This window comes from Lissotriton vulgaris, chromosome 5 (genome assembly GCF_964263255.1).
Source record: "Lissotriton vulgaris chromosome 5, aLisVul1.2, whole genome shotgun sequence".
Classification (NCBI taxonomy): Eukaryota; Metazoa; Chordata; class Amphibia; order Caudata; family Salamandridae; genus Lissotriton; species Lissotriton vulgaris.
In genome coordinates this window covers 495403827-495475915 of record NC_141693.1, presented here as the reverse complement: position 1 = coordinate 495475915, position 72089 = coordinate 495403827, and positions in this window count along the sequence as shown.

Sequence of the window (72089 nt, the reverse complement as noted above, 5' to 3'; positions counted from 1 at the left end):
CTTTCAGGGCGGCCGGGCCGGCACCATTAATGAGTTTATGGCTGGTGCACATTGCTTTAAACTCAATTCGCTGGCGGACAGGGAGCCAGTGAAGGGCCTTGAGGGCCGGTTTGGCAGAGGCTCTAGGGGGGAGGTCCAATATGAGCCTTGCCGCAGCGTTTTGTGCCCGTTGGAGTTTGGCTAAGGTGAACTCCGGTGCACCAAGGTAGACGGCGTTGCTATAATCAAGTCTGGCTAGGATGAGCCCTTGAACCAGCAGCTTCCTGGAGAGCGGGGGGAGGAGGGGGAGGATCTTGCGGGTAGACCGCAAGAGGCCAAAGCATGTTCCAGCGGTCTTGGTCGCCTGGGTCTTCATGGTGAGGCTTGGTTCCAGCCAGACGCCTAGCGTTTTGACTTGGGTCTTAGGAGTGGGAATCTCACCAAAGGTGTCTGGCCACACCGCGGCGGGGATTGAGGACCATTTGTTACCCAGGAGCATAATTTCGGTTTTGGCACCGTTCAATTTGAGGGAAGATTCGCACGTCCAGGAGTAGATGTCCTGGAGACAGTTCCGCAGGCTGTCTGGATGTTTATCCAGCTGGGAGAGGGAGACGACCAGTTGGGTGTCATCAGCGTAGTTGACAACCTTGATCCCATAGGGGGTCACAACATCTTCCAGGGGGGCCATGTAAACATTAAACAGGGTGGGACTAAGCGAGGACCCCTGCGGGACTCCGCATGTGAGTGGACGGGGGTCTGAGCGAGAGTTGCCGTCCCACACCTGAAAAGTACGGCCTGATAGGAAGGAGTTAATCCAGGCGTGTGCTGAGCCCACGATTCCTGCCCTGGCCAGGCGATGTAGAAGGACACGGTGATCCACCGTATCAAAGGCGGCACTGAGGTCCAGGAGGATCACCGCCACTGATCCTCCTGAATCAAGACTGTGCCTTGATTCCTCAATGACGGAGAGGAGGGCTGTATCTGTGCCCTGACCGGGCCGAAAGCCGGTTTGAGAGGGGCGCAGGATTTTGTTGGTCTCAAGGAATTGGGAGATTTGAGAATTAACTAGTTTCTCTGCCATCTTGCTGATGCAGGGAAGGAGTGATATAGGTCTATAGTTAGACATGTCGTCAGGATTCAGGTGGGGGTTTTTTAACAGGGCTTTGACAACCGCGTTTTTCCAGCTGGGCGGCACTGTGCCTTGTCGAAAGGAGATGTTAATAAGATCCCTGATGGTGGTGCCTATGCTGGGAGCGGCAGTTTTTAATATTCTAGCCGGGGCCGGGTCAAGAGGGGAGCCGCTTTTCATTTTGGCTAACGTGGAGGTGACCTCAATGAGAGAGGTTGCTCTAAAGGAGGACATTAAGGAGAAGATACCAAGAAAAAGGCCCTGACCTTGAGGATCAAATCTAGCTACCACAACTGCAAGAAACATTTCACCATTGTCAGGGAATTTACCAACACAAAAGCTGCAACCCAGACCATCACCTCCACACAAGAACTCTGCAACAACCTCTCTGACTTCTGCAAAAAATCACCAAGATCTACAGCAACTTCAAACACCAGCTCTCCTTTATTCATCTTCCCAGCCTGCTAACCTAATCAACCAAGGACTACCAACTGACAGCACAGAACCCGTAATCAATCGAGGACACTGCAGCAATAATGAAGACAGTCCACTCAGGGCGCCTATAGACCCCTACCCCACCATATCTACAACCTGGGATGATCCACGATCAGCGCTGCAATCACTTCCATCATCAACACACCCCTTAAAATAGCCACCTTCCCAGATAGCTGGAAATACACTGAAATCACTACCCTCCTCCAAAAACCCTCAGGCAGCCCCAAAGTACTCAGCAACTACCAACTCATCTTGCTGCTTCCCTTACCAGACAAAAATCATTGAGAAGACCATCAACAGACTACCCTTAGACCACTTAGAATACCACAAAATCCTGGACGACTCGCAATCAAGATTCCTTAACAAGCACAGCACCAAAACAGCCCTCATTGCTGCCATAACCAGCATATGCCCCATACTTAACAATGGACAGACCACCAATCTCATTCCTCTTGAGCTCTCTGTAATTTTCTGCACCGGCTCCCACCAACCACTCATCTCCAGACTACACAAAGCTGGAATTCAAGGATCACCAATCAACTGGATAGGTTCTTTAATCTGGAAGAACACAACAAGTCAGGCTCTCGCCATTCACATCAGAACCCAAGGGCCTCAACTGCAGAGTCCCATAGGGATCATCACTCATACCAACACTTTTCAACATATACATGGCTCTTCTGGCAAACATTGTTGAATACCACAGAATCAAAATAATCTCCTACCCAGATAACAGCCAGCTCATTTTTTCTCCCTCAGATGACACTATCACCACCAAGACAAACTTCCAACAATGCGTCACCAGTGTGGCCAATTAGATGAAAGAAAACTGCCTCACACTCAACAACCACAAAACTGAAGTGCTGATGTTTGCGAATAAGAGTTCACCTGGTGGCCGGCTGATCTTGGGACCAAAACCAAATGACCAAGTCAGAACTCAGACCTCATTCTGGGCACCAGCCTCACCATGAATACCAGGCACACAAAGCCCTCTACAACCTAGGACCCGAATGCCTCAACACTCGACTGTCCTTCTACAATCCCACACGCCAACTGAGATCGTCCAATCAAGCCCTCGCCGCAGTCCCGCGCATCCGAAAATCCACCATGGGTGGCAGATCCTTCTCCTTCCTGGCTGCCATTACCTGGAACTCACTCCCCACCCACCTGCGCCTCACTCAGAACCACATCTCCTTCAGAAAAGAACTTAAAACCTGGCTAATCGACAAATAATGAACCCTTTCCCCTAGCGCCTTGAGACCCTCTGGGTGAGTAGTGCGCTATACAAATGCCCGAACTTGAACTTGAACTATACTTCCACATCCTCTGCATGTTACACGAAATCTTTAAGTGGCTCCCACTGGACACCAGACATACCAGCAAGCAGGTCCTAATCACAAGCAGATTGGACAACGGCAACTATAGACCAGCATTCCAACCCATCTCCTTCACAGACTACAAACCATCCAAAACACTGTCAGCATTGTCCGCAACCTCCTGTGCTGAACACACACCACTCTTCAGAAAGCTCCAATTGCTCCCTATCCGGAAGCGCTGCCAGTTTAAACTTCTCACACACACATGTGATGTAGCCTGAGATTTTATGCTCTCATTTCAGAGGCAATGCTTCTCCTTCCTGGCTGCCATAGCACAGCTGAGACAACTGGGAATTCAGTATGCCATGTTCGTTCCAGCTAAACTGAGGATGGCCACCATAGACAACGGCAATAGGTTTTTCACGGATCCGCAGGAGGTCTGGGACTGGATTTGAGAGGCTGAGTGACGAGGAAATTCTGAACACAGTCGGTCGTTGCATCCCAGGTCCTGGCCTGTCTCTCCCAGCTGTCTCTCAGAGAAACAGACTCTGAAGGATCACCTGCATGCAGCAGTTGCAGAAAGCATTGGGATGGCTGGCGTGGACATCCAACCAGAGGAGATGGATGAGCCATCCACTGCCTCTGATTCAAAGCTGGGGACTGACCCCACCCTGTATTCCGCTTCTGGAACAGAGCTGACGCAGACTGCTGATGAACTGGGTTGAGCATAGAATGAGGACTTTGGGTGATGTACTTTTGGTAACTGCCAGGGACCGTTGGGCTTTCTTTCTGATCCTGCAGAGCCTGATTGGTGTGCCCTTGCCCAAAGGCCTCCTTCACCCCCGAGATTGTGGCACGGGAGTTGTTTTTATTTGCGTTAGACCCGGGACGCATTCACATTTTGGAGGAAGAGTTGGATAAGAAGGATAACTTTGTGGTGTTTAGCGGTTGAATCTGGGCTGTAGAAACCTTAGTATAATCAACATCGATGCACCCAACACAGACCAGCCCAAATTTCTGGATGCGGTCTCCTTGGCCCTGGCTTCATATGACATCCCCTGTAATTTTTAGTGAAGACTTCAATTGTATAGCTGATCTCACTTTAGCTAGGTCTCATCTTCCTTTATTGGATTCCCCGGTACTACTAACAACCAAAAAGGTCTCGGACTGGATCAGCCGCGGGGAATTAGTGGACACCGGGAGGGCGATGCATCCCACTACCTGTGACTGCTCCTTTCATTCACATCTTTATGACCAACTTGACAAGTTTCTTTACACCCTAGCAGCCCATTCACAAATAGTGCACTCAGAGTAATTAGCTTATACGTTCTCTGATCACAACCACATTATTATTGCTAGTGTGTGGGTGTCCCCTTGCTCTTGTATCCCCAGATCGAGGTTTACTTGTGATAATCTGGAGGACCGGCCATTTCGCAAGCCATGTGGAAGGAAATGTGTAATTACTTTGCAGTGAACACAAGACCTACTATCTCTCTTGGGGGAGTGGTAGACTTTTGACATGGTGGTATTGGGACTCCATCACCAAGTGGGGGGAGTTACAGGTGTAGGAGCTTGCACTTGAGTTGCATAAGCGCCGCCGATGCACTGATCCCTCTGTGCATGATGCTATGCTCTTCTAGAATGAAAAGCTGAGAGGAGAAACATAATTGCTTTGATTACAGAGCATACATGATTAGAGCCCACGTGAAATGGGACAATCCTGGGACAATGCTGGTGCGTAATTGGCATGATTGGGGGGTCACATATATTTGATTTGGTTGCTGATGTCTTTGCCCAGGTCTACAATCTGGCTACTATTAACAGGCCTTTCTAACGTTACTTTCCTATTTTCACAATCCTAATTTGTCACTAATCCTTTCTGGGCTCCGAAGTAGCATGCTACTCGCCGAAAAAGCGCTTCAACACCCTATCAAGGGTAGCAAACTCTATATAAATGCAAACATTTTCCCTCTTCTATCCATCCACTATCCTTCTCATCCCAGATAACTGACTAACATATCCACCACTCAAATTACTTTCATATATTCACTATACTAATTCACCATTAATACTTTATGGGTTCCGGAGTAGCATGCTACTCACTAAAAAAGCACTTCGACGCTTCATCAGGGAAGTAAGCTGCGGTGTCTGTGAGTGCAATTTGAAACTTCCATGTCAACCTAGTGAGTGTACAAAATTGCCAGTTCCTAACCTTCTCTGTTACTACATGTAAGGCACCCCTAAAGTAGGACCAAGGTACCCCCATGGACAGGGTGCAGTGTATGTAAAAGACAGGACATGTACTAGTGTATTTTGCATGTCCTGATAGGGAAACACTGCCAAATTCATTTTTTTCACTATTGTAAGGACAAGCTCTCCAATAGGCTATCATTGGAGCTACCTTGTAACATTTTTATGTTATGTCTCCTAACACATGCATAGGTATAACAGTACTAGTACTGACCTTTTACCCAGTTATGTGCTGAATACATTTCAATTGGTTCCCTTGAAATTAGCCTCATATGTTATGCACGGGGATTCTTAGTAAAATCCCCATACACAGAACATACATAACAGGATAAACATACTCTGTAGAAAAGGCATTGCTATATTGCTATTTTCATCCTAGGTGACAGAGCTACTTTGCATGGTTACAATTATTGACTTAGGCTCATCTACATAATCATACTAACATATGTTTGTGGTAGAACCCCTGAGGCTACCTTTCTGGTATAAAAGAATCACATCTTCACTAGGTAGAGAGAGGAGACACTTCAATGCTGACACAAGACATAGAGGTCCCTGCAAGCTGAAGTTCAGCACGCAGTGGTCTGACATCCCTTGCCGGGTCATTCATTCTTTCCCATCAGGTAAGAGGGTTGGCTCTTTCCTAGGGGATTTTTGGTGTTGCACCTACATACAGGCTAGGTGCACTTAGGTACACTTAGGTACGGTCCACATCATTAGAGTACGCCTGATTACAGTCATGTTTATATGCCTGCATATGTTCACTGTTTTAGCACCATGGTAGAATTCTACATTCTTTTTACTCTGTTGGTGCTTGTAATCTCTTAAATCAGCTTCTGTCTATTGATTGTGGTAGCAAACACGTTTTATACTAGAATGGCACTGGTTAAATGAATGCTTACGGAAAACATCCTCACAATTTATTCTGGGTATATGTCTGAGACTAAGTGAAAACTACTGTACTCTTTGCACGATCCCTGAAGGGTCAAGGGTTGTCTTGTTCAATGGTTGCCAGAAAATATTCGCTCCTTGGTAAGGTTTGGGGGTTTATAGTGGCACTGTAAGCTAGCTGGTCTATTGGCTGACATATGAGAGAAACCTTGCTTACAGATACCTCGGAAACGCTGGCGGCTTGCAAGCGTATGGCTTCATTTAGATTTAAGGTCTAGCCATATCAGGCATAGATGCATAACGTATACTCGAACACTGAATGCTAGAATGCGGTAGAAGAAGCCACTCGTCTCACGCTTTTTTCATCAATTGAGACTTCAATATCTACACGTCAACTTTCCTATAAAAAAGTACAGCCATATCAGACTGAGAAGAGAGTTTTTGAAATATCAAGTTGTCTGGTGAAAAGATTGGAATCCCGTCCTTCCGTTTTTAAATTAGATATAAGACTCGTAAACCATACAGCCCCTAACGTGGCCCGGGACATCATACAAGAGATAATTGCAGCTCGTTTCCTTTTGTTGGGAATCCTTTTTCATAGTGCTCATCCACAAGACACCTATTGATGTTTTTTTTTACAGATTAATCAGAGGAAGATAAAAATATTTCACAGCTCTTTTCCATCTTTGAAAATCTGACCGTCTATGAAAATAAATTCATCACACAATCTTCTGCTAAAAAGAATGGGCTAACAAACAATAAAAAAATAATAAGAAAAATGCATCACGATCACGGGGTGGTTCTCCTCAACAGGAGCCCTCTGAAAAAAGATATAATCTTTGAAACAGTGATAAAACCTGAGAGGTATTAGGCTACCGATACAATTTTCTCTTGTTCCCTTCAGAGTTCATCAAAACACGTGGAGAGGGAAGGACGGTCAGAACACAGATCAGAAGAGATAGTCAAGAAGGAGAGACATATCACACTGCAGACTACATTATCAAACAAGAAGATAGACCCAACATTAAACCTGAATTTAAAAAGAAGTGGGTAGCTGTTCTTAAAATTAGAAATGCCCAGGCTACTGCAGACTCTGCTTCTGAATGAGCTCTGATGAGGCAAGACAGCGCAACAGAAGTAACAACAGTTCACCAGCACCTGATGGAATTTTTGGTGACATCAGTAGTGAATGAACATATCACAGTGGAGACATCGATACAAGGGTAAGGGTCTCACATTGTAGGAAATTACGCTGCAAATAGAGGGGGACATACCCAGGAAAGTGAAAAGCTTCTTTTGGAGAATCTGACATATGGATTGGACATTCATTTGGCTGAAAGAGATTGGCCACCTGAATTTTTTATGGAGTGCCCTAAGAGGGAAGATGTAGTTTTACCAGCTTTCTCTGACCTCATTTCAGAGTCACTTAAAATTCATACGTGCAGGAGTGGGCGTTAGTGCTAACTCACGCTCTCTATTGCAATCATGTCCGGTGGGATACTAAATCACCTCACCATGAAATCCTATTAAAATCTACTCCTACTCCACAGAGGCAGTACCCAATAAAACATGATGTTAAGAAACAAGTCAGGGAGATCTTAGAGCAACTTGAGTACCAAAGTGTGATTGAAACTGCAACTCTTCCATGAATAATTTTGTGTTTTCCGTGATAAAACCTGACAGTTATTATTGTCTAGGTTTAGACTACAGGCATTTGAACACATGCACATGAACATTTGCAGTTCAAAATGCACATAGTGCCCCATTAATGAATAGTATTGTGTGGCAAAAATACTAAACAAAACTAGATATCTTGAATTGTTGCTTTTCCAAAAATATGCTCCTGTAAGCAGATATTTCACTGCTTTCTCGCCCCTCGGCACACAACGCCAATTCTGTAGATGCCCCAAGGGTATAACAATAGCCCTGGGTTGTTCTCAGAAAGAGTCACAGAGTTACTTCAAATTATTGAAGCACTTGAACAGTGTGAACAACATAATTAAGGGGTTCACAAATTTGGGCTACAAATGTAACTTTAAAAAAATGTCCTAATTTTGGCATATAAGCTATCAAGTGAAGGAAAAAGCCTGACAACTAATGTTTTAGAAACATATGTGCTGCTACAACCTCCAAAGACTCTATGGTTTACAAAACATTTTCAGATTCCTAAATTTTGGTAGAACATTTATTTTGGATTAAACCTTTCTACGACCTAATCAGACCTGATTTTTCAGTCCAACAATGGACACAGGAACACACAGAAATTCTCTGTTCTGTACAAGCTGACATGATAGCTTACAAACACTTACACACACGTGTAAATACCACTAATTTGGTGATCCATGTAGTCGCGGGTCAATCAGGGTACACTCACCTCACCTTCAATTAGTGCGAAACTGTACCCATAGGAAACAAATCGCATTTGTACATGAACATTGAAATGGGTTTTGCATCTACGGAAAAGATACTGACAGCAGTACAAACTGCTGTAGTGAGAGAAAGAGCACTAGCACAGGGGAAACGCATAATTGTCATGACTCCAGTACCAACCTTAGAAACTGTTACCAAAGCAAGTGTTTCCAACGCAAAAGCACTGCATCCATGATTGATAGAATTGGCTAATTCTTTTACTGCAACAGATGTAGATTACAGATACGATCCTACATTGAAAACACAACCATTTCTGAGGTACGAACTAGAATATACACTGCTGAATTAAACCCTGTCTCTCGAACAGTCTGCGGTAGGAAATAAACAGCAATACAGCACAGCATGTGCGAGTATGAAGGGACATGTATGGGATGGCAACTTCTGTCTTAGCAATACACAGATGCAGGCTCTAGGAAACTGCACGGCACAGCTGGCAGAACTGAAAGCCCTGATAGTGGCACTAAGAAATACTGATCAGCAATTCCCCACACTTATTGTGTGAGATAAATTTTATTCTATCCACCTATTCAATGAATATTATAAAGGAATTGCGAGTCTTCATAGGGACAAACACAATTGGCAGATTCCATTCCGACCATGGCCCTGTGTTTAGCTCCCTTGCTTATAAAGAATCCATGTGAAGTTTGGGTGTAGCATTGCTCTACTACTCCCTGTATCATACAGAGTGTAATTTGATTGTGGAGAGGAATAACCAGGACTTAAAGCAATTCTTAACAGCTAGGGTATTAGGCTTGGGTGGCAGTTGGGTTAGCCACCTATATGGGGTCCGGAGGGCACTTAACAACATGCCAAGAAAATCCCTGGGGGCCATACGCCATATGAAGTCCTGTTCAGGATAAGAATGTGGCAGCACAGTGGCGGATAAAAAACAATTTGACATCAATGATGGTTTGGCTGTTTTACTGGTACTCAATGAATTCTGGGCATTACAAAGCAACGTCGAAGTACAACGCAACACCACTGGAGAAGTGAAAGCTGTTCTGGCAAGACTTCCCTAGGTCCTGAAGATTGGGGACTTGGTCAGACAAAAGACAGTGGACAAAACTGAATTTGAGTCATTTTGCAGAGCTTCTTCACGTGTCCTGGCTTCCGAATGAACAAGAACAGTACTTCTTCCACCCCCTGCCGGATGCAAGGACAAGAGATTCACACACTATGTAGCAATCCTCAACAGTAGGCTGCATGGGTTCCTAGGTAGCTACTGATCTCCTCTTGCTACTATACAGGAAGTTCAGATGGAAGATTAATAACTATTGAGTACTCCACTCTGAAAAGTGAGTGAGTTACCAACAATGGAATGCAACTTGTACCTGTTAAAACTGAACATCAAACTACAAATGACACATAGATCTCAATTTAGCCTAATACTGATGCCAATGTGAATATGTCTCGAATAGAGACACCTGCCAGTTCCGCAAAACCTGCTGCTCTACCAAAGATAGAAAGGACTGCGTCTGGCAATTTAATTGATTTTGACAATTTCTCATCGGATCCAAGTGAACCTGAGTTACTGCCACCACCTGTTCCACACTAACAACGAATTTGTGATTTCTACCTTTGGCGGAAAAATACTTATTTTGTCTTTCCCTGGCTACAGCTTTGGATTTGTATAGTGACTGTCTTTTTCTTGCTCATGTGAACTTGCTTGTGAAACTGCACACATCATCACACCATGAACAGAGAGATCTGTCCTTAGTGAACATTACAGAAGTTCCAGTTCCTGAAGGAATAGCTTGGGACAGAGTTTCCTATCATGTGTATGTTCCTACTGAACTTTTAAGAATACCTAATTTATTCAAAATTTCTCTTAGTGACTAGTACTCTCTTTAAAGATTGGGGCATTGAAACTGTTAAAACAATAATGTCTGATTTAGAACCATCTGCTGCTTTTTCAAATGATTAATTGTACGATGGTACATCTAATTTTGGCAACATGTTCTGTTACTAACACTATGGTCAACATTGTGTGCACAAAAAAAGTATACCACTTAATATTTTCACTTACCATCAATGGGAGCATTGCCGAACACTGCAGAAAGGTTGTTCAACAACATTTGCACAGAAGTGTGCTTATTTATCTGGGTTTAAGACCTCAGACTCAACCTCTTAATACTATAGCTTGCACCTACACATGCAAAGAAACATATGCTCACTAACACTAAGCTGATGTATCTTGCTTACTATATTGCCGAGCTCTGTGTTCATGGTTTTGACTTTTGGAAAGACACTATAGACACAACATCTGTCTGGAGGACTAAAGATTGGCAAGTTCAGGGAACTGATGCCTTATTTAGAGCATGCCTCGTACCACATCAAATAATTTTCTTGAACAAGACTTCCTGTCTTGGGCTAACCAAGATCAAGGACATGAAGATACCTCGGATTCCCTTGCTTACACACTTTGAGGGTTGTCACAATTACACATAATACAGCGAGGATACATTAGATACCATGCTACACAATGGTTCTTACAATTCATCTGACCCCAATTGGAAAGAATGTTTGGTTTCTTGTATTAACACAAATAGATGTCAGTCAAGATTCAGGCTTACCACTGTAGGGTTTAGTATTCATAGGCCTGATCAGCACTATGTACAATCATAATACTCAGGGTGGTGACATCTTACAGCATAGGGAACTTACAACTAGAGTGGCTACAGACGTCAGTACTGTCCCAAGTGAAACAATAATTAGTCCTTCTCTCAAATGAAATGGATCTTAGTGATTCTTTGTTAGGTTCCCAGAAGCCACATCAGAAGCACTTCTTGTATGCTATTTACATCAAGCAATGGACAATTTCTCAATAGGAAGCTGCTGAGAAACTACATGAAATAGAAAGGGTTAACCTTGAAAAGACTTTGGTTGTGGTTGATAATGGTATTACGACATTATCATCCAGAACGTATTCACTGGACAACATTGTGTCTTCAACAATAGATATAATGGAAGGTGATCTGTCTATTCTACAACATGGACAATCGCTGTCCATTATGTTAGTAAGCTGGACACTACAATCATTGTGTTCTGGCCAGGTGCCCTGGTGTTACATCTGTGAGAAGTTAGCCTGATATATGACGTTCATTAGTTCTAGTGACCACCTTGTATCAGTCCAAACAACCCTTATGATGATTGGTTGTAAGTCAACCTTATAGACCAGCTATCCTAGGGGTAGCGGGGACAAAGCAGTCTTAGGCTAAACTCTGTTAAGGCATGTGAAGCAAGCTGTTTTACCATATACACTCTCCTTGAATACCAAATGAAAGGACACCACACAGATATATATTGAAAATATATATATATATATATTTATTTACTACAAGTATCCCCTATACTCTTTATGAGCACAGAAGCAAATGCCTTAAAACAAAACAGTGCTTAAATATACAAAAGTTGCACAATATGGATAGGCCCTGGTGGCCACTCAAACCATATACTAAAATAGTGGTATAAGAATCGCTATCCGAACAGTGGTAAGGCCTAGGGCCTTCAGAATCGCTGGGACTACAAGGAGCTAACAAGAGTTAGTGACCAGGAGGCCCACAGAGTGCGTGTGCAATGTTAGAAGTTACATGCGGGCGCCCATAGACTTTCAATGGGTGCGTAAAAGTTACAATGTTACTGCAAAGGGAGTCTTCCGGATGGACCAGAACCTAACAACTTGAAACCTAGACACTAGATATGTTACTCTACACAGGAGCACCAGAGTGACAGCGTTACCTCACCCATAGGAAGCGGGTGCAGAGGTGTGAAAGTGCGTCGGGTTTCGTCGTGCAGTTCAATGGAGCCTGAAGATGATGATGCTGCAGGCGGCCAGTCGAGAAGAGTTCAGGTGGATCCAAGGGTGGATCTGAAGAAGTGAAGACCTGAAAGCAGAGGGGACATGTTCAAAGTCACTTGCCAGTGACTACCATGGAACCAGGAGGGAACCAGGAGGGAACCAGGCGATGTTGGGTGCCAACAGGTGAAGTAGTGAAGATTGTCTCTGCAGCCACGTAGACACGAAGAGGTCAGCGACGTCCAGGAGTGGATTGTGAGCTGTCCCACAAAGGCTCTAGCTGATGGCGGTGTCGGCTTCTTGATTGGAGCAAACAGGCCTTGGCTAATGCAAGACACGCAGGAAAAAATGCAAGCTTCTTACTCTGCCCAGCAACGTCAGAGGGGCTGCTCCTTTTTACAGGAGCAAGGGCCAGTCTGGAGCAACCAGACCAGTGGTGTGGATTTCAGATTTCATCGCCAAGACCAGTGGCGACCAGTGACCGGGATGACACGTCGAGTGGCAAAATGCAAAAGGGTCCCACGCAGATCTCGTGGATGCTGGGTGGTGGATCGTCGGTGCAGATGCTGCTCGGTGGTGGGGCTTCTCAAATCCAAAGTACAGCATTGAGGATGCCTCAGGGGCTGCGCAGTCAGCTCCTCGTGGATCTTCCAAGATGGCCGGTCCCACGTCTCTTGGTGCCTCCACGGGTCTCTTCTTTTCAGGGACTGTGGATCGGGCTCTGAGATGTCTGGGAATCCAGGTCTTGTTGGGCTCTGGGCTCGGGCTCCGGTGGGAGGCGGCGGCAAAAGAAGTCGTCGAGTTGCTCGATGGTGCCTGTATTCACTGGGTGGTCACTTCTTGGCCACAAGGGAGATTCTCTTCAGTCTTCTGTGCAGCAGAACGTCAAAGTCTAGTTTATCTTCTTATTTCAAGTCAAGTTCCGGATGATCTGAAGTCTTAGGACACAGCTCCTACTCTTAAAACAAATCTAGGGGCCGGATCACCTGCTAGGTCCCTCCCCTAGGTGGGACCAGGAAGGGGGGTGGTTACACCCCCTTTCCTTTGTCCAGTTTCGCACCAGGACTGGGGCTGGAAAGCCCCAACTCCGGTTTGAACTGGCATATGCACAGGGACACCTTGTGTGCCCCAGGTGTAGTGTAGTTCCTAGTTTCCCACTAGGCCCTGCGCATTGGAATAACATAAACAGTAGTATCGACGTAGAAGTGTGGATCTTCCAGGCCTCTACTGACTATGCTAAACTTAATTGGGTTTGTTACCAACTAGCTCAGAGGTCACTGGAAACTTTCTTGACTGAATAGGAAGTGGTCAGCTTCCTTGGCACAGACAAGAAGGGATTCAGTTTTCCAACAACCGTGCAACATGACAACTTTGCTCCTCAGATCAAGAGTCGATCTCTAGGGTCGTGTGAAACAATAGACAGTTATTTTACTCAGTCAGGTTAGTGCAGATTACTTTCACAATATGTAGAGAATAGAGAGACGGGCGTTTGTCAATAAAGGGTTAACATTTATTGAACAGTCTTTCTTCTCGTACAAATGTATAAATGTAAATGTAAATGTATGTAAATGTATAGGCATTTATATAGCGCACTACTTACCCGTAGGGTCCCAAGGCGCTTCGACCGCTGCGAAACCCTTCCTGGCTTCCCTGAGAGATGGTCCCTTAATGGGTATCTCCAGGGTGAGACCAGGCATCCCCGGCGGTCTGGTGGGGCCGTTAGTGAAGATGAGGCAAGCTAATGCCCAGAGTTGCCGAGTGTGATCGCTGATCAGAGTGGGCACCGAGGCGAGAGAATTATCGAGTCCGCTGACGCTGGTTCAGAAACCTGCCGCGCCGGGAATCGAACCCTGGTCCTGGGCACCGGGAATCGAACCCTGGTCCCGAGCCGTCCTCTGCTCTCGGGTCTGCCGCCTCTAACCAGTGAAAGAGAAATGAATTGCCACAATTGCAAGACTTGTTATTATAAAAAGTACGTACAGTAAGATAAGTATTGCAAGATAATACTGTAAAAGCATTGATATGGTTTCTTAGCCATACAATGGTTTAAAAGTAATAAAACATATATACAGTCATATATACATTAGGCTAAAATACTCAACTGGTGCTTCTAACTACGCCTACCCCAGTGTACCTGACCTAAGCCTAATACGTGGGAGGGGAGTAAGTAAGTAGCTTTAAGTTAAGTTGGTTTTGCCAAGGTTTGATTCAAGAATTCTCACTAAGGGTTTAGTCAACACCATACCTCTGAATAGAATGATGGAGGTCTGGTATCTCCTTCAGGGGAACTCGGTATCCCAGTCACCCGCAAGGGTAGACCAGAAACGCTGGAGCTGGATTTCTCTGCAGGAGAAAGGCAGCGTCTCTCTTCAGCGCGTCGAGGAGGAGGAAGGGCAGCATCCGCTGGCAGCTGGCATCTGCTGGGCTCTTCGCAGAGGGACGGCTGTTCAGCTCCTAAGCTCACCACACCATCGTTCGCGCTTTAGCAGCGATAATGGTATCAGCAGCTTCGTCAAGCGACGGGCAACAGGCTGCAGCAACAGGGGGGCTCATTGCTTAAGGCAACGTTGGTAATATTTATACCTGAAAGGTGCCTGGTTTGACGTAAGTTTGCTGGACATAAGACGTCAATTAAAGATGTCACTAGGAAGTGATAGCTATCAGTTGCTCATTAGAGTTCCATTACTAATCAAAACACAGCAAGCGGGGATTTCCAGGTTTGCTGAGTTTTTATCTTTGTTGAAGAACTCGGAGTGTTAATCTAGGAATCTCAGATAGTGACTTCTGCTCTGTCATTGCACTAATTGGTTGCAAAGGAAGTGGCAGAGAACTATTCTGGAATGTGTCTCTGTTTGAGTGAGGCCAGAGATGACTTTCTGAATATTGTACTTGAACGGTTATGCCAATATAGGGAATAAATGGATTTATAGCCGAATAGGGGCATAAGGTCACAGTATCGATCAGGATCCTAGATAAGCACGCAACACCCACTCCACGGGTTCATGTCCATCAAATTACTAAAACTAGAGCAATAAGATGCATGTGTAACATTGCCCACCCGAAAATACATATATGCATTTGAAATAGGCGTATAATGTAATACGTGAAAATTATAGGTACTGTACGTTTTTGAAGCATAGAAATCATTCAAAAATTATAGCATATGAAATCAATGAACGATTATGCAAAAAGAATTACACATGAAATATCTCTGAAACAGAAGAAGGGCGAGATAAATCATCACATATAAATGCATTGCAATAAATGTGCTAGAGGCTGATGTAAGTTTGTTATGTCTCTAGATGTGTTTAGAAATAGAAGTGTGAAGCTTCTGTTCTCTAAGAATAGTTTTTACCTTAAGCAAAGAATTGTTTGTGCCAAAAAAAGGGTCAATATTAAAAAGTGTTCAATTCAAAAGAATTAATGCTTGAACGGGGAAATAGAGTTCCAACGCTTTTAGCAGTTTTTGTTGTTCAAAACTGAAGGCCGAATTCAGAGTTCATGGGAATGCTGTGTGTCGGAATGCTTTTCCAAAGTTATTGTTTCTGTTCGGGTGAGAACATCATATCAGACAGGCTCTCAAAGAATTGGTCTACAAAATCAGGTGACAGTTCAACCAAATTCGATAGTGCTGTAACTTGGCAGGTGTGAGAATGATTGCTGTCATCATAGTCGGGATCAGCAATGCTCACAGAAGGTCGTACCTGGGTGATGTTGCTTTTGTCACTCGCTCCACTGTTACCACCTAGTCGTAGCACAGGAGTCTCAACGAATGCCGTCATCAGGATTGGTAGCCGCTGGGGACAACACAATGCGTGAGCCGTTATCGGACTGAGCAAAGTATCGACGTCCATTGGTACTGCTGATGGAAGTGAAAGACAGATGTCCAACACGCACTCATCTCCGCATAGCATACATTGAAGTACCGGTAAGATACAGTTCTGCCACATAGGTCTGAATCAAAGGAACCAGGTCATGTTTAGATCTCTCAGCCTGGCCAATCCAAGGACGTTAGTTATCCTGTCCCGGTAGCGCATTGCTAGGATTGTCTCTTCCATTCCCATGGGAGCTATGTCTGAGCTTTGGCTTGCCATAACGAAGCAGGACGGTCAAAAATAAAATCCCTGTTACAAGTCCCAAAAATAAGGGTATGCCGCCAAAAACAGAGTGAACAAAATTAGGAACGATTCCCAAAATTGCTTGAAAAGGTGTTAGCAGTCCCGTAAAAATCGTCTTAAATATGCCTGGGATGCCTGTGGCACTAGACATGTTAAGGAGTTGGCTAAGCATTTCTACGAAATGCACGGGGCAATTTGTTGATAAAAGTTCATGAACTTCAGTAGCTGTCCTTGCAACTAGAAGATCATACGTCTCTTTTGATGACGTTATGGGCACTGTTGTCTGCAAAAGCACAGACTTCATTTTTCTTAAAGTATCAATTCGTATAGAATAGAGATTCAGACGAGGCCAGATGGGAGTCTCTGTGTCTGCAAGCCCGCTCGGAAACAATGCCTGCATACAACATTTGACCATGGATGTTACGCTTACTAGATCACTTTTCCCTGGAACAAGGCCACAACATCTGTGATCCGTTCTAAGAATGTAACTCCCGTTTGCAAGTTGCATAAAGAAGGGCTCTATCTGAGTTGCAGGTGTGACTAGCTGGTGGCATAATAGGTTGTTAGAATTACCTTCACAGGCTCCGTGTAAATTAATACCCTGGCACAAAAGTATACCGCTTAGTGAATGTTTACAGTTTTCACCACTAAGAAATACATTTTTGTCGCTGTCACTATAGCAAGAATGTGTGTATGGTAATTTCCATTCTGATTTTACATATCCTTTACCCAATCGTTCATACTGGCCAGTAGGTATGTACTCAAGGCACTTTTTAAATCGGAAAGTTGTTATCGGAATGGTGATAATTCCGTGTATTATCCATTCAATGACAGGACTTTCTGACATTGTCAATGGTAATCTCTCAAGTTTTTCGATGCTCAGGATTGTATAGTCTGCTCCTTTCTGTGCCAAACTGACTTGTTTATCAGTAAGATAAAAAATGGAAAATAATGATGTTGTGTTGATTAAACGCCAAGGCACATAGCCTGAACGAAGATTTTGCAGCGTCCAGCCCAATTGTACAATAGAACGTAATTGAGATTGGCCATGTTGTAACATTAGCAAGTCTCTGTCTATTATGTCAAAGGCAGAAGATACAATATTGTCCAACGAATATATTCTGGAGGACAGAGTCATTAACCCATTGTCCACTACAGAAAGTGATTTTTCCAAATTAATACGATAAATTTCACGTATTTTATCAGCTGTTTCAATTTGTGTGATTTTCCAAGCCTCGTTGTACGCAGCATAGATACTGGTCGCTATGAAACGCTTTTGACGCTGTTTGCGTGGTCCAAGAATGAAATCGCGCAAATCAGCACCATCTTTTAGTAAAGACAAGTGTTGCTTAATTTCAGCCAGTGTGGATGATGTTAGCCATTCAAGGCAGAGTTTCCCTACACTGTATGTTGTTATTATCCCTGGATGTTGTCTCTGGGAGTATCTAGGGTCTAGTCTGGTCATTTTTAACCCCTGTGTTTTGTTCAGGAATCTATCTTGACAGTTGTTTGTGTCAGTAGGCCAGATTAACCACTTTTTCCAATCAGGATGTGTTCTGTTAAAATGTAAAATTTGTGATACGTCTAACTCAATATCTGTAGTTGTATTATCAGGTATTGGCTTTGGAATAGACAGTTTGTTAAAGTCTTTGATCTTAGCTAGGCCAAGACAGGATGTTTGGTGTATTGTGTCATTTAAAAACATCATTTGTTCTGGTATCATGCAGGTTCTGAATAGTGCTTCAAGGCCTTGTACCTGCCAATCTTTTGTACCCCAAATTGTTTTCGTTTCAATGTTATTTTTCCAAACCAAATGTCATCATTTTGTCATAAAATGCTTCTGAATATATCAATTTAGAATTTGTCAGCATTGCTTTCATTCCTGTTTTATCTAACTGTTTGTAATAAAACGTTTCTGCATCACTGGTGTTAAACCCTGAGAAGTATTTGAATTTCTCCAAAAATGCTTTAGAACTGCTTTTAGGTGGTGTAGCACAATGTTCCTATTTATTATACATAAAAACATTTCTAGGCTGTGCAGATTTATGCAAATAATGATCACCATAATGTGTGTAGCAGAATAATTGCTCATAACTAGATGAACCTTGTAAATAATCATGATCTGTGAATCTAGCTGACATTACTAAATCAGACATCATGTCATTAATACTGTTAAAGTCCCAATCATCAGAGAATGTTCTAGGTTTTACAAAGTCACTTAAGGAAACCTTCAGTTGATGAGGATACTTCAGGATCTTGACCGGACCATAGATCTCATAGTCAGTTTTCTCCCATACTACCCCACCAGGTATTGGAATTGCTGTGACATTTACTGTTGACAGTTCTCTTTTCTTCACGTGGGATGATCTGTGTGGCTTGAGGACTAAGTTGATGTTCTGACTTGCTGTGTCCATTCAATTGTAATAAACTTTCCTAAAATTAAAACTAAAATTAGGCAGAGTAGGAGAATGAATACTCCTGAAATAATCCAATGTTCAATCAACGGTGAATCCAGATATAATTCTTTGATTTGTTGAAAGAGTTCCGTTGTAGTTTCTTTAGAATACTTTTTTGTTTCTGGCATCACTTCGGGGTCGTTTTGATCTTCAGAGAAGTTGTCGAAGTTGATGAAATAACCAGAGGCAGTTCTGTCAATTGTTGGGATTGGATTTTCAATCTGTCTCTCGGTAGCATTTTCTGATGCCACATTATTGTAGACTGGTGTTTCATGACAAACTGTTTCAATCTGTGTCTCAAGAGGCACGAGTTCCATGGCATTATTGCATAGTCCTTCTCTGTGCACTGCAGGCTGATCGAATGTGATTAGTCTTTCAGTTTGAACCTCTTGGATTGTTGCAAGTTTGGGTATTCTGTTGTTTCTTGGGAGTCCACTGGGCCTACTGTTGATTATAGGCCACATGCTTGTGGTTTTACCAGGTCGATGGACAAGACTCTGTTCTCCTTTTTACCAGCAAGGGGCGGTAGTACAACTGATCTTGTTCCGGTGACTGCCAAGACAGGTACTGCTTTTCTGTAAGAAGACCCAAATTCCTTCTTCACCGCGATTTTTTCTCTGACTAGATCCCCAATCTTTGGAATCCAGACAGGCCTTGCTGGGGCTGTTGCTTGTGGTGCCTCGTCAGTGGTAGATGGCTGTTGCTTTAATTTTATGTTGCTTAAGGATTTTCTTGTTTCATTCATTTCCTGTAAAACACCCAAACGATCTTTGATGTCAAAGTCTGTTGTTTTTTCTTGTACCACTGACATCTGACTATCGAGGTCCTGAATGTTCATTCTAATTCCGAACAATAGTTCGTATGGGCTGAAACCTTTTAGAGAATTTCTTGGCAAGTTATTAAGACTGGACTGGACACTTATTAGATGTTTGACCCACCCAGCGCCTAAACCTAATACCTTCGCTGTTATAGATCGCTTTATGTCCCGGTTTTTTCTTTCTACCACACTATTTCCTTCGGGGTGCGACAGACAAGAATACCGCAACCCAATTCCCATGCTGGCCATGGCCTCCCTATAAGCTCGAGAGCTAAAAGCAGGACCCTGGTCAGAGTGGAACGTGGTAATTGCGTATGTGCCGATAAAGACTCGCAGATCTCTCTTATAACAGTTCTAGGGTCAGCCGAGCGCTGGAGGCCACATTTTTTAAGTGATTTTAATCTTAACTGATTAATAGGACGCAGGATGGGTTGCGGACATCATTACCCTTTCTATAAATGGTAACTGTGCAACAGGCAGGACCGGTTCATTACTGCGATCTCTGTCACAGTCCGGACAGTTCTTTACATACATCTGATGTTGCACGCTCATCCCCGGCCACCAGTATACTGATTGCAATTCAGTCAGAGATTCCCTCATCTGAATGTGCCTTGGACCTTCACCCATGTGTGCGTCTGCTATTAATAACTTTCTCCTGTTCATGTTTGGAATTACACTATCCCCCACTCCAGGGATTCGAGCAAAAGGAACGGAGTTTGCATCGATTACGTATGCATAATTGAGTGGATAGTTCACGGGTAGTGCTGCACAGTCGCCTTTTATGGTCGTTTTTACTGCCAGCATGGTTTCCCCGTCTATGTATTTTTCTGTACGCTTTTTTGTGGCTACGGAAGCCAGTTTAGTTGCTTCCGCTGTGGCTGTATTAGCCAATGAATTCCCTGCAACGTGAACGCCATCACGTTGAAGACTCTGTGCGTGTATCACGTGAGTCTTTTGTAGTTCTTTGTGTAAAAGAGCTACCTGTTTCCAGAGCAATTTATGCTTTATTGTGGCACCTGTGTCATCTTTGTAATCGTTTTCAATCCAACTCTGTAGCTTATTGTTGTAAGAGTTGACGCAAAAATGAGAATCGCACACGATAAGTGTCGGGAATTCACGTTCTGCATTTTCGAGCGCCATCTTTAAAGATCTGATTTCAGCTCTCTGAGCCTAACAGTTTCTTACTGATTCAGTTTTTGTTACTTTCGGTCTGAAATTACTGCACAGACCTTTAATAATCGCACAGGCTGCATCGTAGGATTTGCTCTCTACGTTGAAATGCTGTACAAATCTATCTGTATAGATTATACAGGCGTACTGTGGGAGAGGCAGAAGTTCGATTGGCAGAGGATACTCTTCTTCATATTCTAAATCATTCAGTTCTTTGAATTGCGGGCGAAATAGTATTTCACATCTTCCGCTCCTAGAGAATCTACACACTGTATCCATTTCGGATCCATTGACACTGTAGGCAGGTTTACTGGGCTGAATAGCGCCTCGAAGGCGGATTCCGCTGTGAGGATATTAATCCGTTTGCCGTGTGCTAGTTCTCGTTCATTTGCTAATGCGATTTGCACTGCTTTCACTGTTCTTTCTGTGTGACTGAAAGTTTTTTCTACTCGTGTGTACAAGTGAGATTTAATTGAAATTGGTACCTTTTCTCCCTCATTAGAGGGTAGGTATGTGAATCCGCATCTTCCTGGGATGACTCGGATTACAAGATCGCGTGTATTGTCACGTGTATCTAATTTAGTTTTAGCTAACATGTCTGTTTGCAATGATCTCCAAATTTCTGTGTGTTTTTGAGTCCAGGTGATCTGTTTAAAATCAGGTTTAATTAGTTCGTAGAGAGGTTTAACCCTCTCTGCGTAATTTAGAATGTAAGTTCTTCCGAAATTCAGAAAACCTAATATGGATTGTAAATTCTTCAGCGTTTTTGGAGCTTGGAGTACAGCGCACTTCTCTAAGAAGTTGTCCGCTAGGCTTTTCCCTTCACTTGATAATTCGTACCCTAAAAATAGTACTGTCAGATGGGCAATTCGAGACTTTTTAAAGTTGAATTTGTAACCCTCTGCTGCGAACCCAAGTATAATGGTGTTCACTCTTTTCAAGTGAGTATCCAAGTCGTCGTCTGTGAGATAAATATCATCTACGTAAGATAATGCCTCATCATCATATATTTGTAGTAACTCTGTTACTCTAGCTGAGAATAGTCCTGGGCTGTTCTTGAACCCCTGTGGGAGTCGACAGAATTTTTTCTGCGACCCAAATGCTGAGAAAGCGGTCAAATATCTGCTTTCTGGTGCAATGTTTTGACAAAAGAAACCATTAGATATGTCTAATGTCGTTTTATATTTTTTCCTAACTATGTTATTCATTAGGGCTGCACTATGCGAGTTTTGTACTGCAAAAGTTTTGCAACATGCATTAAGGTGTCTGTAGTCCAAAACTAGACGATATGAATTGTCTGGCTTGAAGACAGGAAACAAAGGATTGTTCATTTGAGAGGTGCATGTTTCAATCACCCCCTGGTATTCAAGTTGATCTAAGATCTTCCTGACTTGTTTTTTAGCGTCTTGCTTAATGGGATACTGCCGTTGGGCAGTTGGTTCACTTTTTAACTGGATTTTGTGAGGAGGTGAGTCCTCATCCCATCCTACATGATTTTTATATAATGCCGGTGCCTGGGCTACTGCCCATTTCCTTGCATATGCATATTTTTTGTGAATCGGAATGTGATTCGAGAAGGCAGGCATAATCATTTCTTCGCCACGAAGGCACTCCCTGACAAACTCAGGGGGCCAATCTTTTTCAGCTAACAGAATATCATAGCCTTTTGAGAGTTTATCCCAAAATAGACCCCTTATTTTCCTAGTCTTATCACCCTCTATACGAAGTGTTATTTCGTATATTTTATGGGGCTCGCTAAGTCGGGTGTCGGCAGTTTCAACCTGAATGTATTCATTCGTGTCCACTGTCTCCAGATGACTCATCAAGATCTTGCGCGCTATACTGATTTCTGCTGCACTGTCCAACATTGTCAATGCCCACTCCCCGTTTTTCAACTGTGTCCTCAGTATTCTCGGCATGGTTGATTACTCTAATACTGGCTACCTTCTTTTTTGAAAATTGAGATTTTTTACTCTGAGCAGGTTCCTTGTCTTTGGACTTGGTGTGCTCTCCTGGGTCTGCGAAAAAGATCGAGAGGGACGTGTATCAATACTTTGATATCTATCAGGTTTTTTCAGATTATCCCTATTTCTAAGGTTATATCTTTTCTCAGAGGGCTCCCTCTGGGGAGACTGGTGTTCTCGAGTCGGAGTTCTTTCCCTCCGTCGAGGAGACCTCCCTCTGGTCTGGAAAACTTTTTCCTTGGGAGTGGATTGTTTATTTCCATCCCAGCTCTTTTTAGGAGTGTTTAAATTATTTTTAATAAATAATTTTTCAGGATTTTCGAGCAGTTGGGGCTTTACTGGTTTTCCACCCAAGCTGTCTCTACCTAATTCTTCATAGCATTTTTCTATGATTTTGGCAAGCTCAACTGGCTGATCTTTTATATCTGTTTCCTTCAACTTCTGGCGGATCGCCACAGATGCTGCTTCTCCCTTTATGTTGGCTAATAATATAGCCGAGACCTGCTTGAAGTCTTTCAGTAATTTGATACCAAGAGTTAAAGCGGGCTCTGGACCGTATTCATTCTGAATCTGTTTTAGCACTTCTGGTATTACCGCCATAGACGGAACACCATGTGTTTTTGTGTAAATGGAAGCAAAGACTGTACCCCAAGTGTCGCAGTCCTCCACGTGTGGTACGATTCCCATAGGAAGGCAGATTGTCAAGATTCTGTGTTTCTCAATAGGGGTAGTATCAGGAAATACTGCCTCTATTTGAGTGATTTTCTGTGCTAACCAGAAAAGAATTTGTTCCCGTTTTACGGGTGTTTTACCAAGACATGACTGTATGTTCTGTGGTGTAATTTTATTAGTGTTCCCCTGATGAGGGGTCAGCTGTGGTACATTAACAGCTGGTTGGACTGTTGTAGTCCGCATTACATATTGGACTAATTGCCTATGTATTTTTATAAGTGTTTTTAGCTGTACTAACAGCTCTTCCTTTGACATTTTTGCAATGTCAGGATGTGGTATGTAGCCGGCTAGAACCGGCCACGTTGCTCCTGGTCTACCTAGTGGACCGAGCCTGGTTATGTGATCATTATGTTTTAGGGCGCCATTAAACCAGAGCAGGTGCTCTTGGAATTTTAGTGGGATTTCAGTCTCCTCAAAAGGAGCGTACTCTTCCGGAGGTTCCTCTATTTTGTAATAGTGAAACTCTTTTGTTCTAGCGTTTGCCGCTGGAAAGTTTATCCATGAATAGAATACCTCTGTCTGCCGATATTCGTGTGCCTCTATCACGAAAATTACTGTACCACCTTGAGGTTCTCTATAAGTTTTAACGTTATAGATTTTCTCAAGTGGACCGGGATGATAATAGCATCCGGGTCAGTGTGTTCGGGACCCTGCTGAGTCGCATCTGCTGCGGCCCCAGTGGTTCCGTTTTCTCCTGGCATTGTATAAATGCAGGTTTTGCAGAGTTGGTCTCCAAGGAGACAAAGATTAGGTGCACAATATTTTGGAACAATGTATCCTTCAACGTTGAATAAACCAGAGCTTTACATAGGAATCTCTTCCTACTAAGGTCGGGCGGATTTTAACCTTTCACCCACTCCAGACGTCTATTGGAGTATTTACGGGAGAAAGGGGTCTGTGTGAAAAATGCACGACTGAGTTACTCTAACGTCTTGCGTTAGTTTATCGCCTTACCAAACGTTTGGGCGCCATGTAGTGTAGTTCCTAGTTTCCCACTAGGCCCTGCGCATTGGAATAACATAAACAGTAGTATCGACGTAGAAGTGCGGATCTTCCAGGCCTCTACTGACTATGCTAAACTTAATTGGGTTTGTTACCAACTAGCTCAGAGGTCACTGGAAACTTTCTTGACTGAATAGGAAGTGATCAGCTTCCTTGGCACAGACAAGAAGGGATTCAGTTTTCCAACAACCGTGCAACATGACAACTTTGCTCCTCAGATCAAGAGTCGATCTCTAGGGTCGTGTGAAACAATAGACAGTTATTTTACACAGTCAGGTTAGTGCAGATTACTTTCACAATATGTAGAGAATAGAGAGATGGGCGTTTGTCAATAAAGGGTTAACATTTATTGAACAGTCTTTCTTCTCGTACAAGAGAAATGAATTGCCACAATTGCAAGACTTGTTATTATAAAAAGTACGTACAGTAAGATAAGTATTGCGAGATAATACTGTAAAAGCATTGATATGGTTTCTTAGCCATACAATGGTTTAAAAGTAATAAAACATATATACAGTCATATATACATTAGGCTAAAATACTCAACTGGTGCTTCTAACTACGCCTACCCCAGTGTACCTGACCTAAGCCTAATACGTGGGAGGGGAGTAAGTAAGTAGCTTTAAGTTAAGTTGGTTTTGCCAAGGTTTGCTTCAAGAATTCTCACTAAGGGTTTAGTCAACACCATACCTCTGAATAGAATGATGGAGGTCTGGTATCTCCTTCAGGGGAACTCTGTATCCCAGTCACCCGCAAGGGTAGACCAGAAACACTGGAGCTGGATTTCTCTGCAGGAGAAAGGCAGAGTCTCTCTTCAGCGCGTCGAGGAGGAGGAGGGGCAGCGTCCGCGGGCAGCTAGCATCTGCTGGGCTCTTCGCAGAGGGACGGCTGTTCAGCTCCTAAGCTCACCACACCATCGTTCGCGCTTTAGCAGCGATAATGGTATCAGCAGCTTCGTCAAGCGACGGGCAACAGGCTGCAGCAACAAGGGGGCTCATTGCTTAAGGCAACGTTGGTAATATTTATACCTGAAAGGTGCCTGGTTTGACGTAAGTTTGCTGGACATAAGACGTCAATTAAAGATGTCACTAGGAAGTGATAGCTATCAGTTGCTCATTAGAGTTCCATTACTAATCAAATCACAGCAAGCGGGGATTTCCAGGTTTGCTGAGTTTTTATCTTTGTTGAAGAACTCGGAGTGTTAATCTAGGAATCTCAGATAGTGACTTCTGCTCTGTCATTGCACTAATTGGTTGCAAAGGAAGTGGCAGAGAACTATTCTGGAATGTGGCTCTGTTCGTGTGAGGCCAGAGATGACTTTCTGAATATTGTACTTGAACGGTTATGCCAATATAGGGAATAAATGGATTTATAGCCAAATAGGGGCATAAGGTCACAGTATCGATCAGGATCCTAGATAAGCACGCAACACAGGCATGCCTCATTCTATTCAGCCCTCCCTAACCCACTACACAAAGTCGTGTCTGGGGTGGTGCAAGCACCTCCCCTGACAGGAAACCCTTTGTCCAGGCCTCCCAAGCTGGAAGGACTCCCAGCAGCAGGAGGTCAGACTTGTGTCTGTGGTGGCAGCATCCATTTTGTGATGCTGAGGCTCATGTTTAACTTTACTCGGGTTTCAGGTAAGGTACATGTTGTCTCCCTCTAGAAGGGTGGAAGGCTACCCCCGTCACCAGAACTGGCAAGGGGGTAGTATTCCAAGTCGTATGACACCTTACTCGACATGTTTTGATAAAGCCAAACCAAATATAGCATTTAACCGCGAGGTTCATAATACACTTAAGAGTATATGGTATGCAATATCATGAAACAGCTAAAGGACGTTGTTCCGAAAGCTGCAGACAGGCTCAGCTCATGCCAGAGTGCCATCTCACATGAAACCAAGCCTCCAGGATTGTCGAGGCCTGCCATGGGAGTGACTTATAGGTTACCATGTGTCCACATATGTTAGATATAGATATACTATATCTAAGTAAGAGGTGGTTTACAACGCAAGTCATAACCACGACTTGCGCTGGAGGGTGCTAAAGGATAAAGAATGGGGGACTGGTGTTAGAATTGTAAATTATACTATTTACTCACCGCGCCCAACAGTGCAAGTCGTTGTAAAGACTTGCGTTGTTAAAGACGCGTCGTAAAGGCACGCGTTGAAACGGTACGCATTGTACTGTCATACATCCTGGAATTACCGTACAGATTTAGATGCAGGAATGGCGATATTGAATTTTTTTCTCAGCGGTTAAAACTGTGAAAGTGCTTTAAGCGGGTCCTTAGTAAGCGTGGGCGGAAAATCCGTTACGCTCGCGGATTTTGCGGATTTTCGGTAAATTCGCAATCCGCGAGATTTGCGGATTTCCCACAAAATCCGCAAATTCGCACGCAGCGGATTTTTTTTTTCTTCTTGGTGATACAATTTTGCGGCGCGCGGCATTTACTTCCCGTCATTCATCGTTTGCCGAGTTATTTTTCTTGATATTTTGCTAGTGCTGCGCCATTTTGGATCTTGCTGCGGGATCCCGCGGGAATTTGGCAAGCGCGATTACGTAATCGCGGCTTGCCATCTTTTACAGCGAGAGTTTGTCAACGCGAGTACGCCGTGATCACGTATCGCGGTACTTCGCCATTGCGAGCTTTGAGACGCGGCGAGCAGCAACAATCTCGCACTCGCGAAAATATAAAATTTGCAATTCTGCACAAGAAATCCAAGCAGCATAAACCTTCTGGAAATGATGATTTTTATCTGAATAACTCCTCAGGTTGACATTTGCCTGCACTTTTTTTGCGAGGAGTCCATTTTGGGGAGGGGGGGTGGGAGGAAGGAAGTGCCCCACAGTCTTCAACTTCCTGTTCCTGTCCAGCAGGCTCCTCCCAGTGCTTTGTCCATCTCCTGGTCACTTTTCATTTGGATCTGGAGCTGGAAGGATTACTTTTTGTGGATGCTGCTGGATATTTGGATTTGAGGCCTTTTTGACTTTCTTTGGATCACTTTTGGATTAGAAATTTCACAAGTAAGTTTGTTTGGGGCATTACAGTTGCTGCAACTACAATTTTGGAATTTTCTATTTTTGGGCTGTTTTGGGGCCTTTTGCCCAGGGGTACTCAGTGGTGGGTGCACTGAGTCTTTCTGTGGGGTGTTTTGAATTTAAACATCATGGAGGGGCTGGATGGCTTGGGATTGTGCTGATTTTTCTGTGATTTTCGTGTTTTTGGCCTGTTGTGGCCTTTTCACCCTGGGTAGTGAGTGGTGCATGGGCCTAGTCTTTCTGTGGGTTGTCTTGAATTTAAACATCATGGAGGGGCTGGATGGCATGGGATTGTGCTGATTTTTCTGTGATTTTCGTGTTTTTGGCCTGTTGTGGCCTTCTCACCCTGGGTAGTGAGTGGTGCATGGGCCTAGTCTTTCTGTGGGTTGTCTTGAATTTAAACATCATGGAGGGGCTGGATGGCATGGGATTGTGCTGATTTTTCTGTGATTTTCGTTTTTTGGCCTGTTGTGGACAGGCCATGTGGTTGGGGGCCATTTTGAGTGCTGCTACAGGCCCTGGCCATGTGCTGTGATGGATGGGGGCCATTTTGAATGCAGGCAGTGTTCTCAGGCCTGCACCCATTTTGCATAGCTTTCATCCATTATGCCCAGGGGTAGTGAGTGGTGCATGTGCCTAGTCTTTCTGTGGGTTGTCTTGAATGTAAACATCATGGAGGGGCTGGATGGCTTGGGATTGTGCTGATTTTTCTGTGATTTTCGTTTTTTTGGCCTGTTGTGGACAGGCCATGTGGTTGGGGGCCATTTTGAGTGCTGCTACAGGCCCTGGCCATGTGCTGTGATGGAGGGGGCCATTTTGAATGCAGGCAGTGTTCTCAGGCCTGCACCCATTTTGCCTAGCTTTCATCCATTATGCCCAGGGGTAGTGAGTGGTGCATGTGCCTAGTCTTTCTGTGGGTTGTCTTGAATTTAAACATCATGGAGGGGCTGGATGGCATGGCATTGTGCTGATTTTTCTGTGATTCTCGTTTTTTTGGCCTGTTGTGGACAGGCCATGTGGTTGGGGGCCATTTTGAGTGCTGCTACAGGCCCTGGCCATGTGCTGTGATGGAGGGGGCCATTTTGAATGCAGGCAGTGTTCTCAGGCCTGCACCCATTTTGCCTAGCTTTCATCCATTATGCCCAGGGGTAGTGAGTGGTGCATGTGCCTAGTCTTTCTGTGGGTTGTCTTGAATTTAAACATCATGGAGGGGCTGGATGGCTTTTGATTGTGCTGATTTTTCTGTGATTTTCGTTTTTTTGGCCTGTTGTGGACAGGCCATGTGGCTGGGGGGCCATTTTGAGTATTGCTACAGGCCCTGGCCATGTGCTGTGATGGAGGAGGCCATTTTGAATGCAGGCAGTGCTCTCAGGCCTGCACCCATTTTGCCTAGCTTTTATCCATTATGCCCAGGGGTAGTGAGTGGTGCATGTGACTAGTCTTTCTGTGGGTTGTCTTGAATTTAAACATCATGGAGGGGCTGGATGGCATGGGATTGTGCTGATTTTTCTGTGATTTTCGTTTTTTTGGCCTGTTGTGGACAGGCCATGTGGTTGGGGGCCATTTTGAGTGCTGCTACAGGCCCTGGCCATGTGCTGTGATGGAGGGGGCCATTTTGAATGCAGGCAGTGTTCTCAGGCCTGCACCCATTTTGCCTAGCTTTCATCCATTATGCCCAGAGGTAGTGAGTGGTGCATGTGCCTAGTCTTTCTGTGGGTTGTCTTGAATTGTAAACATCATGGAGGGGCTGGATGGCTTGGGATTGTGCTGATTTTTCTGCGATTTTCGTTTTTTTGGCCTGTTGTGGCCTTTTCACCAGGGGGTAGTGAGTGGTGCATGTGCCTAGTCTTTCTGTGGGTTGTCTTGAATTTAAACATCATGGAGGGGCTGGATGGCTTGGGATTGTGCAGATTTTTCTGTGATTTTCGTTTTTTTGGCCCGTTGTTGTGGCCTTTTCACCAGGGGTATTGACTAGTGAGTGTTGCATGTGCCTAGTCTTTCTGTGGGGTGTCTTGAATTTAAGCATCATGGAGGGCATGGGATTGTGCTGATTTTTCTGGTTTTGTTCGATTTTTTTGGGGTGTATAACTGAACTGGTGTTCCTCTGTCTTCCATTGCTTTTAGGTGCACAAGACTCAAGAGAACCACCAGTGCCAGGAAGAAGTCCTGCAGCGTGTGTGTGTGCAGCATAACGTCACGCGACGTCACGTCTGGCCTCAGACAACTCTACAATTCGTGCAACTGCGGCCTGCTGTCTGACCTGCTCTGAAGAAGATGGCCCCAAAAAAAGGTCTCCGTAGCTCCTCTAGCAAGAAAGTTGCTAGTTAGGAGCAGAAGAAGCAAGTTACCAAGGAGGCTGGTGTGCCGGCCGCCGCGTTTTTTGGGAGCAAAAAAATCTGCTGGGGACCAAGCTGGGAGCAGCACCCCCGCTCCATTGGGTTCAGTGCCTCCACCACCACGCCAACTTAAGTCAAAGCCCTTGAGTGCTTCAGAGGCAGTCAGTGTACTTCTTCAATCACCATCGACCAGTGATGTTGGCTCATCGCAAGAAAGTAGCAGCAATGTCCCTGAATCAACACAGGTTGTTGTAACTCATCTGACAAGTGGTGAACAACCACAGCCGCAACAACAACTCCATGTGCAAGTACAAGCCCAAGTACATGTGGAAGGAGAGGCAGCGCAAGGAGATGCGCAAGCAGAGGTGCATGGAGGGTCACAAGTGCCCACAATAGTTGTTCCTCCCGAAGTAGGGGCACATCAGGAAATTGACAATCAAACCGAGGTATCATTTGAGGAAGCCACTCCTCCTGATGATCATTCATTGTCTTCCACATCCCTAGCAAGGAAAAGATCAAGGGGGGTGTCTACATCTTCTTCAAGCCCACCTCCTTCTGATGATCTGGATGAAGATTGGGAACCATCATCACGGCAGTCTGAGAGTGAGGCACACCATGATCTGACAAAGATACCTAGGCATAAAAGGAAGGTCGTCGAAAAACTCATAGCTATGGAGTGTGATGAGGCTCAACAAGAAGTGACGGATACTGCTGCTGAAGAAGCCTCTCACGATGACGACGAGCCAGTCATCATAAAGGTCACTGCGGCTCCAGCGGGCATGCAGCAAAGAGACATTTTGACCCTATCCCGAGAAGCTGCTGAGCGTGATGATGATGTCGACGAGGAGGCAATGGAAATGGAAACACAACAATCATTGGATTTGGAGTTAACTAGTACACCAACACCTACCGCTTCCATATTTCTTCCTCGCAAGAAGGGACCTCCATCCACCTCGACCTCAATTAGTGGTGGTGAAAGTGCAAAACGAACTGAAGTTCGGCAATCCACATCCTCCGATTCATCTGGCATTAGCAGCAGGACCACCACCACCAGTATCGCCGCCTCCTCTGGCCCCCAAAGACATTTCAAGTCTCCAGTTTGGGACTTCTTTAGTGTTTGCCCAAAAAAGGAAAACGTAGCCATTTGTAGCATTTGTAAGCTTCGAGTTAGTCGTGGTAAGTTTGGTACCAACTATGGTACCGGAGGCCAGAGAGGTCATCTTAGGAGAACGCACGCTGTCCAATGGTTTGCGCACCTAGAGGCGATCAAGGAAGCCCAAATTGCACGTAATGAAAACGTTGATTTTTCATCTGATGATGACGAGGAGGAAGAAGACGAATCAAACACTTCACTTACACCCAGTACCCCTGTCAGCAGCACACCCCATGTGAGCCACACTAAGTGTGGGAGAGAGTGAGACACCAATGCGAAAAAGTTCATCAGCGAGCGTAACTGGGTCGAAGATATCATCATCATCATCCCGTAAATCCTTGATCCAGGGCAACATTAAAAAGATGTTGTTTACAGAAGCGCAATATGAATGCAACCACCCACTGACGCGTCTGTATAACACTAAGCTGGCTAAAATGCTAGCTCTGGACCTTCTCCCTTTTTCTTTTGTAGAAGGGGTTGGTTTTCTAGAATTAGTGGCAGCGCTCTGCCCTAAATGGAAGGTTCCTAGCCGGTTCTATTTTGCCCGAGTTGCGGTTCCAGCACTACATGAAGATGTTCTGGAGGTGATTGGGGCAGCTTTGCAGAAGAGTGCTATTCACACTATACATCTGACAACAGACATGTGGACCAGTGGCGCAGGCGCTGATTACATGTGCATCACTGCACACTGGGTCTCTTTTTCAGGGGCTAAAGCAAAGCTAAACGCAGGTGTAGACCCGGACATTGTTTTTAAAGCTGCTCGGAAACATGCAACACTAGCCATGTTTGGTTTGGAGAAACGTCACACAGCACAAAACATTTTGGATGTGTTTAACACAAAGGTCCTTGACTGGCTGTCCCCAAAAAAACGCCAGGTTGGTTATGTTTCCACAGACAATGGCGCCAATATAGTTAAGGCCATGCAGCTGGGTGACTATTTCAGAGTGCCGTGTTTGGCGCACTGTATAAACCTGGTTGTCAAAAAATTCTTGGGTGATAAAGACAGTCCAGCGTACGAGGTAGTGGACACCTGCCGAAAAATGTGCAACCATTTCAGCCATTCTTTTAAGGCCGGAAGCATCTGAGGAGCCTGCTATATGAACGTCAAATGCCAGTGAAAGCACTCATCCAGGAGGTGGTAACACGTTGGAACTCAACCTTCTACATGCTTGAGCGTCTGTATGAGCAGTATACGGTACTCGATCACTATTTCTTAACACAGGGTACAGCTTAGAAGGAGGACCTGAGGATGGGTGCGGTGCAATGGAACATAGTTAAAAGCCTGAAACGCATGCTTCGTCCTTTTGAGTTCTTCACGCGTGCAGTCAGCAAGGAGGACTGTAATTTGGGAAAAGCTATCCCATTGTTGTACATGCTGGAGCACCAACTGAAGGAGGTGTGTTCTGTGTTTGAAAAAGATGAAGAAAACCAAGACCCTTTTATTCTGGCTGAGAAATTATTAGAGCACCTACAAGGTGATGAACGTCTTAAAATGATCCACTCAAACCAGCATTACATTTGTGCTACTATTCTGGATCCACGCTACAGGCGCTGGCAGGCCAAGCATTCTTTCCTTTTGCTGATGAAGATGTTACAAATTACAAACAGTGGCTAGCCTCCTCAGCCAAGAGTTTTGAAAGAGAACGGCAGCAAATTGAAGGAAAAGGCAGTACATCAGCATCAGCAGGCCATCCCCAGTCACAACAATCCACTTCTGCACCTGTGGCTGCGGCTGCGGCACAAGTGACCTCTCAGCCGTTAAAGAGACCGGCAACCGGATCATCTGCACCACCAGACACAACAGTAACATTGGAGGCTGAAGAGGATTGGCTAGCTCAGCTTGGGTTTGCTTCTCAAAAGGTCACAGCAACAGCTAAGCAAAGTGGAGGAACCTTGGAGGAGAACCTTGAGTCGATGGTGATGGACTATCTGAATGACTCAACAGAGGTCTATGTTAATGCTGACCCATTGGCGTATTGGCATGGGAAAAAAGAATTGTGGCCACAGCTCTCCAACCTGGCTTTAAACTACTTGTCTTGCCCACTCGCAAGCGTGTCTTCTGAACGTGTTTTCAGTGCTGCTGGTGGCATTGTAACTTCCAAACGGAGCCGCCTCTCGCCCAAAAATGTGGAGAGGTTAACAATGATCAAGATGAATCAGCACCTCATACCACCAGATTTCAGAGTACGAGAAAGCGCTCCGGATGAAGACGAGATGGACAGCAACATAGATGAGGGAATTTGTTCTCTGTCAGGTGACACTGAGCTCACCCTGCCTGAATTCGCAGAGTATGATGACGAAGCCTTATTCTTATTCATGGACCGTGATACCGAGCCCTGAAAATGAGACAACGAATCAATAACTTTCTTTTTCGTCCTTATTCACTTTTATTCCTGTGTGTCTGTCTTTCTTTGTTGTGCACAGTTAATATAATTCAAACTTTAATCAGATAATCACAAAAACAAGCCCATCAGCAGAACTGTGTTCACTTGTTTGCTAATTGATTTGAAGGTGCCGCAGTCTGCATTCCTCAGGTTCACAAGTTCAGAAGAACATGCTCCTCTATCCTCCTCCTCCAGACTCCTATTTCCATCAAAGCAGAGGGCTGGTTTACGCCCAATGAAGAAAGACTAAGCACTTGTGGGGGTGTTGTTCTACCTCTTTGCAGGTGAGTTGACGGCTCTGGGGCCATTGCTGGGAAGCTCTAATACCGGATAAAAGTGGTTTGGCCCAAATCCGAAGCGGAAATTTTTTGGTGTTTTTGCTGACTTGCTTGCCTTTGAGGTGCTCTTTGGGGGGGGTTCTGGCTGTTTGTGGGTGAGTTTTGGGGTCTGGGAGCACTGCTGGGACACTCTAATCTTGATTGCATTTGCTTTTCAGGAAATCCGTGGTGGTAAACCGGACTTATGGCCTAGCTACACAGCGCATTTGGACCGAAGGCCGAGAAATATTGTAAGTATGAGATTTTGCTTTTGGCCTGTTTGGGGGTGTTATGCTTTTTGGCGGGTGGGTTGGCGGGTCTTGGGGCATTCCTGGGAAGGTCTAATACCGGATAGAAGTGGTTGGGACAAAATCCACGCCAATTTTTTTTGTTGCTATTTCTGACATTTTGCTCAATGTAGCGTTTTTGGGGGCCTGTTTGGGGGGCTTCCTGGTGTTTGTGGGTGGGTTTCGGGGTCTGGGAGCACTGCTGGCTATAGATACTTTACTTTGCAAGAGGTTTGAAGCAAATCCATGGTTGCAGAGGGGAGTTAGGGCCTAGCTGCAGAGCGCGCGCGGAGTGATTTGGGAAATTTGCCAAAAAATGACTAAGTCCCCATTTTTGTACTTGTGCTCTTTGGCTGTTGGGGGTCTTCTACTCATTTTCTCCTGGGTTGACGGCTCTGGGGCCATTGCTGGGAAGCTCTAATACCGGATAAAAGTTGTTTGGACCAAATCCGAGGCGGAAATTTTTGGGTGTTTTTGCTGACTTGCTTGCATTTGAGCTGTTCTTTGAGGGGGTTCCGGCTGTTTGTGGGTGAGTTTCGGGGTCTGGGAGCACTGCTGGGACACTCTAATCTTGATTGCATTTGCTTTTCAGGAAATCCGTGGTGGTAAACCGGACTTATGGCCTAGCTACACAGCGCGTTTGGACCGAAGGCCGAGAAATATTGTAAGTATGAGATTTTGCTTTTGGCCTGTTTGGGGGTGTTATGCTTTTTGGCGGGTGGGTTGGCGGGTCTTGGGGCATTCCTGGGAAGGTCTAATACCGGATAGAAGTGGTTGGGACAAAATCCACGCCGATTTTATTTTTGATATTTCTGACATTTTGCTCAATGTAGCGTTTTCGGGGACCTGTTTGGGGGGCTTCTTGGTGTTAGTGGGTGAGTTTCGGGGTCTGGGAGCACTGCTGGGACACTCTAATCTTGATTGCATTTGCTTTTCAGGAAATCAGTAGTGGTAAACCGGACTTATGGCCTAGCTACACAGCGCGTTTGGACCGAAGGCAGAGAAATATTGTAAGTATGAGATTTTGCTTTTGGCCTGTTTGGGGGTGTTATGCTTTTTGGCGGGTGGGTTGGCGGGTCTTGGGGCATTCCTGGGAAGGTCTAATACTGGATAGAAGTGGTTGGGACAAAATCCACGCCGATTTTTTTGTTGCTATTTCTGACATTTTGCTCAATGTAGCGTTTTCGGGGGCCTGTTTGGGGGGCTTCGTGGTGTTTGTGGGTGGGTTTCGGGGTCTGGGAGCACTGCTGGCTATGGATACTTTACTTTGCCATAGGTTTGAAGCAAATCCATGGTGGCAGAGGGGAGGTAGGGCCTAGCTGCAGAGCGCGCAGAGTGATTTGGGAAATTTGCCAAAAAATGACTAAGTCCCCATTTTTGTACTTTTGCTCTTTGGCTGTTGGGGGGTCTTCTACTCGTTTTCTCCTGGGTTGACAGCTCTGGGGCCATTGCTGGGAAGCTCTAATACCGGATAAAAGTTGTTTGGACCAAATCCGAGGCGGAAATGTTTTGGTGTTTTTGCTGACTTGCTTGCCTTTGAGGTGCTCTTTGAGGGGGTTCCGGCTGTTTGTGGGCTGTTTGTGGGTGAGTTTCGGGGTCTGGGAGCACTGCTGGGACACTCTAATATTGATTGCATTTGCTTTTCAGGAAATCCGTGGTGGTAAACTGGACGAGTGACCGCTGCGCCTCTCACCAGGCTCGGTCACCCCCTTGCTCCTCCTGCCGCCTCCTGCTCCTGCCTGCCAGCCTTGCCGCCTTTTTCCGCCGCCGCCACCCCCCTTGCCCCCGAGCAGCCCAGCCACAGCAGAGCCGCCCACTCGCCAGTTTCCCGCCGCAGCTCGCCACAGGCCCCGCCCACCACCGGCCCATTGGCCAAGCCACTCCCGCCACCCAGCTGACCCGCCCTCCCGTCCCCCTTCTTATGACGCCCCCAGAGCCACCGCCCAGCGGATGCGCGCAGCGGGAGCGCCGACTGAGCGCCGAAGGTGCGCCAAAGGTAAGCCCGTCTGCGCCCGTCCGCGCCTGGACCGCGCCCAGCGCCAGAACCCCTGGCCCCCGCAGACCCCAGCCCACCCGCCGGACGTACGACGCCGCCACCCTCAACGCACTCAACGCCGGCTGAATCCCAGGATGCTATCGAGCCACCCCGAGACGCACCCACGGACCCTTCTGCTGCAACTCCTGCAAGTTCACCTGCATCCGGACCTGCACTACTCCAGCACCAACCAAGACGAAGATGAGCAACAGCAGCAGCCACCTGAAGTGCATCCTGCTCAACACCCGCTCCGTCCACAGACACGCCGTCGAGCTCTGGAACCTGCTCGACACAACTTCACCAGACATCGCCTTCCTCACCGAAACCTGGATGAACGCCTCTTCAGCGCCCGACATCACCATCGCCATCCCAGATGGCTACAAGATCATCTGAAGGGACCGCATCAACCAGACCGGAGGAGGCATCGTCATCATCCACAGGAACACCATCCGCATCACGACCAACACCGACGACACCCTCGCACCCGCCGAGCACCTGCACTTCCAGGTCCACATCAACCCCAAGACCACCCTCAAAGGCACCCTCATCTACAGACCCCCGGGACCACGCACACAATTCAGCGAAGACATCGCCGACTTCATCAGCCTGCACGCCCTCCTCTCCGCTGACTACATCCTCCTCGGGGACCTCAACTTCCACCTGGAGAACTACAACGACCGCAACACCACCACCCTGCTGGACAACCTCGCAAACCTGGGACTCAAGCAGCTGGTCACCACCCCCACCCACTACGCCGGACACACACTCAACCCCGTCTTCTCATCCAGCAAGGACATCGCCTTCAGCCACGCCACCGGACTCCACTGGACTGACCACAGCTGCGTCCACTTCAGCTTCAGAAGGACCACGATCCACCACCACCAGCAACAGGTTGCACGCAGAAGCTGGAACAAGATCACAGCTGACCATCTCGCGACCTCCCTGAGCATGAACCCTCCCACCAGCGCAACAAACCCAAGCCAGGCGGCCACCAACCTCGCGAAGTGGATCAGCAACTGCGCAGACGACCTCGCCCCTCTGAAGACCCCGCCTAGCAGACCCGGTAGCAAGAAAGCCCCATGGTTCACCGACGAACTCAAGAGCTCCAAGAAGAACTGCCGAGCCCTCAAGAGAACCTGGCGCAGAGACCCAACACTGGACAACATGACTGCCCTCAAGCTCGCCACCCGAAAACACCACCAACTCATCCACGCCACCACGAAAACCGCATTCAAGGAACGACTGGACAACAACGCACACAACAGCAAGGAACTCTTCAACATCGTTAAAGAGCTCTCCAACCCCAGCGCCGGAAACAATGACATCACCCCTTCGCAAGACCTCTGCAACTCCCTCGCCTCCTACTTCCACAACAAGATCGCAGACATACACAACAGCTTCAGCACTCAACTGACGCACGCCACGACCGAACCACCGCCCCCCCACCACCACCCTCCGCGCCTGGACCCCGATCAGCACCGAAGACACCGTCCGCACGATGAACTCCATCCACTCCGGATCTCCTACCGACCCCTGCCCTCACCACGTCTTCAACAAGGCCGACGCTGTCATCGCACCCCACCTGCGGGACATCATCAACACCTCCTTCGACACCGCTACCTTCCCGGAGAGCTGGAAGCACGCCGAACTCAGCGCTCTACTAAAGAAGCCATCAGCCGACCCCACCGACCTCAAGAACTACCGCCCCATCTCGCTGCTCCCGTTTCCTGCAAAAGTCATCGAGAAGACCGTCAACAAGCAGCTGGCCGCCTTCCTAGAGACGAACGGATCCCTCGACCTCTCGCAGTCTGGCTTCCGGGCCAACCACAGCACCGAGACCGCCCTGATCGCAGCCACCGATGACATCCGGGCACTGCTTGACAACAGAGAAACAGCAGCCCTCATCCTCCTAGACCTCTCCGCGGCCTTCGACACTGTCTGCCACCGTACACTAGTGCAGCGACTCAGCAACGTCGGAATCCAGGAGAAGGCACTGGAGTGGATCATCTCCTTCCTCACCGGAAGGACACAGAGAGTCCGCCTCCCCCCGTTCAGATCTGAAGCCACCGAAGTCATCTGCGGCGTTCCTCAAGGCTCCTCGCTCAGTCCAACCCTCTTCAACGTCTACATGAGCCCCCTCGCAGACATCGCACGCCAGCACAACCTCAACATCATCTCCTACGCCGACGACACCCAGCTGATTCTCTCCCTCACCAACGACCCCGCCACCGCCAGAGCCAACCTTCATGAAGGGATGAAAGAGGTAGCCGAATGGATGAAGAACAGCCGCCTGAAACTGAACTCGGAAAAGACGGAAGTCCTCATCCTGGGATCCTCACCCTCCGCCTGGGACGACTCCTGATGGCCCCCCGCCCTAGGCAGCGCACCCCAACCAACAGACCACGCACGCAACCTGGGCTTTATCCTGGACTCCTCCCTCTCCATGACCAGACAAGTCAACGCCGTCTCCTTGTCGTGCTTCAACATCCTGCGCATGCTACGTAAGATCTTCCAGTGGATCCCCACAGAGACCAGGAAGACGGTCACCCAGGCCCTCGTCACCAGCCGTCTGGACTACGGCAACTCCCTCTACGCCGGAACCACCGCCAAACTCCAGAAGAGACTCCAGCGGATCCAGAACTCTTCAGCACGACTCATCCAGGACATCCCCCGTCGCAGCCACATCTCCAGATACCTGAGAGACCTGCACTGGCTCCCGGTCAACAAGAGAATCACCTTCCGACTCCTCACCCACGCACACAAAGCCCTACACAACCAAGGCCCAGGATACCTCAACAGCCGCCTCAACTTCTACGCTCCCAAACGCCAGCTTCGATCGACCGGCCACGCCCTCGCTGCCATCCCCCGCATCCGAAGAGCCACCACAGGGGGACGGTCCTTCTACTACCTCGCCGCCAAGACATGGAACTCCCTCCCGACCCACCTCCGCCTGACCCAGGACCACCTCGCCTTCAGGAAGCAACTCAAGACCTGGCTGTTCGAGCAGTAGCGGACCCCCCTCCCCTAGCGCCTTGAGACCCTCTGGGTGAGTAGTGCGCTATATAAATGCTTTGATTGATTGATTGATTGACTTAAGGCCTAGCTACACAGCGCGTTTGGACCGAAGGCCGAGAAATATTGTAAGTATGAGATTTTGCTTTTGGCCTGTTTGGGGGTGTTATGCTTTTTGGCGGGTGGGTTGGCGGGTCTTGGGGCATTCCTGGTAAGGTCTAATACCGGATAGAAGTGGTTGGGACAAAATCCACGCCGATTTTTTTTGTTGCTATTTCTGACATTTTGCTCAATGTAGCGTTTTCGGGGGCCTGTTTGGGGGGCTTCCTGGTGTTTGTGGGTGGGTTTCGGGGTCTGGGAGCACTGCAGGCTATGGATACTTTACTTTTCAAGAGGTTTGAAGCAAATCCATTGTGGCAGAGGGGAGTTAGGGCCTAGCTGCAGAGCGCGCGTGGAGTGATTTGGGAAATTTGCCAAAAAATGACTAAGTCCCCATTTTTGTACTTTTGCTCTTTGGCTGTTTGGGGGTCTTCTACTCGTTTTCTCCTGGGTTGACGGCTCTGGGGCCATTGCTGGGAAGCTCCAATACCGGATAAAAGTTGTTTGGACCAAATCCGAGGCGGAATTTTTTTTTTTTTTTTTGCTGACTTGCTTGCATTTGAGCTGCTCTTTGAGGGGGTTCCCGCTGTTTGTGGGTGAGTTTCGGGGTCTGGGAGCACTGCTGGGACACTCTAATCTTGATTGCATTTGCTTTTCAGGAAATCCGTGGTGGTAAACAGGACTTATGGCCTAGCTACACAGCGCGTTTGGACCGAAGGCCGAGAAATATTGTAAGTAGGAGATTTCGCTTTTGGCCTGTTTGGGGGTGTTATGCTTTTTGGCGGGTGGGTTGGCGGGTCTTGGGGCATTCCTGGGAAGGTCTAATACCGGATAGAAGTGGTTGGGACAAAATCCGTGCCAGTTTTTTTTGTGCTATTTCTGACATTTTGCTCAATGTAGCGTTTTTGGGGGCCTGTTTGGGGGGCTTCCTGGTGTTTGTGGGTGAGTTTCGGGGTCTGGGAGCACTGCTGGGACACTCTTATCTTGATTGCATTTGCTTTTCAGGAAATCCGTGGTGGTAAACCGGACTTATGGCCTAGCTACACAGCGCGTTTGGACCGAAGGCCGAGAAATATTGTAAGTATGAGATTTTGCTTTTGGCCTGTTTGGGGGTGTTATGCTTTTTGGCGGGTGGGTTGGCGGGTCTTGGGGCATTCCTGGGAAGGTCTAATACCGGATAGAAGTGGTTGGGACAAAATCCACGCGGAAAAGCCTTTTGGCACTTTTTGTAACTTAGGGTTCGTTAGGGTTAGCCCTAGCAGCAGGATTGCATGTGTTTCGGGGTGTTCTAGATTTTTGCAACTGAGTTCTGGGGTCTTAGAGCACTTGTGAGAATGTGTAATTTTGGTTGCAAGTCATTTGAAGAAAATCCATGGTAGGAAAGGGGGGATTTGGCATAGTTAAAGAAAGCCTTTGCCACTATTCTTAACTTAGGGTTCGTTAGGGTTAGCAGTATTTCTATTGCATGTGTTTGGGTGGGGTGGTTTTCGAGTCTTGGAGGGATGCTGGCTATGGATACTTTTGCTTGGTTGCTTGCAAGTGGTTTGAATACAATCCACGGTGGATAAGGGGGTATTTGGGCCTACTTTTACTTTCAAAGTACGTTTTGTCACCAGTTTTCTGCTAGGCCTCGTTTTTTGAGATTTGATTGGGGGTCTTCTACATTTTTGCGACTGGCTTTAGTAAGGGTCTGGGTGGGAGCACTGCTGGGAAGATCTAATTTTGTTCTAAAACACAGTTTACAGTACACATAGCTTGAGGGGAAAGATCCGCTACATTAATTTGCCCATACTTAGTTATCCTTCAAAAGGTGACTCAGACAGAGTACGCACTTTCAAAAATATTGTACTGTCTACTAGGAAAATCAAAGTGTGACTTTTTGCACTCCACAGCCTACATACCTTATATTTATTTATCAGTGGTGTTGTAATATTATATCACTTCCTGTTTTTCGTTGAATAATTACAGGCCGGGTTTCAGTCTGTGCAATGGGGAAAAAAGGATGGAGTCAGGCTTCACCTTAGCGAGCCGCAATTCAGCCTCCGCCAGGCAGGCAGTGGACAGGGTGTCTTCTGGTGACCAACATTGATGGACAAAGCGTCAGATGGAATGGAGGAGTGCCGCTAATAAGAGGAATTTTTTTCTGCATGCAACTTACTTACCAATTTCAACAGGACAACTACAACAACATACAGATACAGTATCCATTGTTTCTTTCTATGACTGTGACTGCATTTCTTGGATCTCTCTCTGCTTCTAAATTGATCCCTGAACACATCACTTAGTCCACTCCACTATCACATCTGCACCACACATAGTCATTTGTAAGTGCTCCTACGTAATTCGCAAGTCGCAGCACGCCCCAGCCCGTAGAGAACTGGGATGGCCCCAATGATGAAGCATGTCACCAAGGGGCAACCCTGGTGAGTGAGGGGACACCTAGAAAAAGAGCAATTTCTCCTTTTCTATCTACTATACCTTCCAGACCAACCCCATTGAGTGTTGTGAATGGATTTATAGTGACCAGCAAGGCTCTCAGGTATCTGGCAACAGAGACCTTATGTTGAATATAGTTATCAATATTTCCACAAACGCCCTGTACTGTCGCATTCTTTCTTCCACAGTTGTCGAAAGTACTACTTACTTTTCACTGACATGCATGCAGTAGTGCATGCACTTTCAAAGATTGATGGATAGGTTTGTACCCAAAGATTTGTTTATGTTCACAATTGTTTGTCCATGCTGTGCTATTTTTTCTTGTCTCCCAAAACCTTTCCCAAAAACCCCCGTACCCATCCATTTTTCAAACCCTAACCCTCTTCCCACGGGCTGTGTGGTTTTGATTGATGTGTGACTAAATTACAGCAATAAATCCACACACTTGCTGGGGAGGATAAGGTGATAGCAACAGGCTGGTGAAGAAATCCGAGGATATATTCTTACTCTGCTTGACAAAGACCCATGGCTAATGTCAAAGAACTTCAACCGAATTAGTAGTTATACTTTACCATTTGTTAGGCTACAATGTGGCACTGTTCTAGTGTACTGTCACCTGCTATATTCTCTATTGTACCGTTGTATTGCTCAGGAGGACAAACCAGATTTCATTTTCTTTTTTTTCATAGGCATGCAACTGCCACACTGTCACACCACTAGTACCACCGCTATGAGGAAATTGTATCCGCCCAGGATTGCCAACCTTATTCGCTGTTTCCCGTGGAGCCAGCCCTGGGTCTAGCCCTACTTTCAAACACAAATTACAGGTAAGATAAGCGTTTGGTGGGAGGGAGTATAATGGAGTATTAGGAGAGACGAGAGACTGACGGTAGTACTACTAAAGTCCTAGGACTCTTGAATTCACTTCACTTACTCTGTGAGAGGCACTTAGTGTTGAAAACATTTGGGCATTTACACTTAAAGGAAGAAAATGGAACTAAACTTTCAGGAAAACAAAGTTACTGTTAAACCCCCACCCACCAGGCAAGCAGTAAAAAACAGTTATGCTCAGATAAAGTTTGAAAAAGTATATTTATATCCCTAACAAAATAATCTCCCGCAAGACCCTCCCTAACCCCAACGGTTGTCCTTTAAAAGTCCCAAACCCAACTCCCGATTCCCACCCCCCAAAAGTCTCTAAAAAAGGGGCAAGGGACACTATGGGTGGATGCTGTTTACTTTTTGGGCCAGGGCATCATACTCCTGGCGGAGCAAGGCGTGCTCTACGCGGAGCCCCTCCAACACGTTTGTAAAGTGGTGGAGCTCCTGCTGAAGGCGGGACACCCTCAGGGTACTGCGGCGCAGGCGTGCCTTGCAGTTACAATGGCTGTGAGAGGCAGCTGTTGTCCTTGCTGCTCGGCGGTTGCATTTGGCTTTGGCAGCCCGGCTCAGTCTGGCTGGAGCACTGTGCTGGGTGGCAGCCCGTGGGGGCACAAAGGCCGATGCAGACGACGTTGTTGTTGTGGTGGACTGCACACTTTCGTTGTCCTCCAGGGCCACCAGCCGCCGATATTCTGCAACAGTGGCAGCGATCCTCCGTTGCCGGGCCGCTCTAGCCAGCTCCTTCCTCCTTGTTTGTTTGGAAGGAGCATCTATATGAAGAAAGAAAGACATAGTCTGTAACCAATGCTCTTTACGATTAACTCAATCATTCAGCAGAAATTTGTGTTGCAGTACAACTAGCAACTTGCAAGCACATTACATAACTATTGAGGCCAGTATCTATCTAACCTCCCACTTCTTCATCCTTGCTCTAACATTAGTGGGAGTTTAGGGAACAAATTCTACGAGCACTATGGACTTCCATTGGAGTCGACTATGAAAGTACACCAGTCTTATTCTTCTTCTTGTCTCTTGTTTAGGAAAATTGGTACGTTATCTTCTGCAAGCCGGCATAATGCCAGCGCAGTGAACTTGCACCCGAGAAAAAGAGACGCACGCCATGATGAGTAACCTAGACTTGCGTTACTGTACCGGTCCAGTACATACAGGTGGTGAAGCTCTTACTTTTCTATTACGGGTGGCACTGAGAATACTATGTTACAAGGGCTACTGCTTAATTAATTTAACTTTCACCCTACAGTGCAAATGAGTACTAGAAATGGAAAAATGAAGAAGATAAATAATCTGATTATCTATCACTTCACATGGGATATTTTTGCTTACATATGGGATGACTTTAGGTGCTTTGCTTTTTATTGAGTGACCAGTGATACATCCACACATGAATGACTGAGTACTACTAAACTTATTAAGAGAGGTAGGGAGTGGCCACCGTAATAACCGGATCTATGCTGTGCTTGCAATACAAACTACTGCTACTATTGATGGTAGTATTTGGACAAAATTACAACTTCTTTTCCTTGCCTTTCCTACACTGGAACGGACGTGCGGGTGCAGTGTTACGTGCTCTTCAAAGTTACACTTAGTTCATCCACTGACCGTCTACTCTCTCTAGATCATGGGTACTCACAAACTTTCTCTCAGGGGCTAAATTTACAGTGTAGTTTGTGGCCGAGGGCCGCACTGGTGGGGGCGGAGTCAGAGGGGGCGGGGCTAAAGCAAAACGAAAACTTGTGACCATGAGGTTGCACACAGGTCCCTGCAGCAGATGCCTTTATCCACTGAGCCACCAGACCCAGCATTTACATACATCTCTCTCCCTCCTGCCCTCCCTCTCCATCTCTCTCTCCCTCCTGCCCTCCCTCTCCCTCCCCCTCTGTCATCTCACTGTGTGTGTGTCTGTCTGTGTCAGCCTTCAGCCCGGGCTGAGACAGCTTCCTCAACGCGCACACACAGACAGCCACACCAAAGTACTTAACAGGTCTTTAAAAGACCATTAACATATTATTGAGGCTTTGTTTCTTGTAGCGCCCCTGCATCCCCACCCTGACAATCACTGCTTCTCCGGCCCCACAGAGCAGAGGCTTTGTTCTATTTCACCTCTTTGTGGCCCTGCATCTCCACTCTGCTCTCTGGGGGCCGGGGGAGCAGTGATTGTCAGAGTGGAGATGCAGGAGCGCTAACAGGTGAAATACAACAAAGCCTCTGCTCTGTGGGGGCTGGGGCAGCAGTGATTGTCTGCAAGGTCTGCGCACCGCCAAGGAAGGCTTGCCGGGCCGCCACCGGCCCGCGGGCCGTACTATGAGTACCCCTGCTCTAGATACACATATGCTATCTAAGAGTCAGATAGTAGCATGATCCAGGTATATTATGGACACATACAGTTTCTGTGTCACCCACCCAGGCTGTTGTCCTTCCACCAATCATTGCTTCACCATTCACCCAGCCATGCATCTCATATTCTTTCCTTCCCAGCCACGTCTTCAATCTCAATAAGTAAGGAATATATAGGAGCTTACCTCTGCCCGCCACCACCACCGTCTCAACTCTCACAGCCGGCACTGGAGCTGCCGTCTCCTCCCCTAAAGAATTGCCCTCAGCCTCTGTGTCAAGCACCACCACCTCCACGCTGGCCCCGCCACCAGATATTCCACCTACAAAGTACATTTAAGAATGTTAGAATAAACCACTCACTAGTATTTGGTCTAGGAATGAAGACGTGTGAAAACAATGTAATTTGTGACCGTCTACTCGAAAGTAAAAAAAAATGTCCCTTTTTTCAGGGAAGGGTGTTGTCTTGCTGCACTTTTTGGCACAACTGATGAAGGCTGGCTTTTTAACACGCACCATTTTTCTCCACACAGACAGAAGATGGACTTCTAACAACAAGATCAAGTTGAAACCAGGTGAGAGCTCGGCCCGACCACAAGAAATGTCTCCAATTAATCGTCAGCACTAACCACTTTTCCATTCTCAGTTAAACGTTTAGTTTTTTTTATTATGACTTCATTTTAATAAATGTGTTTACTTTTAATAAAGCTTTTAAACTTAAATAGACTGTGTTTTTTTGGGGGTTCAAAGTCTGTTATCACAGAGGTATGTGGAAACTCTAACAGCGCCTATTATAATTGATAAGCAATGCACTATTTATTGTCCATAGTTCTGTTTCTGCAGAAGAATTGTCCCCTCAACAGTAGTGGTATGGATTGTCCTCCTATCCAAACCAAAAGGTAGTATCTTATTCTTTCATGGTGGTCATTCACATTTTATAGTTGGGAATTTTCAAAGCAGATAGAACACTTCAAAAGACATTATGGACAATCCCAGAGGACTGCACTGCACTAAGTTGATAGAGCTATTGCTGACTAGAATGGGAGTTTTGCCAACCGTGCAATCTTAGTTAGCTACACAGAAAGACTAATAAGAATAATCTAGTAATACCACAGGGAGTCATAGTAGAGGCAGGATAAGAATTTAGATACAGTCTACAAGAAGATCAAAGACGATTTTGAAAAAATCAAATGAGGAACGCTAGGAAAAATAGGTACTAGTCTAAAATGAAAACTTACTGGGGCCAGCAATGGAGCCCTCGCCTGCCCGATCCTGGCCCTGTTCAACAGCATCCGCCGCCTGCTGCTCCTGTGTCCCCTCGCCCCTGGGGGGAGCTGACGTACAACATGAAAGAAAGAACAGAAAACATGGATGATTGTTGCTTGTCAATGTCAACCAAATCAAACATTTCAAAACACCAATAACAAAATATTTCCGCGAAATTATATTGATTAGGGTTAGTTTTCATTGACTTGCGGACCTGCGACTTCGAAAGTCACGTAACTCATTAAACAAAGTACTGAAAGGTTCACCTAGGACTGGCAGGCAGCAGTCCGCAGGCAAGACGCAAAGTGACAGACAAACTCCATTGTAATTTCAGTCAGATCAGTGACAACACTAACAGTTGCCTGCTACATAACCAGTCATTTAAATAGTCAAACTATCAATCCACCGCCACTATTTTTCTTATTGTCAGGGGTACAAAGGAAGGGGCAGATTTAAGCCACTTGCGGCTCTTTTGCTCTGTTCTTGCGTGACTTTTGTGACACAGCAGCAAAACAAAAGAGGCGCCATGGTGCGGCGTATAATATTATAACAACGTGACGCATTTGGGAGATGCATCCCGTTATAAAGCCCTGCGCCATCAGGGGGCGTTCCGGCGCAAGGGAGGGCATTCCTGCGCTGGAACACATCCTAAAAGTGGCTCTGGGAAATCTACAAAATTTCAATCAGTCACCTTTAGGACAATGATGCGTCACACAAACCCTGCACCTGCTTGAAGCAGACGTACGGCTTGACCCAGCATTGGGGAGATAGGGTACCCCAGAGCATTGCTGGAGCTGCGCCATCGTTGCGACGCAACTCCAGCAGTAAAGCTTCGGTGACGTTTTGGGCCCATGGTGCGCCGCATTGCAAATACGGCGCACCATGTTTGGTGGTGGTAGCGGGCCGCACAATTACTGGCGCATCCCTGCTACTTTGCAGGGATGCGACAGTAATTGCAATTCTGCCCCTTAGGGGCATACTTACTTACGCGTTCTGGCGCATCTCCAGAGATGCGCCAGATCAAATGCGTCACGCAAAACTACCCTTGCGACACGGCAGATGCGCCTCATTTACAATGCGGCGTGCCCTGGCGCAAGGGTAGGCACTTGCGTGACGCATCTCGTCACGTAAGAACGGCCCATCGCTGGAGTCACGTCGCCAACGCAATGCAACTCCAGTAATGCTCAGGGCCACCCAATACTTAACATGCTGTGTCAGTCCTTACGCCTGCTTCAAGCAGGCATAAGGAATTGAATTGACGTAGCAGCGTCGCAGAAGTGCCTGCGTTAAATCTTGTAGATTTCACGCAGGCACTTTTGCGAGGCGCACAGCCGAAGGACCGCCCACCCTGCGTACTAGGAACGCACCCATTGTGGCGCAGGCCCATGGCTTTATAACGTGATGCATCTCCCTAGATGCGTCACGCTGTAAATGACTCGCAGGGATGCGCCATGTTTACGCCGCTGTTGCGTCACGCAAGGCAACGTAAACGTGGTGCAAGGGGCTTGTAAATGTAATCTGCCCCCTAGTGTCTAGCATTACGCAGTTCTGTAAAGTACACTCATACATAATTGTTACTCAGGCCAATGAGACCACAAAATAGAAAACAAATAAGCATAGTAGCAACGCCACTGAGAAGGAGAGCAGTGCACCTGAAATGCACAGAAGATTTTGAAATATAATTTAACTACAATGTAATCGTCAGCAGCATTATTGGCTTGCTCCATGTAAAAAACAAATATTTGCAATACAACAACACAGAGCAGGAGAAAACATAGTAGTGAGTGATGAAATAGCTACTACTACTCGCCAAGCCCGGGGATCTCCAAGCTGAGCTGGTCCAGCAGGTCGCGCTCCCTGTCCAGGACGTCCGTCCAGTGGTGGGTAAACTGGCTGTAGGTACGCTGGACCCCGGAGAGTTGGGACATGGCCCAGCACACCTTCTGCCACCGCTTCCGGCGCTCCCAGATGTTGTAGCCGGCCACGATCCTGCCGCCTCCCGCGATGGTCCTGGGCAGGCGGCGCTGGACGAAGTAGACCAGCGCGCCCACTTCCTCCGGGCTGAAGATCTCCCGTCGTGTCACCTGCTTCCCCCTCAATCGCCCGCACGGGGTCCAGGACTCCTCCTCCCCGCCGCCGCTGCGTCCCTCAAGTGCCTGGGCAGCTTCACGGCGCCTGGCTTCACCATGGTCTGGGCAGGTAAGGTAGGAAGTAGAAAATTAAGGAGGAATAGGATAGGGAAGAAGAAAAGAAAAGAGTTTAAAAAGTAGTTTAAAAGTAAACAAAAATAGCAGAAAAGACAAAAATATACAGCTAGGAAAAGAGAGGGATAGATAAGAAGCAAAATCGTTCGAAAAAAACCTGAAAACAAGCAAAGGATGGCAAAGATAGCAAGAGGATAAACACCATGCCCAGACACAGGAAATGAATGAAAAACAAGATGGCCGCCCGTTCACGAGCGCAAAAGTAAGTTCGCACGCAATTTTCCTCGCAATCTCGTGCGAACTTGTAGTCGCAATGCGCTTACCTCGCGAGATTATACATAGCGGGCGGAAACGGAAATACGTCACGCAAACAAAATGGCCGCGCCCGTACTCGACCTTGGGGTAAATTTGCGTGTTGCGCTGCAAGCAGCTCGCGAATACTGCAAAAAAACTCGCGAAATAACACGCTGCAAAAAAATATAAAGCTCATTCGCACGAATTGGCGGCTTCCGCGGTCGGTTTTGCACGACGCCGAGCCTCGCAAATAGCGCGAAATTACCGAAAAACGATTTTTGCAAAAGCAAAACAAATGAGCAGGTGCAAAAGGTCAATCTCATGATTTGTAACGATTCCCTGTTGTGCTTCCTGAGGGGGCCCTCCAGAATTCGGTTGCCTGCTTGCAACAATTGTGTGACCCTGCTATGACCTTAACTGTATGCCACAAAGGTCCTGATTTACAGCTAAGGGAGCAGACAAGCAGGTGCCAGGCTGGAACTTCAAATTCAGTGACACATTAATTAGCCCCTAATTCATTATTGTCAGTTGGGGCAGGGCAGGTGTTGTTAATAAACTAACCCCAAATTAATTCATGTCAGTTGAAGCAGGGCAGGTGTGCTTGCTTTTCCCCCCATCTTCTACAGTGATGATGAACCAGAGGGTGGCATTGATGTAACAGAGGGTGGCATGGGTCAAAGAGAGGGTGGCAGTGGTGAAACAGAGGGTGCTGGGAGGCTGTGATGATGAACCAGACGTAGAAACAACATAGTCGCGACCGTTGCGAGCCAACAAGTAAGTTCGCAATTGCGAACTACTACCAAATCCTCGCGAACTGGCAGAAACACTTGCGAACACAAAAAAAAAAATCCGCAAATTCGCGGGAATTCGCGGATTTTGCGGATTGCGAGTTCGCGAATTCTCTAAATTCGCGAACGCCAGATTCGCAAAATTCGTCCATACTTAGTCCTTAGTTTGCAAGAGCATTTTCTCTCATGGGGCCTGTAATGCATTAGTTGCTAACTTGTCTTATTACTTGAAGGGTTCCCTAGTTGCCATGATTCATCCCGTTTACGAACTGCTCTTGAATCAGAGCTATTTGATGCTGAATGACCAAGGCTGTTGTGGCATGGTACCACAAATCGCATATCTGGTCACAGTGAGTCCCAGGGTTACTAGTTGTATGCAAATATTGTTTCCACCGACCCCCTCAGTTAGGGAGGCAACGCTATAGCATTTATTGATTGTTTCCTTTATACAGTTTGATTCTCTGAGCAGACTGAAAGCCATGCCTTTTCACAAAGATATGGCCTTAACCTGAGCCCGAGAGATGTTTGATCTCCAGGTTGCAAGGTCTAAATCTGAGATACAGGCACTAGACCATACAAACTTCCCACTTCATTTCGGGGAAAAAGTTTATCATATTTTTAACATTCTCCTTGATTTTGGAATAGCACTGCTTAAAGAGTAAGTCCAAACAGACAAAGATATCAAATTTAAAGTCCTTATTGACACGCTAAGTCTTGATATATATTTCAATGCTTATTTAATATTCCTTAGAAAAAATTAGGACAGCCAGCCGACGTGTTTCGTTCTGTACAACAGAACTTCTTCAGGGCTGTAATATTAAAACACATAAAAAGACAAATTTGTAACACACAGGACGAAACGAGTGTAAAGCCACTGTATATGTACCGCTAAACATATTAAAAAAACAGTCAAACAAATATATATACAATAGACACATAAAATATATACAGAAATATGCACAATATGAACATAACGGTGTACTGAAAAACTGGTCTATACAATACCATTCATTAATCACAATGTTTATATCAGTGTACCTATATCTTATTATGTCCTCAGTTCTATTTCTAGGTATGAAAAAAACCAAGACTCATTCTATCCACATATATTCAATCTCAACCAAATGGTATATTACTCTATTTGGAATTTCTACTAAGCACCATCCTGCCAATGTGCTCATACTAAAATGCGATGATTTGAAACCTAGGATGCAAATTGTTTTTGATAGAAAAGGATACCATAGAGCATAACATATATTAAACCATATTTGATAAAAATAGAGAAACAGAAGAACACAATACATATTGTACCCCTAGTGAGGATCAAGAGCAAGCAAACAAGCATGTCCAAGAATAGTAGAATATATTTATGTCATCATGCCCAACTAACTGGCATGTAGTGTAAACTATAAAGGACCAAAACACATATATACACAAATATCATGTACTGATGTTAAGTCAAAATCGGTCTTGTCCAAAGATCCTTTTGTCAAAAAACAGTAACTTGTACTCCGTATTTAAAGTATAATGCCAATACAAATCCGAAAAGTTCCCTTATTGAGGTAATTATATTTTCAAAATCTTCCTATGTTTTTATCCATTAGGCAAATGTCAACTACACAGGGAGAGGACAAAGAAAAGGCTGATAGAATAGAAACTAATAAAAATGCAGCAATACACAAAAGATGTTATCCAAAATATGTCAGAGCAAATGGTGGATGCAAATTAAGACCACCACGTCACCCATTATGTGCCCCAGTATGAGTAAAAATAATGATATAACAATATGAGCAAGCAAGCATACCTTGAGTCCTAATGTCATATCCTGAAGATACCGATATTCATGTGTATTTCCATATATGTGTAAGAAGGGAAGTATATAATTCAGTTCTAACTAATAATTTTTGAGGTAATCACCTGTATGATAAATTCAAAATGGTATTTGTTAAATGTATGAAATAGAATAAAACCCTATTAAATCAACTATAATACCATATGAATTGCTTTATGGCCAAATTACTGGAAAAGAATCGGCTTGTATTATAATCAATCTAACATTGGTGAGAGCACCTGGAAACCAGTGTTTAACACAAACAAGGATCAATGTATTACGAATCATGTGATACATCAATAGTAAAAAAGGGATAGAAAAACGGTATATCTCTAAGACCAGCATGATACCTATATAAGCTGGGTCAGAGGTGCCGAAGATCCCGTCAGCACCAACATATATGGAGCGAACGTTAAAAAACTGTTGGTTTACACAAGCTTTAGGGTTGGTGCCTTTTCTGTTGCTTCAAGGGTCCACTGTCCAGTGAAAGTGTACAATCATATTTTTAACATGTCTGATACGAGGGGGATCCTGCACTTATTTCAACATATAGGTTCTGGACTATTAAGCACCTTTCAGACAATCTTCGGAGTCATTCCAGAATTCACACACTTCATATTGTGAAGCTGTTTTAGAGGGCTTCCACCTAGTGCTCTATCTGGGCACACCTCTGCTTCAGGATCTTAGCGAGCATTGATTCCTGTCATTCAGACCAGTGTGATTTGACTGCAGCTTGCGGATATGAATGAGAGTTGGAATTGTGTCTGACCCTTCTATCGTTGTGCCACTAGACATTGACGTATTACTGGGCTCCTTAAAGGCCCACATGTAGCAATGTCCTCAGCGTATTCTCATGAGGATGATGGTATGATTAGAGCCTCCACATGATGTTTCAGCTCCTGGTGGAATGGAAGACTCTACAAGAACCTCATAGGTGTTGAGTGCTTCCTCAGTCGCTGCTGCTGAAACTGGAGAAGATGTGTTACAAGGACCGTTGTGTGCAAGTACGATCACCAGTGATGGTGTGTCACCCACACAGGACACAAACATTTTACTCTCCATGTGACTGGGACAATTCAGCCTTTTTTCTAAAACAAAGCCAAATTGGAATAGGAAACATCATTTTGTTTTATTTTTCTTCTGCTATCACTGAGCACCATGGCGTTCCATTTGCTAGGTGAGTCTAATCATATATCGATCTTTTGTGGACTTGTTGAGCTTTTTGAATTTTAGTAGCATTTCTTTTACATATGACAATGTTTTTATGCTTTTTAGAAGGCATATTTTAGCGTTAGTTAACCTTGTCAACATTCAGATGAGGAATGGGTGTTATGTTTCCTAACCTAAGCCTAAGTAGCAAAGTGACCTTTTACCTACATTTGCCCTACTTTGTTCTACATAACAGTGCTAGCACTGACCTTGTACCCTGTAATGAGCTGAATAAATGTTGATTGGTTTCCTTGAAACTAGCTTAATTTATTATACATGACGATTCTTAGTAAAATCCCCTGCACATGACGTACAATACAGGATTAACATGCTCTGTACAAAAGTAATCACTATCTTCATCTTAGGGTGACAGGGCTACTTTCCAGAATTACAATTATTGATTTAGACTTATCTACATAGTTGTACTATGAACATATCGATTGTGGTAGAACCCTTGAGGCTGCATATTTGATATACAAGACCCACACCTTCACTAGGTAGAGAGAGAAGACACCTCTACTCTGATACAAGACATGGAGGTCCCTGCACGCTTAAGCTTTACCACACAGTGGTCTGACATCCCTTGTGGGTTGTCCAACTCATGACCAAGATGGGGTCCTTCATTCTCTCCCATCAGTTAATTGGGTTGGGGCATTCCTAGGGGATACTTGGTTTTACACCTACATACATGCTAGGTACACTTAGGTAGGGTCCGCATCGTAGGAGTACGTATGATTACTGTCATGTTTATATGCCTGCATATATTCACTGTTTTAGCACCATGGTGGAATTCTACCTTCTATGTACTCTATTGGTGCTTGTAATCTCTTACATTAGCCTCTGTCTCTTGTTCTCGCACCAAACATGTTTTATACTAGAATCACACTGGTTCAATAAATGCCTTTTTAAAACATCCCCAACGTTTATTCTGTGCATCTCTCTGAGATTAAATTAGCACGACTGACTGAGTGAAAAGTACTTTACTGTTTCCACAATCACTGAAGGGTCAAGGTTTGTCATATTCAATGGTTTCCAGAAACAATTCGCTCCCTGGTAATGTTCGGGGGTTCATTGTGGGCTTAGTCTAGACACCAAATCCTCAGTTTATCTCGTCCAACAAACACACAGATCCTATGTATTTTTAGCAACTACACAACATTACAAGTGTAACTTTCAAATAGGAAAACTTCAAAATAACAGGGAGGGTTCCTGACTAACTGAATAATTTGAGAATTAAGCAGGGAATATTAATTTAAACAAATAAACAGAACCTTCTCCAAATCTAAATAAACACAACCATAAGTTTATAATATACATAAGCCATAAATCGGACCAGTAGATTCTTTATGTTTTATCCATTTTCAATACAATTGTTTTTATTTATATATTCTATTTTTTCATACACATAACATCAGAATTCATTGCAATTGTAGTTGTGAAAATAGCTATACATTTTGGAATACAAATTTGGTGAGCACAACATAAAGAAGAAAGAAGGAGCAAATATTACAATAATTAAATTTCAATACGAAACATACACTGAACATATAACTTATAACAATACAGTGGTTACAAAGGGACATACATCATGATATTCACATGAACAAAACAATGTGAAACACGAAAATAAGAAGAAGAAGTAAAATATTGCTGCTCATAACTTATAATAGTATATCGAGACCAATATTTGATGCAACATTGGTAAAACCATATTTACAGAATAGCGCTGACGCTCGTGTCGGAAGTTTGCCACAGATGTAATCAACCTTTATCAGGGCGCTGTCTGTGCAGATTAACTGTGTGGCCAAATGCTATCCATTCAAAATGTATATAAATTAGCTGCGCACATGGCAAGGTGCTCACTATCTTCACAACAACTCGTCTGGAAGCAAAAAAGTAAACTTTAATATACTAGCTAAAGATGGTGGATATCTAGGAGCCATAGAAAGCAGATCTCATCATGCATTATCATGTGTAGGAAAAGAGAATCACCAATATATTGTCACCACACAATAGTAGTCACTGTAAATGTGAAGAGGAAAAATATATTTTTGAAAAAAGATGAGGAAGCATTGAACCCAACCACAAACTCACCTTGCATTCCAGTGGTCACTACGGAAGTTGGTGGCGCTAGAGAGCAGAGAACAGAGAGCAGAGAGCAGAGAGCAGACAGCGGAGACCAGAGAGAGCAGCGTTTGGAGGAGCAGCTTGGTAGCGGTGTCCGCAGGAGAGACAAGGAAGCCGCGGGGAACACGAGCCCGAGCCCGAGCCCGAGCTCGAGGTCGAACAAGAGATTCAAAAATCACAGCCAGCCAAAGCGAAGTCCCCGCTGCAAAATATCCCGCTAATACCCGCTAATACCCGTTGCCCTCAGCGGCGCACTCACTCGCCCGAGTGATGGACGGCTCCCAGAGAAGAGAGACCTGTTTGCTGGCAGCCGTAGCTTTTGTGTGTTCCGCTGTGCACAGCGGAGCTTTGTGGCCATGGTCCGGGACCGGCAGAGAAGTCAAGCAGAGAGGCGGGGGAGGAGCAGAGGAACTTGAAATTAGAGCCCGGCCCAGGGCCCAAGGGAAGCCATCGCGGGACCAAAGCAGACAGTACAGTTTGGTGCGACCCCACCCCCCACAGCAGCCCGCAGCACCCGGCTTTCGGGCTCTTTGGCTCTGGTGCTAATACTCCTCTAAAATCATCCAGCACTTAGAACACTGAGCACAGCACTGCTCACTCCTGTCCTTTCCTGCCCGCGTTTGCACCCACCCGCATGTCCGCAAAAAGATACCTCAAGAATCCGCAAAAGCAGCAGTAAGAGAGCAAAGTGCAGAGGCGGAGGTGAAGGGGTGGGTTGAAACTCTAGAAGAGCGATTTTTGGAGTGCAAACAAAGTACGAATAAAGTAGGCGGAAGACGAACAAATAAGGCAGTCGGGAGGTCCCATTGACCACCACAAGCTGACATCCAAAACCCACGTAAGCCTATACCAAGTAGGTACTACCCGATAAAGAACCTTCTCAGCATCTTAACTTGTGACTCCAGCCGAGACCCCACTGCCACGGTCACGGCCACGGCCATGCAACAGGGCTTCTGTGAGGCCGAAAGGAGCAGGGGGCAGGTTCCTCAAATATCTACATCCAATCCTGACCATGAGATCAGGGAGACTTAGAACAGTCCCCATAGCAAAAGCAAGCACAATAAAACAACCACTTCGCAGGAAAATGAGTGAAGATTTAACCCACTCATCCGACGAGGATACACCAGAGGACACTCCAGAGGCACCAGACACCACTGTCAGCGTCTTCACCACCAAAACGCCACTGAAGACCGCAGGCCTTAGAAATGCCAAGATCACAGACTTCTCAATCTCAGCCACATCATCCGCTCTGCCAGCGTTGCAGGAACAGAATTTAAAGACCATTATCAGCATTAAAAGAATGTCTCAGTCGGTGACTTCACTAACTAAAGCCCTGCAGCTCCAGAACAATACTCAGAGCAACAATCCTCAAGAGATCAGACACCATCCCTGGGAAAATCTCTGAAAATATTTTTTAAAAATGACGAATCAACACACGGTGAATGCCCAAATAAATACAAGGGAGGAAGTTTGCGAGACCAACTCTGACATTGCGCCAAGTGATGAGCGCACTGAGGGTACAATGGAAACACCTAACGTACCAATCGTACCATAGACGCGGCATTCCTTAAGTCTAGGCCCATACTTTGGCCTGGCGGATTATGATCACGGGGCTGACACTCGATTAGCTCTGAGAATGGATAATAAGGACCTTCCTGACAAGGTCTTTACAGAAAATGATAACAAGGACAAGTCCATAGACGAAAGGAAGACAACCAATAGCCAAACACAGCCAAAGGGTGGCTCACCAGACACAGTGGCATGAAAAAAGTACAACACCGCATGTCCAGATTCGCAGGAGGTATTCAACCCCTCCGGCGTTTGCTTTACAACAAATTGCCAAACGATCAACAGAAAAACATCAAATCGCCCGTCCGGGCTACTCCCTCTCCACTTTAACATTTCCTCACCAAGCATAACAACTTCGCCAAAGTCCCTTGAGCAAAAGAACAGAATGGCTAACCAAACACTTATCCCAGATACGGGTCCAGGGGACACCCACGAGATCTACCAGACTCACAAGACCCACGAGCTCCAGGTTTAGCAAGGTACAAATTAAGGGACAAATCTCGGAGTAGTCCCAAAGAACAGAGATACCTAGCAGAAAATAGTTTACCAGCTCACGCACCATTGTGGCCGCCGTTTATAAACATCATGGAAACCATCTCCTCAGCACTACTCCAACACTCTGAAAAGTGGGAGTCACAGATCTTAGCTTCACATGTAATGGGCATAGACAAAAAGATCCTCAAGCTAAACTATTTCATCGAACGGGTACTGTAAGACCTGCACACAACGTACCATGAATGTCAGTGCTTCGAAACAATGAATCAGCTCAAAGTTTTACCGGCCATCTTAACTGACATTCTGGCAGAGGTACAAAATCAACCAAATGATGCCCATAATTCCTCTGAAATTCCCAGTATAGGAATCCCCCCCGAAAGCTTGTCAAGTTCAACCAGTAGAGCCACATCATAAAGTGAGGACACAAGGGCGGACCAAACGGCTGGTAGTCCAATACATCATCCCTCGATCACCCAGACAGAACTCACCAATGACACAACATACCACTGCAAAGGCTCTCTGGATCCAGCGAACACAGCCAACACAGGGAAAGAAGCTTCCCAAAGAAACGGGAATCAATCCAACAGAGGCATGGACGAGCAGGAAAACCTGGGGAGAAAAGATCCGGGGATAACATCCAATGGGCAACAAAAACAAATCATCCCATTGACAAAGCGTGAACGCAAGAGACTGAGGAAAGCGAGACACAACAAGCACCAGGGGAAAAAAAGATCCTACAAGAATCAATAATTCAAACACAACTATAGGAATAACATCGCAAGGCCCGAATCGTAAAGAGTCGCCAAAGGTGGACCAGGTAGAACAAGTGGACCGCGGGCACATATCCCCAACCATGTTTCCGCCGCTGGAAGTTAAACCAACAGTCAACATAAAGAACAAAAGTGTCCTAAATTTAACACAAGCTCAAACAACCAGGCAACCGGCGGTCGGCCCTCCTGCGCAGAAGCCACACGTAGAACTGAAAAATATCTCACATTACTTTTCGAAAATGGTGACGGCACCAAAAGAAACTCTCCCCGCAACGGAGAAACAACAGAGACCCACCTCACAAGCCCTGGTGGACCCAAGACTACAGCAGGCTGTTTTTGACATTGAGCCTGTAATTCAGTCGAATGTCCTAAACCAAGGCAGTTCTGCCAGACCATTAAAAGCAAAACACTCAAATCTGGCTTGCAAATCAGGAAGAGAAGCTAGATGCAGCCTATCCAGCGGGATCCACAACGGACGAAATAATACCGCACTACAATTCAAGGGAGCAGAATGACATTCTCAACCGGAGTGCCATATTAAAACTCTCCAATCTGTTTGAGGCGTTAAAACACGAGAACTCAAACCACATAGAAAGTATTTAATTTAAAATAATTCCTAACAAAAACGGAGAGAAATGACAGTGGCAACATGGAAGGACCCCAAAATAGCCATAGAAGTTTGGTGACACAGAGAAGAGTTCGACAAGTGGGGTATCGAAATCAGACCCATGCCGCCAGAAAGATACCCAGGCCCATTATCCAGTTGGCGGAAGAAAGGGGAAACAACCGTTACAAAGCAACTATTCCAACGGACTACTTTTACAACGCAACTACTACAACGCAGGACCCTTTACAACAAATGCCTTTACAAAGCTTGACATTACATAGCAGATGCTATTACAACGCATGCCATTACAACATAAGTATAGTTAAGTATATCATTTTATTATAACATTTATTTAATTTAATAAAATTACTTAATTAATAAAATGTTAATAATTTAATAAATAGAAACAATAAAAATAATTATTAATAAAAAAGTGCTTTAAATAAATTAAATAAATTAATTTAAGTAATTTTGATATTAATTTAATAAAAGTTCTAAAAAAATATATATAAGTAATTTTTACCCCTACACTATCCAGCACTTACCCTACTATTACACTCCCCTGGAGTTAGAATAGTAATTTTTACCCCTACACTATCCAGCACTTACCCTACTATTACACCCCCCTGGAGTTAGAATAGTAATTTTTACCCCTACACTATCCAGCACTTACCCTACTATTACACCCCCCTGGAGTTAGAATAGTAATGTTTACCCTTACACTATCCAGCACTTACCCTACTATTACACCCCCCTGGAGTTAGAATAATTATTTTTACCCCTACACTATCCAGCACTTACCCTACTATTACACCCCCCCTGGAGTTAGAATAGTAATTTTTACCCCTACACTATCCAGCACTTACCCTACTATTACACCCCCCTGGAGTTAGAATAGTAATTTTTACCCCTACACTATCCTGCACTTACCCTACTATTACACCCCCCTGGAGTTAGAATAGTAATTTTTACCCCTACATTATCCAGCACTTACCCTACTATTACTCCCCCCTGGAGTTAGAATATTATTTTTTAACACCTACACTATTTTTAAAATAAATATATATATATATTTACAAATACATTTAATTTTTTTTAATTAAATAAATTAAATTAATTAAGTATTTATTAGTTACATTTTTATTTAAAATTATATACTTACCTTTACTTACATTGTAATGGCATGCGTTGTAATATTATCTGCTATGTATTGTCATGCGTTGTAAAGGCATTCGTTGTAAAGGATCCTGCGTTGTAAAAATGTCATTGTAATGGTATGCGTTGTAACGTCATACATCCGGAAGAAAGATCTAAATCAGTAGCCGGGATCCTCCGGGGGGCCATTGGTGGCATGGACACCGTTAAGCGGGGATGGGCCAATTTACGAATTATCCATCAAGGCCAGTCAGGGGGATTCAAAGAATGCCAGAAAATTCTACCCCTAATGCAAAATACACCGGATGCAAGGATGGTGGAAGCATGAAAACTGTCTCTGAAAGCCTGCTCGTGGAATATCAATGGTCTGGGGGGTAAAACCAATGATTTAGAATTAATGTCATTTCTAAAACAATTCAACATCATTCTACTCCAAGAAACCTGGTCAACGACTTCCCAGCATATAGATGGCTTCAAGGAAATCCAACTACACGCCAACTAAAGAGGCCTTTTGGGAAGGGCAGCCGGAGGTCTATCTATCTACTTAAACACTGGTATCCCTTGGACCTACGTTACCATCCATACAGGACAACAATGGATCCAGTGTATCAAAATTGAGTTGATGCAAGACTCCGGCAAAAGACCGCAGAGGGCTCAAGACTCCTTGTCAATGATAATCTGTAATATTTATTTACATCCAGACTCCAAGAATAAAGCGGAGAAAATCCTGACCTTAAAAGCCCTCATTAAATCAATGCAATCCATCTATCCGCAGGCGGGACTAGTCGTGTTGGGTGACCTGAATATGTTCTTGCTTCAAAAGGACCATGCCCAAACCATGAATCAAAGTAAGTGGAACGGCCAACCTATCCCGAGAATTATACCAAATCATCGGAAAAAGGATAAGATCGGTCAACAATGTGCTCTAATGTTTGCTGAGGTCGGAATGATTGCTTTGAACGGCCGTTTTCCACAAGATCAACCAGTATCCCCAACTAGAATAGCCAAATTGGACCAATCAGTGCTTGACTATACCATTGTGGATCTAGAGGTCCTACAAACCATCTTCACTTATAAAATAATCCACAAATTGGAGAGTGATCATAGTCTGCAAGCATTCGAATTCAGTGTCCAACACAAAAGGGCCCCAGCATGCAAAGCCCTGACCGAATCTCCAAGCTTCTACAACCTCAAGAGACTAGTATGGAACGGAAATAACACCAAAGAGATAATGACGGCCGTGAAAAGTGTCCATACAGAAGCTACCGGAGAAGATTCATCCACTCACCAGGACAATTGGGAAAGACTGACTATAAGACTAACTGAGAGATTTGGGTATCAAACCTACAGTCACAAAAGGAAATCATGCAAAGCACCTCAAGCGTCTCTGGACTCCTTGGTGAGCAAGAAAAGGATCCTAAATCAAGAAATCAGAAAGCTACAGGCAATAGCCAAGACAAAGGGAGAAGACACTGCCAGACAAATCTACAAACAAAGGCAAAAATATAAAAAAGACGTTTGGTTGGAAAAATCAAAACACCAAACAGACACCTGGCAATCACTATTAGCTTCTAGCAAATCTAATAACAACAGGAAATTCTGGGCAAAAATCAACAACGTTGTAAACGGAGCTGCCCAGGTTTTCAGCATACTTGAGAAAGATTGGACTCAACACTTAGAGCAATCACAAAGCAATATCACTGCAGCGCGGAGGCCAGACCAGCAGACCCTTCATCAAAATGAAAACCAAAAAGTAGATCCACAATTCGATGAAAACTGGATAACGCCATCCCAAGTTGTTATGGTACTTAAAAACTTGAGGTCCAAAGGTGCTCCAGGCCCAAACGGTTTACCGAATGGACTGTTTAAACAAGATCAAGCCTTTTGGGCAGAATATCCTACCCCACTATACAACAATGCATTCCAGACTGGGAGTATTCCCCAGTCATGGAGAGGCAGCATTTTACATCCAATTTTCAAGGCAGGCACAAGGTCCGATCCAGCCAACTACCGCCTCATCGCGCTTATAGACGTCGAGGCCAAAATGTATGACTCAACCTCCTGAAGGCCCTGGAAGACTGGGTCAGCGCAAATTAGATCTGCTGAGCAGACGGGTTTCAGGCCGGGAACCAATACATCATGCAACCTGCTGGCGTTAAACCTCTTGGTGGATAAAGCAAGGGAAAAGTGAACCAAGCTGTACACGTGCTTCGTTGACCTCAAAGCGGCATTCGACACAGTTCCGAGGGAGGCACTATGGCAAAAGATGGCCGATTCGGGGAATACCATCAAAGCTGTTGCGGGCCATCATAAACCTATATTCATCTACCTGGGTCAGAATAAAACTAGGCAATGGCAATAGAACAACAGAAAAAATCCCCCTTATGTAGGCCTCAAGCAGGGCTGTGTATTGCCACCAACTCTTTTCAACATCTTCACCGCGGAACTGGACAAGTGCATCTCGGAGACACAAAGTGATCCACGGAAGCTAGCCCACCACAAAATTAGGAGCATACAGTACCCAGATGACATCGTACTTTGCAGTCAGACCCCGTTGGGCCTACAGCGTTCCACTATAAGCTCCATGAACATCGGTGCACAGGGCTTACAAATCATCTACAAAAAAATGAGTTTCGCCTCAAAACCAGGGAGGAAATCGTTTAAATGGCACATCGCAGGCAACACAATAGAGTAGAGTCTCTCCTACAAATATCTGGGAGTAGTAGTCGACGCCGGGTGGACTCTGAAAGATCATCAATCATATAGAAAGGCTCAGGCAAACAAACTACGGTTCACCCTAAATTTATTAAAAACGAAACTGAAATGCCCATCCAATTCACACCTGTTGAAGCTTATCGCGGCAAAGTTTTTACCATCCTTAACATACGGGTCGGAATTGTGTAGGGGAAAAGACTCAAATCTTTTGAATACACAACAATCAGAGCTGTTTAAATACATCTTTCAGATCCGGAGGTTCGTATCCCAATCGCAGGTTCGCTTGGAATTTGGTCTATTAAATCAGCACCAAGTAAGACAAGCAGCCGCATTAAAAACAGGTTGGAAATTAAGGGCAGCACAAGAGGACACGCTCATGGGTCTCTGTTGGATTGAAATGAACAACCAGACAAAGGCGAAAAACGCCTGGAAAACAGTATTGGAGGATGCACTGTCAAACCTCAAAATGGAAAAGGCATGGAATACCAACCAAACTTTTGCGGCTTTTAAAAAAACAGCCAACGGGGCTGCAGAGCAAAGATCATGGATAATAGATAAAGCTGCATTAGCGAAGAAAAAACATGGTTGGATGGTGCTAGCCACATATGAGAAAATGGAGCTGCAACCTTACTTAGTCAACCATATAACCCCAGCCACCCAAAAAACACTACTAAGATTACGGCTGGGATCCTTCATTTTAAAAGACCAGAAACCTGCATGGAAACAAACATGGCCAACTTATGCCTGTAGACTATGAGGCCAAATGGAAGAATCACTGATGCATATATTGTGCATTTGTCCGTCTTTGACGAGCTTGAGACATAATTACCTACTCCACATATTTCGTCTTTTTCAAATCAGATCATGCCGCCCGGCCGCCATGTTAGCCCTGAACAGCTATCAGCTGCAGATAGCTTGCAGGGCCGCCAGATTTTGTCAAAAGGCATCCCAGTTAATCCTGAACACTGAGAAAAAGGAGAGATGAAGGCACAAAACCGAAGCGTGAAGTGCAACGAACAGATGCATTGTAATCTCATTCATAATAATATTACTTACATAGACATTACAGAAACTTTTCTTTTTAACTATCCGTCAGTTTGTACATTTTATCCTTAAACCATGTGTTTTTATGCAACAAAATTGTAAAAGTTTTAATTAACTACAAACAATAAATTTACTTTACTTTGAACCCAACCAAATATAGTGATAACCCAAAAGGACCCAAGTCACAAAGGGTATATCATTAAAGGCCAACCTACTGTAAAGAAACATTCTTCTTATATACAATGAGTCAAAAATAATTCATGGATAGTATTCAAGGGAAGCAGAAATATTCCCTGTGGTAACATCACAAGCAGATGGGAAAATCCAAGATCCTATTCCAATCTAATACATATTAATACAGGATGTAATGGAAAAAGAGGAAACAAGATAAATCAAACAAATTAAGTCCTGAACGAAGATGGAAAATGAAAGGCAATGATAACATAGCCTACCAGAAACCCTCAACGGGGAAAAGATGAACCGCTGCGCTCACGTAGCCAGGATAGACTGAAACCAGCAGAGGAGCGGGTTTAGAGTTTAGAAATAGAGCTAATATCATGGGGTGAATGCCATCTGAAAGAAATGTAGAAACGCAGTCTAGAATCGGGAATAACTAAAAAAATTAAAAGGTTAACTCAAAATGGAGCCGCGCAGAGCTTACCTAATGAGAAGTGACCTGGGCTGAGACCACTCCTCCTTCTGACCTGAAAACAGCCCTTACTGCGCAGAGTAAAGATCGTAGTTTAAATACTATTGCCATAAATGCAAAAATAGTATGATGGTAATCAGCTGGAATGGAATGGGGGGAGTGACATAAAAAACAGCCAGACCGCTAATCCACAACCTGTGTAGAGCAGAGCAGTGGCTATCATTTGATCAAACGTACTACTATGGTTAAACCGCATCGAAAAAATAAAGAGAATTAAAAGAGAGAAAGACCCAGTCTGAATGAGAGGGCAAAATTTGAACTTTTAGAAATATATGAGTCTACCTAAGGATTATTATCAAAAGAAGGAGTCTTGGGCTATTGCTGCTCAAACCGAGCAGAAGGTCCACACACGACGTGCCCAAATTACACGGAATACAAAAGTTGTCGTGTCGTTCCTAGTGTCAAAGAAAGAGATTAGTGTAGTCTGTAATGCAAGTGGATTAGAACAGGGTGACCTGGTGCTCGCCCTGGGAATCCATTTTGTTGGATTTAATGCCCTCGCACACCCTTTCAGGTGTCATGCTTCATCATTTGGGCCTGCTCCTCGTTGGGTCGGCGGTGCAATACCCAACGGGCAACACCTCATAGAGGGGCTCTTTGGCGGAGATCTTTTTCCAACTGCCGTATAGATGAAGTGCGGGTATGGGGCCAGGATTCAGGGTAGACGTTAGTGTGTGAAGTAAAATAAAGCTAGTAGTACCAGAGTCAATTTTATTCAGGAGGGCTACTGCTTTAGTTAAAAGGGGGTTCCTAGAGGAGGGTAGTGGAAAGTGATGTTTCCTACTCTCTTCTGGAGGATGTTAAAGTCCGGTCAACATGTTTCTCGCTACTCTACAATTTGCTGAGCGATTCTTCAGGACCAAGGGGACTAGTGAAAAAGTGTCTGAGAGTATATGTAACTGTCTACACTATTGCTACTTGGTATGGTATATATATGCTCGTGAGGCTACCATCCTAGTGAAAGAACAGGTGAATATTACCCTTCTTCAAGTTGCGATTGTTAATACCTGTTGGAGGCAAAAGATGGGGAGGGGTAAAACAACAACGCAAACAAATATTACCACATTGCATTACTGACTGTGATACTTGCGTGAAAACGCATGCTGTGATTCATGCGTGTCAATGTGACACAAGTATAACAAGCACTCTCATCAGTGGGGTTTCGTGGGAGTGGTATGTGAAGATAAAACCATGTGTTTTAAAAAGAGAAAAAAGAAGAAGTAAATACCAACTTGGTATTAATACACACAGTTACTCAAAACTCACCTAAAGTTAAAAACAATCAGACAACAACAGTGTCCAGCAGGTAAAGCTTCAGGAGATGTTCCACCATGACGCTATGTAGAGGGAAAGATCTCAGTGGTGTGTGCAAAGTAAAGGGAACATTGACATTTTATTTCAGAGTCAAGGGACCCACAAGTGAATACAAACTCAACTAGGTAGCATTCAAAAGTTGGTATATTATTATATTTAAACTTATGTGCCTCACTTCCTAGGTTCAAAAACTGGGATACAGGTTGTAAGGTCATATTGGGAATATGTCTATTATCTTATTTTACTCTTCCTAGACCCCTTTGTGTGTCTAGATAATATTACCACAGGATATTATCAAACATGTGTACTCAAAGTAAATTCTAATACTAGGTTATGCATGTGTGTCTAGATAATATAGCCACAAGATATTATTAAGCATATGTACTCAAGGTAACTTCTAAAAGTAAGTTGTGCCTGTGATGCACCTTTATAAACCCATTCATATAATCCACTGGAAGAGACAGAGATTTCTTAATCGTACCCATATCAGTTACTGTTTTCCGTTGTGCTGCCAAGTGTTTAAATCCCAGGTCGGTACTCATATTAAGTTTGCTTTTAAGTTTAAATCTCCGCTTTTGTACCCCTGATCAATGAGATGCCGTGTAAATACTACACTCCCATGTCGGTGTGGTGCTTTGTTAAATGCGCGTCTCGTAGGATTGACTGTTTTTGAGGTTGTATAGTAAATGACACGATCGTGTCAGAAAGCCGCTTGCCTCGGTGTCTCAGCGTTGTACGGTAATATGAGTAACCGCTCTGGCACACCCATTAGCAAGACCCGCCGTATAGCATTGTCACGTCTGTACCGGCGGGGCGTTCGCTGACAGCGTGTTTAAATCGCTCCTATTGTTTGCCGGGAACCCATGCTGATATGCCGCATTTCCCAAAGGCGCGTTTAAATCGCCTGCTAATTATTTGTAAAACAAGCGAGTATAACGCTTTTGTTTGTACGCCATGTTTGGGAATTGCTAGGCGCCCTCATAACAACAGACGGTTGATAGTAAATGGGCAACAACGCGCTTGCTTAAAAACGCCTAACACTATACGAGGCATATAATAAAGAAATAGTTTAAGTATTGCTGTGCATTATGGTTTAAGTTTTCACTTACTTGGTGAGTGCCTGAGCTTCATTTATATGCACCTACCCATCGCTGCTGGAACCGGGTGGAGGTAGTGGGAGGGTTGGGTTTGTTTATGAAGGATATGGCTGTTAATCTCATTGGTTCTTGTTAATGGCGGCCATATTGTAGTGGATAGTGGTAGTAACATTCGTGTATTTACGACCTATGTTTGTTTTCTCTACAAATGAGAATATATAAATAAACTGAATTCAAGGGGCTGTCTCTGTTCAAATTAACACTTAGGGTTTATGTAATTAGTAGTTATTGCTGCTCTAATCAGTGCATGAGTTCATGTTAATTATACGTTTGTATTAGTGTGTCGTCTAGATGTAGACAGGGGAGTAGGTCATAATCTCCACTCAATTGTAGTCAAATATATTACAGTAAGGTGGGAATTTCTACCTAAGGATGTATCAACTACGCATTAACGCGAAATGTAGAATTAAATAACAGACTGACGGTCATACAATTCAATATACAGAAAAAGTGGCCGCCATAATGGAGTTGCAATTCAGATACTATAACGAATGAGGTTCCAGTTCCATATAGTGTGAATAATTATGATCAAATCAAAAAAATAATTATAAACTCATACAAAAATGGCCCTGCACTCAAAAAACATGTAGCTAAAAAATAAAGTCAATTTGTTGTCCACAATCAAATAGAGAAATTGGTTGACGTCTTCCCACAATGAAAAATACGATAGTCAAAATTTAATTGAAGAAAAGTAGTTCCTTTTATTCCATAAAAAACATCTTGAAAGACACAACTGCCAACATGTTTCACCCTTATAGGGACTTCTTCAGGGCTAAAATATATACAAACAAAGAGCTATTTACAATGTGTAGACAAATACACAGCATGAAAGACAGATGAATCAGACAAACCATTACTTTATACTACATAGAACAAATTTCATGTCTATTCGTATATAGTAACAAGATGAATAGGGGTAACTAAGGATGAAGAAAATACTCACCCTGGTGAGCAGGCAATCCAAAAGTAACACATGAATTAACAAATAAATGTAAAAATCAGAAAAAGAATGAAAACAAACCAGAAATTAACAGACCATGAACCATCCCATAGTGTGAAAGGAACCTGGGAAAATAAACCTATTAATTGAAACAGAATTACAGTTTAGCATTTTCCCCTGGTATTGATTCATTAAGGCCATGACTGGCTGTTTGAAGAGAATATATTTAGAACATCTCTCTACTTTTACTCACAATGTCGGTGTCACTATCTTTGGTATGTTTGACTTTTTCCAGGATCAACCATTTAAGGTCTTTCTCATTATGTTTTTTCTGGGACCAATTTTCCACAAGACGTGCTCCAATTCAATTGTTTTTAATGGCATATTTGAGCTCAGCTCACTAAATCCGACCCTAAACTGTCAACTTGTTTCCCCCACGCAACCTAAACTACTAAATTGCATGCATGGCAATTGCCACATTTGTGGTTACCCATTATCGGGTTGGTTCCTGAGATGGATTTTTGAATATATTCCCTTTCATCTCTATCAATCGCTCTCACAAGAGAATTTCGCAAATATATATTTTGTCTGAAAGCAAATACAGGTCTCAGAAGATTAGTAGTTTATTCTCCTGTGTTGAGGATTTGCCATTGTGACCAAATAATGTATCTTACCTTATTGTTAAGAGTGGAATGCTGTGTTACATAGACCAATTTGATATTGCCTTTTTTGGGTTTGTCTTGAAACAGGGTATCCCTCTTGAAATATCTCTATCTTTTGTAAGAATCCTTGATTAATCTTTTGGAATATCCTCTAGTGAGCAACTAATGTTTATGTTGATCAGAGTGATGATCGTAATTCCTGATAATGGAACAGTTCATGCGTAGTCACTGGAACTGATTAAACGGAATGCCATCCCTTTGACACCTAGGGTGATGGATGTCATAATGGAGCAGCGTGTTCCTAGCTGTGGGATTAGTAAACAAGGATAACTTGGATCACAATGTTTTAATTATAGATCCATATATCCAGAAATTCGATTTTATTCTTATTGGTTTTGGGACTGAACTTCATATGTGGATTACATAAATGCATCCAAAGGAGAATTCATTAAGATGCTCTTCTTCTCCTTTCCATATGGAGAAAATATTGTCAATGAATCTTTGCCATTGATGTATATTGTCCGCAAAAGCTGCTTTTTTGCTTAAGCTAAATCTGTCCTCAAAGGTACCCATGTGGATGTTCGCCACATTAGGGGCACATGCTGCCCGATGCTTACTCCTTAACTCTGTTTGTAAACAGAGTTGTTACATTAAAAGTAGATTTCTTTAAGGACAATGCCCAGACAATCAAGGACGAACAAATGGTCATCCTGACTATCACTTCGTTCTAGGGTTACTTTAACTGTTTCAAGTTCTTCCTGCTGCGGAATATTGGTATATAATGCCTCGATGTCCATCGTGACTCGAGTGTCAGTGTCAGGATTGAAGGTTATACCTTAAATTTTTGATATCATGTGTCTAGTGTCTTTAACATAAGCTGGAAGAGCGGACACCAATGGTTTAAAAAACCTATCTATATATTTGAACAGAGGTTCAGTTACAGATCAAATAGTGGACACAATGTGTCTAAAAGGAGGCTTGATAGGGTCTTTGTGAGTTTTCAGAACGACATATAGCACAAGACTTCTAGTAAAGGGTTTGTCCAAAATTCCAATTCCTGTGCCCAAATGGTACTTCTGCTCCTGAAAAATACTCACTTATAGATAGTGCTCTGACACATTAAGCATCTTTTTAATCTGATCCTTGTAGATGTGATGCTAATGTAATTCGCCTCAGTGAGCCAGACCCCCTCTGAATGTTTCCCCTGTCAGCCTCCGAGGCTCCATGCTTCAAAGCACACTTTAACAAATGTGAAGCTAAACTACAAGGCGTAGAAATGACCAAAACCACATTAGACACCTCCTTTTGCTATAGACATCATCAATAATGACACAGATAAGCTCCCATGAGATGCAAAAGCACGTATGAAGGAATAAGGCTGATTCTCAAGTAGGTGGCTGCAGACCGCCCTTCACAATTAAACCCAACACAGTAGAACATATCGCCTTGGGATGCACACTGCAGCATTGATTGAGGGAACCTGATTGAGGGAACATAAGTGGTAATCCAATTACCCTCGTTCAGCACCACCTAAATGCCCCTAGGATCCATTCAGCCATACAATTAAAATGTTGTTACGTTCTGCCAATTGATAATCTCTAGAATATTGTTACCTTTCAAGCCTATGTCTACATGAAAATGAATATGAATCAACAGTTTCACATCACTCTAAACAAATATACTTAAGATTAAGAACCTCTTTTTGAGTTTGAATTGAACTGGAAATCCTCCAATTTATGGCAGAATCCATATTCAGGGTTTATCTGGAAATTGGAGTATACTCAGTCCTCTTCAAACTCCAAGCGCTGCTTCCCAAAACATTACATGCTTTGGTAAAAAAACCTTGGAGCACCACATTATAAAATCAGATTTTGGGAAGTGATTCTGGGGCACATGCATCAACCTATTTAGGAAGTGCAAACGGTGCGAATCGGTAAATTCGGCCGTTTGCACTTCCTAAATATGTGTTTGGGATGCATCAAGCATTTTTGAGTAATTCGGTATTTTTACCGAATTCCAAAAATGCGATTGCTTTTAAGGAATTGCAAATTTGCGATTCCTTAAAAGCTATGCATCATTTAAAAAAAAATTGTGATTATTCAAATTGGAAGTGCAAATTACCACGAGGTTCAACCTCGTGGTAATTTGCGAAATTGTTTAAAAATGCTTAAAAATGCATTTTTTAAACTGTCCAGTTACAGACACACATGTCCTTAGGACATGTGTGTGTGAAACATGCACTTTCAAATGCATTTCAGGGGTGCAGGGGGGGTCCTTTGGACCCCCCCCTGCACCCATGAAATTTTCTAAGTGCCACTCGCAATTTGCTACTGCCTTCCAATTGACTACATTGATTCCTATGGGCCTAGGCCCATAGGAATCAATGTAATGCCATTCCTTAATTGCACTTCGCAATTAAGGAATCGCAATTTCCGAAAATTAAGAAATCCTAAAAACTTTTAGGATTTCTTGATGCATAGCATTTTGCATTTCCTAAATAGCGATTCTTTAATTTTCGCTATTTAAGAAATGCAAAATACTAGATTGATGCATGTGGGGGAATGAGTAGCAAAAATAGTTGAGCATATTTATTGAGTTGAATTTTGGCATGATGGTGACTTGCTGTGTTGTTTTATGGGCTATTATGTTTTGCTGCATATTTGCATCGTTTTGGAGTTTTGCTGTACTGTGGCTGTTGTGTTCCACTCTATTGTCAGTGTTTTGTGTAATGCCATGGTATGTTTTTGTGTTTTCTCCTATGTTACAGTGCAGTGTCCATCTTTACAAGATGTCACTAAATTTTGCATCAATTCCAGTCAATAGCAGCATATCCCTTTAAAGTCCCATTGACAATTATTCATTTACCACTATCCAAAGTGGTAAAATACAGCAGTGCCTGCTCTTCAACTATTTAAGAGTCACCCCGAAGAGTATGGCAGAGGTCAAGTTTAAAAGGAACTGAAATTCCTCCAATTCTTGAGTATATTCATACAACAGATTAGAATTTGCTAACTTAATGTCCTCTTTAATATTATACTATAAATTCAGGTAATGGGTTTTAATCCATGTTTGCAGTGTACTCTACAAATAGAAGTGTTTTTAATTTCCTCCAAATTGTAAATTAAGTATTTTGAGATATTTTAGACCAGAACAGAAGTCCCACAGTCCCCAAGGCCAGCGGAGGCCATCACTTCTGCTACCGTAGTGGAGGGCTGTCTACCAAATTCAGTGATCCTCGGGAGGCAAGAGGGTAGCTCTTTGCCATCAGCAGAGGAGTCATTGTGGCGGCTCCACTGAATGTGCTGATCTGTGCCGAGTGATCATCTTGTTTTTTGAGCCAGCTTTGAAAGGATTTTCCATTAATCAAGAAACAGATTCCTAAAGCGTTAGCTTGTTTCTTGTAATCATAAAACTATGACTCTGACATGCAGGGAGTTATCTCCTATAATGTTGGGGTCATTCTTTGATTCTTGCCCAGGGCAGGTTAATCTACGGATGTTTGCCCTGCTTCAAATAAGTGGTTGACCACCACCATGACCTGACAGCCCTGAAGGAGAAAGACCATCGGATCTGAACTTTCTAATGTTAGAGCTAGCTGAAGGTCCTCTGTCATAAAATCATCTGTTCACCCAATCTTAAACTAGGCAATAGACTCTATGTTTAGTGGGGTGGGAGCACCATCAGTTTAGGCAAAGTTACTTGTCTTGCAATCTGTAAAGACCAGCCTGTCGTACATTACAAACTGCAAGGATCACTTTATGTGATACAACCCTAAGGAAGGCCCTAAATCGCAAACATTAAAATAAAACGGATGAAACAGGAATCAATTTATGTTGGACCTGGCCCTCTCCGCTGTGTCTCCCAAAACATTTTGCCTTCACTTTCTTACTTTGTGAAACCTGTTTCTGTCTACCTTTATAACTTTACAACTGTTAGCCAGAGCTAAAGTTCTTGTGCTCTGTCCCTAAAATATGGTAAAATTGGTTTGCACTTGATTGGTATATTCAATGTATTTGTAAGTCCTTAGAACATGGCACTTTATGTAACTAGGGCCTATAAAAAAAGTGCTAATTGTGAGCCTCCTAATATGAAATAGAAATATTTGCCTATGCCTCCGAGCTAATTAGAGTACACACTGGTTCATGTACAAGTAAACCACAATTTATTAGTTTACCCAAAACAGTTTATGTTTTCAATTTATACTCAATTTACAAAAAAGAAATTCAGAAAAAACAGAACTAAGACCACTATCAACCTCATGTCTTAGCCATATACAATTTCAAAAACACTTTATACATATATACAGTGAACCAAACATATATTAGACATTTTGACAAAAAGTGACTTTTTACCATAAATA